The 60,948-nt window shown below is 39.2% G+C and overlaps 1 protein-coding gene across 5 annotated transcripts; it reads left to right on the plus strand.

Annotated features, from left to right (window-relative positions):
- The first annotated feature begins 9,727 nt into the window (after positions 1 to 9,727).
- Positions 9,728 to 60,550, plus strand: KDM3A (lysine demethylase 3A). Of its 5 annotated transcripts, XM_030827537.1 has the most exons (27): positions 9,728 to 9,873; positions 10,437 to 10,652; positions 17,910 to 18,065; positions 19,213 to 19,323; positions 23,190 to 23,292; positions 24,538 to 24,662; positions 24,901 to 24,973; positions 25,073 to 25,161; positions 32,104 to 32,267; positions 34,409 to 34,920; positions 38,229 to 38,433; positions 42,608 to 42,822; positions 45,743 to 45,895; positions 46,035 to 46,130; positions 46,473 to 46,600; positions 48,015 to 48,207; positions 49,773 to 49,945; positions 50,297 to 50,533; positions 51,109 to 51,177; positions 51,824 to 51,995; positions 52,789 to 52,876; positions 53,578 to 53,708; positions 57,158 to 57,277; positions 57,360 to 57,499; positions 58,715 to 58,891; positions 58,973 to 59,107; positions 59,866 to 60,550. In XM_030827537.1, the coding sequence occupies exons 2-27, from the start codon at positions 10,467 to 10,469 to the stop codon at positions 59,944 to 59,946; spliced, it is 4,032 nt and encodes a 1,343-aa protein (XP_030683397.1). In that variant the 5' UTR covers positions 9,728 to 9,873; positions 10,437 to 10,466; the 3' UTR covers positions 59,947 to 60,550. The 5 variants fall into 5 exon arrangements, with proteins under 5 accessions (XP_030683397.1, XP_030683395.1, XP_030683398.1 ...); XM_030827535.1 differs by having other exon boundaries at positions 58,715 to 59,107; XM_030827538.1 differs by lacking the exon at positions 51,109 to 51,177.
- Positions 60,551 to 60,948: the final 398 nt, after the last annotated feature.

Raw genomic sequence — 60,948 nt, forward strand, 5'->3', positions numbered from 1 at the left:
TTGAGTTCAGGAGTTTGAGACCAGCCTGGGCAACATGGTGAAACCCCACCTCTACAAAAAATACAAAAATTAGCTGGGTGTGGTGGCATGTGCCTGTAGTCCCAGGCACCTGGGGGCTGAGGCGGGAGGATCACTTGAACCTGGGAGGTTGAGGCTGCAGTGAGTCATGATTGTGCCACTGCACTCCAGCCCGGGCAACAGAGCAAGACTCTGTTTCAAAAATAAATAAATAAACTGCACAATAGACTGAATGGACCTAACAGTTATTTACAGAACATTGCATTCAAAAGATAAAGAATACACATTCTTCTCATCACCCATGGAACATTCTTCAGGATAGACCGGATGTCAGGCTATGAAACAAGTCAACCAATTTTTAAAAATTGAAATTATATCGAGTATTTTTTTCTGACCACAATATAACAAAATTAGAAATCAAAGACAAGAGGAACTTTTAAAACTGTACAAATGCACAGAAATTAAACAACATGCTCTTAAACAACCAATGAATCAATGAAGACGTTAAGAAGCAAATTTAAATATTTTTTGAAACAAATGAAAATGGAAATACAACATACCAAAACATATGGGATACAACAATAACAGTACTAAGAGGGAATTCATAGCAATAAATGCTTATATCAAAAAAGTAGAAAGGTTTCAAATAAACAATCTAATGAAGGACCCCAAGAAACTAGAAAAGCAAGAACCAAACCCAAAATCACAGAAGGAAAGAAATAATAAAGATCAGAGCAGAAATAAATGAAATAGAGACTAAAACAAAACTAGAAAGGATCAACAAAATGAAAAGTTTGTTTTTTGGAAAGACAAAATTAACAAACCATTAGCTAGACAAAGAAAAAAGAAGACTCAAATAAATAAAACCAGAAATAAAAAGGAACATTACAACTGATGCCAGAGATTTATAAAGGATTATTAGAGACTATTACGAACAACTATATGCCAACAAATTGGAAAATATAGAGAAAACAGATAAATTCCTGAACATACACAACCTACCACAACTGAACCAAGAAGAAATAGAAAACCTGCACAGATGAATAATGAATAATGAGACTAAAACAGTAATAAAAAGCCTCTCAACAAAGAAAATCCCAGGACTGGATGGCTTCACTGATGAATTCTACAAAATATTTAAAGAAGAACTAATACCAATTCTTCTCAAACTATTCCAAAAAATTGAAGAGGAAGAAATTCTTGCTGACTCATTTCACAATGCCAGCATTACCCTGATAACAAGACCAGCAAGAATGCAACAACAACAAAAGAAAACTGCAGGCTAATATCCTTGATGAACATAGATGTGAACCTCATTAACAAAATACTGGCAAACCAAATTCAACAGCACATCCAAAAGGTTATATATCATGGTCAAGTAGGAGATTTATCCTAGTGATGCAAGGAAGGCTCAGCATATGCACATCAATAAATACGATACACCACGTTAACAGAATGGAAAAAAAACACATATGATCATCTCAATAGATGCAGAAAAAGCATTTGATAAAATTCAATATCTCTCCATGATAAAAACTATAAAAAACTTAGGTATGGAGGGAATATACCTCAAAATAATAAAGGCCACATATAACAAACCGACAGCCTACATCATACTGAGTGAAGAAAAGTTGAAAGCTTTTTCTCTAAGAACTAGAACAAGACAAACATTCCCACTTGCACCACTTGTATTCAACATAGTACTGGAAGCCGTAGGCCAGGCCAGAGGAATTATGCAAGAGAAAGAAAGGGCATTCAAATTGGAAAAGAGGAAGTCAAATTGTCTTGTGTGCAGATGACATGATTTATACATAAAAAAATCAAGACTCCACCAAAGAACTCTTAGAACTGATAAATTCAGTAAAGTTGGAGGATATAAAATCAATCTACAAAAATCCAAAAAATCAAAAATGAAGGTGAGGTTGGGTGCAGTGACTAACACCTGTAATCCCAACGCTTTGGGAGGCCAAGGTAGGAGGATCACTTGAGGCCAGGAGTTTGAGACTAGCCTGGACAACATAGCAAGATCCTGTCTCTAAAAAAATGAAGGTGAAATTAAAACCTATTGAATAGATGAAAGCTGAAATTATCTCCAGCAGGTCTCAACTTCAAGATATACTAAAATAAGTGCATTCGAGTAAAATAAGAGCTAGACTTTACCTGAAAGCTGCAAAAATTAATAGTTTAGATTTAGGTATAATAAATGTATTTAAACTTTTTCCATAAGAAGAAAAATTAAGACAACTTATTTGAAAACAAAGATGAAGTCTCATCTTCCAATTGACTTTCTCATTAGTTTCTTCCAAAGTAAGGTCTCAAAGTGGTGACTGACACTTTTTTCATAATGAACCCTTTCACAACATTGTACAGCCTGTGGTAAGTACAAAGGGAAAGGAAGACATATTTAAGAGCTTTACTGTCAGTATTAACTCTTCCTGGTTCAATTGTGTTCTTTTTTTGTCTATTAAGTTAAAATACAAACCAACATTGATATTCACTTTCCAATATGTTAAAACGTAATGTTACTTATGAAAAGTATTTTTCATGTAATAGTGTTATGTCTTGAATATATACCTCAAAGTCAAATCAATAACTTTCATGTATGTTCCAAAACAACATAAACAACACGAAGTTAATAATATCCTTAATTATAAACATAGTAAGATGTTTTGCCATTGCTGCTAAATGCCATTTTGTACTTCTTTCCTTATGCTGTCTGTATTGTATTAAACAACTCCCAGTGCTGTTGAACTGCTCTTATTTTAAAAAACAAAACAAGAAAAAACTTTGACATTGCATACATTTTTTGGTTAATCAAATCATATACATAGAAACATGTAATGCAACTGAGTTGAATATATATCAAATTCTTGACTTAGTATTACCAATGAGCAGAAATGCACAGTGAGCAAATATTTTATTATTCCCTTTATTTGTCCTTACTGATATCTAAATTACTGAAAAAGGTATGAATCTATTTCTTAAGGCTGATTAGGCTGAAGGGAAATTATATCAGATGGAAGTCTGGTTTTTCAGGAAGAGATGCAGAAAGAGTAAAAATGTTGGAAAATATAAAGAGCAGAAAAGGAAAACAAATGAAACACTAAGAAGTGAATTTAAACCCAAACATATTCATCGTATCCAATAACTGAAAACAGTCCAGATATCCATCAACAAAGCATGGACATACTGGCCGGTCACTGTGGCTCACACCTGTAATCTCGGCACTTTGGGAGGCCAAGGCAGGTGGATCACCTGAGGTTAGGAGTTCGAGACCAGCCCGGCCAACATGGTGAAACCCCATCTCTACTAAAAAACTACAAAAACTAGTCAGGCATAGTGGCATGCCCCTGTAGTCCCAGCTACTCGGGAGGCTGAGGCTGAGGGAGGAGAATTGGTTGAACCGCGGAGGCAGAGATTGCAGTGAGCTGAGATCATGCCACTGTACTCTAGCCTGGGCAACAAAGCAAGACGCTGTCTCAAAATAAAACAAAACAAAAAAAGTGTGGACATACAAACTGTGGCATATTCAGACATCGGGATACTACCCAGCAATGAAAAGGAACAAAATTCCTATAGATGTGATCACCTGGATGAATCTCAAAAACATGTTGAGTAAAGGAAGCTAGACACAAAAGAGTATATACTGTATTACTGCATTTAAATTAAACAACAGGCAAAGGTAATTTATGATGATAGAAACTGGAACAACAGTTACTCTGGGAAGGAGTATTAACATTAAAAAAAGCATGAGGGAATATTTAGAGGTCATGAAAATGTTCTGTTTCAGACTTTGGCAAATCTTCTCCGTAAGAAGCAAAAGTACTATTATTTTTGGCTTTCAAGGACATACAGTCTCTGTTATAACTACTTAAGTTTACCACTGTAGCATGAAATCAGCCATAGATAAAACATAAACAAATGGGTATGGCTATGTTCTATTAAAATATTCTTTATAGCTGAGTGCAGTGGCTCATGCCTGCAGTCCCAGCACTTTGGGAGGCCAAGGCAGGTGGATCACTTGAGCTCAGGAGTTCGAGAGCAGCTTGGACAACATGGCGAGACTCCATCTCTATGTTTAAAAAAATTATTAATAAAATAAAAATTAAAACAATATTATTTGTAGACACAAAGAATGTAATAATAATAATTTCTCACTAATTATATTAAATTTGAATTTTATATACTTTTAATGTGTCACAAAACATTATTGTTCTCGCTTCCCCCTCATATATTAAAAAATGTAAAAACCACTCTTGAAACGCTGTAGAAAATTAGGCAGTGGAACAGATTTGGCCTGTGGCTGTAGTTTGCTGACCCCTGTTCTATATCTTGATGGGGTGTAGGTTATTTGGATGTATGTAATTCATAAGCGGATAAAAATGTTCACTTAAGATCTATGCTTTTATCTGGATATAAATTATTCCTCAACAGAAAAAGTCTTTAAAATACCCAGAGGCAAGGAGCTTAGCGCTGACACTCTGGGATGACTTCATTAATTGTCACAGGTGCTTTGCATTAACAGAAATAGCATAAGACATTTAGATTTTCACATAAAACACGAGTTATTCTTGTGCTATTTCAGGGAAGCAGATTTAGGCAAAAATATTGTGCTCTAATTGTTTTGAAATTGAGAAATCAAGGTTAAGCATATTCCAAATTTTCTGTTGCCAACTTTCTTAAGGCAGTTGGGAACTTCTGATGTCCTCTGGAGCTAGGGTTGACAAAGCAGGTTAGTGTCAGGATTTGACTGGAATATATACGCTGGAGCTTGGATAATTTTTACTAACCAGTGGAAGTTATTTCTGGCAATACCCAGTGGCTAAAATATATTCATTGGCAGTTTCAATATCCTGCTGCTCAGTCCTCCATCTGTCTTGACCTTAGTGTATCCTTTGACCTTACTGCATGGTCTTCCAAGTTGAAATTCTTTTTGGCTTGTTTCCAAAATGTACCTCTCACCTGGTTCTCCTGCTGCTTCTAAGAGATCTCTTGGTCTTTTCAGTGCCCACTGCTGGTCCCTACATGAATGCCCTCCTCACCCTCCTTGGGGTCTGACATCCATGTCAGACCACTCTCCTACACACTCTCCTCCTGCTCCTCAGTCTCTGTTACTCACGCCAGACCTTCTCCTCATGTAAACAGTCTCTTCACTCTGTTTGGGCTCCAACATACCACACTAGGCTGCCCCCATTCATGGATGCCCTCCTCACCTCACTTGGACTCTAGATAACCCAGGCTGGGTTAACCTTTTGTGTGTCTACCCTTCTCACCCCACTTGGGCTCTGACTGTCTATGCCCGGCTATTACTCCTTAATCTTTAGAGCTCTAACACCCCATGGCTGACAGCCTCTCCTTATTAATACCTATCTTGCTCTGCCCCTCCTAATGGCCTCAAGACTGAAATGTTCAGAAAGAGGAAACAAAAGAGAAAAAAGTAGAAGAGAGGAGGGAATTTTAAAATATTTTATTGGATTTTAAAATACGTAGCATTTTGATCTACCTGGAATTTTTTTTCATGAATGTTGGTGTAGGAATCTTGGTTATATATACATTATATACTTTTTTTTTTTTTGAGACAGGGTCTTGCTCTGTCATCCAGGTGGGAGTGCAGTGGCGTGATCTCAGCTCACTGCAACCTCTGCTTCCTGGGTTTAAGGTTCAAGTGATTCTTCTGTCTCAGCCTCCCGAGTAGGTGGGATTATGGATGTGCACCACTACATTCAGCTAATTTTTATAGTAGCGATGGGGGTCTCACAATGTTGGCCAGGCTAGTCTCAAACTCCTGACCTGAAGTGATCTGCTACCTCAGCCTCCCAAAATGCTGGGATTACAGGCGTAAGTCACTGCGCCCGGCTTATATATACATTTTTAATGGATAATCAATAGACCTCAAAGCATGTATTGCATAGTTTATACTTTACACCCACTAGAAATATGTTGATCACAAACCAATTTTTAATATACACTGGGTCTATTTCTTTGTTCTCTTCATTACTTATATATTTATGTCTTGATGTTTTTATTTGTTGTTTCATTAGAAGAGAAATGACATATTTATCAGATCATATAAGGAGACAATTTTTCATCTTCTTTATACATGTCAGCAAAGTCTAATTCTCTTCATATAGGTTGTATTCATTTCATGTATTAATTTTAAGTATTATGTTTTATTATCATTAATGGTTTCTATTTTTCTACTCTATGTTCTAATTGATGCTTGCTAAGGAATAGAAATTCTTTTGATTTTCATTTGTTGATCTTTTATTACATTATCTTTTTGACTCTTGTTTTAATTCTAACCATTTGTCACTGATGCTTTTGATTCATCTACAAATGTTTTGGGCTTTTTCTTCCACTCCAATGTTTACATTGTACTATTTTTCTTGTCTTATTACATTAGCAATTAACCTCTATTGTAACTTGAATAGTAGTGACAGCATTGGGCATCCTTATCTTGCTCCTGACTTTAATGGGAATTTTTCTAAAATTTCACAATTAAGTACAATGTTTAAGTATATTTCTGGTAGATATCCTTCACAAAGTTATAAAATTTTCTTCTCTTTATAGTTTGCTAAGAGTTTTTATAATGAATGAAAATGAAGTACATAAAATTTTTGGTGTATCTGTTGAGATAATCATATGTATTTTCTCCTTTGTTAATGTAGCAGATTCCATTAATGAGAGTTAAAAATTAAATTTTAATAGTAACATAAGTATATTTACCTTATAAAATGAGAGAATTACAGGGAGTGGGGAGATTGGGGAGATGTTGATCAGAGGACACAAAATTTCAGTTAGACAGGAGGAATAAGTTCAAATGATCTAATGTACATCATGGTGACTATAGTTAATGACAATATATTGTATATTTGAAAATTGCTAAGAGTGGATTTTAAGTGTTCTCACCACACAAAAAAAGATGAATATGTGAGGGAATGCATATGTAAAATAACTTGATATAGCCATTCCACAATGTATATCTATACCAAAACATCATTAATAAAATAAAAATTTTGTACACCATATACAGTTTTACCTGTCAATTAGAAGGTGAAAAAATGTAAATACAAAAAATGTGTATTTATAAAAAATGGGAATTACAAATAATGTGTGTTGTCTCTGACTAACACCTCTAATTCTAGTGTGCACCCCCAATATCAGTAACCATTACCGTAAGTTTTAATAACCATATTTAACAGAACATATACGCTATTGTTTTTCTATGTGTATTTTGAAATAGTACCAAATGCAAATTTTTCATTCATAATGTATTTTGGTAACTATTTTTATTGGAACATCTAGCTGCTTTTACTCCTTTACAAATCCTTTACATCTTTCCAATATATGCATTCCATTCCATTTATTATTAATAATTTTATTTATTCCTTCTCCAACTGGAGTACACTTAGGTTATTTGCAGATGTTGTCTTGCTCATATGTGTGTGGGTGTTTTCTGTGGTACATAACTTGTATTCCTAGGTTTTTAGAAAGTTTAAAAACATTTTTTAAAAATTATGGGTGGTATTGAGTATGTGTGCACTTATAATCTTCTTAGCTTTCTATGTAATTTAAAAATACTCTTAAAATCACAAGTGTTCAATGTGACTGCATGCTCTATTTAGCCCTGACTAAGGTGAATATATGATTTTTCTCTTTTAACCTGTCATGGTGAATTTTAGTAATTTTCTAATCTTGAAGTGTCTTTGTATTCATATAACACTAATTAATCATAGCAATGACCTAAAAGACATGCTGCTGGATTTAATTTGCTGGTATTTTATGAAAGAATTTCCCATCTATGTTCCTAAGTATAATTGAACCAAAGTTTTTCTTTCTTATACTCTCCTGGTTCAGAATTTGTGAAACGGTTTTATAACTTTTATAAAATGTATTGGATATCTTTCCATCTTTTCTAAGCTCTGAAATACTGAATTCAACATAGAAAGTATATGTTCCTTGAGGTTCAGTAGAATTTTTCCCTTAAGAGTTGTTTTTCAAATTAATATTTAATTACATAATCTAAGTTCTCCATATCTTCCCTTATACTTTGAGTTGCATATTTCCAAGATATTTATGTCTTCTACTCTGATAACAAATTGTCAAATTTGTAAAATTTCTCATCGTTCACAGCATCAGTTTAGGATAGGCCATGTTTTTAGATTCGTAACAGTTCAGGAGACCATATTGTCTTCATGGACTTTATCCTTTAATATAAAATCCTTTCTCTTTTGATACTTTTAATTGTATTAATATTGCTATATCACTTTCAAATTTGGCTACCATTTGATTAAATATTTTAGCCAGGTATTTTCAAGCTTCCTGTGTTGTAAGAGTTTGCTTATGGTCAATTTATAGCTGGATTGTCCTTTTATTCCCAACTGTCTTTTAAAACTTGTGAGTGAAATTAATCCATTTATATTTATTGTAAATACTGATGTTTGGACTTACTTTACACATTAAAAACATTTTTACCATATGTTCTGGTTTCTTTTGCTTATCTCGTTCCCATGTCTGCCTTCTGTTCAGCTGGATAGGTTTTTTCTTCTCATTTAGCAGCCTCCTTCCTTTAAATGGTCTGCAGATTATAAATCCAATTTAATTCTTCTGTTACTAACTTTAAAAACTTAAAATCATATTCAGAATATATTGAAAATCAACATCGAGTTAATTTGCATCTATAATCCCTTATATGTTTCCAAACATTCTCTGATTATCCGTTTCCACACTTGTAAAATGGGAGGCACGAGTTCTTCTTAAGGATTAAATGTGATGTAATGTCAAACACCAGCCTTTATGAACATGTCTTCAATTTCTTCATTCCATTTCTTTTTCACTCAATCAAAATACTTCAGGTCCAGAGCACACAATCACCTCTAAACTCCTTTGTCCTTCAAAGTCACCTTCTCTTTCATCTCTTGCATCATTCATTATGGCCTTCAACTACTTTAAATTTCTTTGTAAGTCTCTGAATACCTTCTCAATCCCCCTTTGGAGAAAAAAAATGCCATTATACATTGTATTTAAAGGTCTCTTTTGCTCTAAATTTAATGAACGTCATTATCCAGTAACTCCACGCCTTCCTTCATTTATCCTTCAAAATGGCGGACTTCAGACGTTCCACGATCAGCACCACGTGCGCCTGCGCCTCCCGCAGCCATTTCGCCCAGCAGCCTAAGCTCCGCGAGGCGCCTGCGCACGAGCCGCCAGAGCACTGTCGCTCCTCCCTCCAGCTGAGTACGCCTGAAACCGCACGTTCTCTTCCCTTCCCTCCCCCGCTAACCCTGCACCGCCCTCACTCTTTCCTGTGAGATTCTTCCGCCAAGTGGAAGGCTCATCTTCGGTCGACAGCCTACGCACTTGAGGAACAATCCAATAGGCACTTATAGCTCAGGGTCTCGCCATTCAGTCTTATCTATGCGCCACAGCAATTTTCCTCCGGGGCCCAAAGTTAATAACCGATTTCGCGGGACTTTTTTTTTGCATACTGTTAGGCAACAAATGGAAAGAATGGGCCTGTGGCGGAGGGATCATTCGCTTATTCTCTGTGTACTTTAACCTAATGGGGGTCGCCCGGGAGTCGGAAGGGGGAGGGGAAAGGGAGGAGGCAGCCAAGGAATTGTTTTTTCTCTGGCCCCGCCCTCGCCCGGGGGGCCAATGGTGATGGTCTGTTTCCCCCGGAGCCTCGCCCAGCTCCTGTGTCTCAGCCAATGAGCGGCGGAAGCGGCTCCGAGGGGGCGGGTCCGGGAGGCTGTGCGTGTCTTGTGAGAGCTCTTGAACCAAGTCAGTGCTGGAGTCGGCTAGGCGGCTGGAAACGGCGGCTGCCGCCGGTGACTCAGGGAGGCGGGAGGCGGGGTAAGAGCGCCGCGGCCTCGGCTGCGGGGAGAGGGGGAAGAAAGGTGAAAGCGCCGAAAACATGGGCCCGCCGACCGTTGGCAGCGGCGCAGGCCCGGGAGACGGGCGCCGGGGGGTCGGGGGTCGGGGGCCGGGGAGCTGGGCGCCGGGGCGGGGCGGCGGGGCAAGTGCGGAATCGCGGGCTCGCCCACCCTCCCCCGCGGGGCCGCCCGGGGCGGGGACCCAGCCGCCCGGGACCGGCGCTCCGCACCAGGGGCCTTTTCTTTTCGGGGCTGGGGGCTGAGCACTTTCAAATCCACTCGAGCCGCAGATAATTCTTCCCTCACTCCCTCTGCGTTTGCGTTTGAGCTGTTAGAAAAGCCAAACTTGGGAGAGCGAGGGTCACGCGGCGCTGGGGCCCGGGTGTGTGGCGGGGGAGGGCGCAGGAGGGGGGCTCGGTGCGGGTCCGCCCGGGGCCGCGTCCTCCCTCGGGTTCGGCGCCCTCCGCCCGCCCTTTCTGCTGTCTCCGCCCGGCCCCCTCCCACCGGCCGCCCCCGTCGCATTTTGTTTTTGTGTTTTTGCAGGGAGGAGCTCTTCCTGCAGGCGTGGAAACCATGGTGCTCACGCTCGGAGAAAGTTGGCCGGTATTGGTGGGGAAGAGGTTTCTCAGTCTGTCCGCAGCCGACGGCAGCGACGGCAGCCACGACAGCTGGGACGTGGAGCGCGTCGCCGAGTGGCCCTGGCTCTCCGGGACCATTCGAGCTGTCTCCCACACCGACGTTACCAAGAAGGATCTGAAGGTACAGGCGGCTCCGGGCCTCTGCCGCCGGACGTTTCGCAGTTACCTTGGTAACGCGACTATCGGTTCCCTCCTTCCGTTTTCTGAAAACAGAGACCAGAAAGTTGGCATATGATCTGAAGGTGCAGGAAGCTAGATCTTGAAAGTCTTTGGAATGGTTGTATAGAGCCGAGTTGTGTTTGGCCCACAGCTCCTGGCTGCTTGGCTTTAATAATGGGCTTAGGGTTGTTTAGACACGCTTCATTAATGCCGGTGCTGTGTCCCACTAGGACTGTCTCATCTTTACTGCAGAGGAGGAGGAGTATTTTTGTTAGCGTTAGGTTGGGCCTGTAGGTGACGTTTGGAGTCATTAAGAATTGAGGGTTAGTGCTTGGAAGTACTTTCAGCTGGTTTTGTTTGTTCCTGTTAATTTATTCACTCAACTTTTAAAAAAAACTTTCAGACTTGTTAAAAATGAAGTGCGTGTAGAGGGAGGAGCTTAAGTTCTGTTTGGCGTATTAGGGTGGGTGTTTGTCCGTATATGGTGGGTCAGGGCAGGAGTGGGTTCCTGGTTGTCTGTGATGAGCCTGTGGGTGGGTGTGGGTTATGACTATATATGGAGGGATGGGGTGGAGCTGTCCCATATATGGTATATTGGAGGACTGGATTAGAAATACCGCACTTGGACGCTTGAGGGGAGGCAGAGAATTGGGAACAAGTGCGGCCAGTGATTTTTTTTTTTTTTAATCATTATGACACTCAGAACCTTTTTCTGTTAGATCTTTTCAAAGACAGATGAATTCTGATTGTGATCCCTAATAGAAGTATTGGTGTGAAAGGATTGTCTGGGAACAAGCAGTGAGGAAGCCATTGTACCAACAAAGACTCCTTTGTGCAAAAATAACTGAAAAAAGGTTACTAACAAAGACTCCAAAGTGGTGATAACTTGAAGGAAGCTTGTCAGAACAGAAGATATTTCCACCCTGCGTGGTGGATGTGTTTCAAAATCTTCACTTGGCCGTCATCTTTGCTTTTTCTTAAACTATGTTCAAATAAAGGCAGCAAGTTTTAGCATTGGCAGTTGATTATATGTTGATTTCTGAAACACTGTTCATTTGAACACTTTGAGGGTGACAGCGTATGCCCAAACTAGTATTTATCTGCAAAGAGTTGTAGGAAAGGGGTATGCTGTTAGGCATGTTTTAAAGCTTCGGTGTTGTGCCTTGTCTCATGTTGAAAAGGAGGAGTGACCGAAGAGCATTTAACCGTGTGCCAAGCACTTCACAATTATGATCTCGTTTAATCCTATAGCAGTTCTTGGGGGTAGGTACTAATATTGCCCCCATTTTATGGATGAAACTACTGTGCCTGAGGGACATTAAGCATCTTGCCAGGGACACATACGTAGGAATTGACATAGCTTGTATTCTGTCAAACCCAGGAAGTTTTACTCTAGAAGCTGCCCTCTTAACTATCAGGCCAGTGATCAAGAGCTGTGCCACAGCAGAGCCCCTGTCATAGGCTGTGAGGTTTGGTGTTTTCCTCCATTCCGCTCATTCTCCTTCCAAATCAGGTTTTGATGTTTATAGAGATAATATGTTGTGGTGCAAGAATGGCCAACCTTTTTGCTTTGGGCTTATAACCTTTCTGTAAGATGGGCTTTGTGTACTAGATGTCAGTCGTGCTTGTTGTGGTTTATCTCGCCTGCCAAATAAAATTTTCTCTAGTGTATTTGTTTTTATGTGATTTGAATGGAAACAAGATTTTATTTAAACTTTCCAGTCTTTAGTTCTTTGGCAGATGTTGAGAGACTAGGCGTTCCCTTCCCTTCTCTGGCAGTGATTGAGGACCTGTTGGGTTAGGCAGGCAATCTAGGAGGAACTTCACATGTATATATTTTTTAAATCTCCTCCCTCTGCCCCAGCCTTTGAGGAGGTGGTGATATCTTCATTTTCAGAATGAGGAAATAGATTTAGGAAAAGGAATCTTGTCCAGATTTGCGTAATTAGCTGCTAAGGGAGGCTGCGAATCCAGATTGGGCCGAGTGTCTTCTCCACTGCACTTTGGTGCCTAACCTGAAGACAACTGGGAATTCATGTCAAAAACAATTTTGGCTAGGTTGGATTTTTGCCTTACTTGTACACATCACAACTCAACTCTCATGTAAGATGCCAATCTTCTGTCTCTTTTCTAGTCATGATTTATCACTACATTCCTTAGTTGAGTAGCAGATGTTAAGTTTGGGGGCCATGTTGCATTAAAAAAAACCAGGATTTTATTTTGCCTTGATTTTAGAATTGGGGGGTCTTGTTGCCCAGGCTGGTCTGGAACTCCTGGGCTCAAAACACCAAAACCAATTTGTGCTTGGTGAGATGGAGGCAGGAACCAAGTAACCAAGACCATGCTTACGCTAGGGTTTAGGGGCATTAAGTTTTTGGGGGGTGGGATGGGGGTGGGGTGAGGGGGCTGAGATGAATGTTATTTATTAACATTCAAGTAGTATGTAACCGTTCTTCTATTATTAGGACAAATACAAGTCTGTCTAGACTGGCTTGTTTAGATAGTTTTGGATGATATTAATGAGGCCAAGCCTTGTTAACTTTGTTTCACCTAGAGAGACTTTGTAACCAAATCACTTACTTAGATGACGAAAAGATAGTATGTCTAGTAGTTGGTTACAGAGAAGTTAAGGTGAAGACATAGTAACAGTAGATAACTATGATTAAATGGTTACATCAGGATTTAGCAAAGAAAAAATAATCATTAAGTGGATATTATGTGGCGATTACTTCATTTAATCCTCACAAATATCCTAGATGGTAAACTACATTTTTAGTGTCAAAAATCTGAGGCTTAAAGAAATTAAGTAACTTGAGTTTGTCTCCAGACCTTAAACACTAGGCTTTAATATTCAGGTAGAGCGAGGTTAGAGCATTTTATTTTGCTAGCCTCTATATCCCTAGCACCTAGAACGCTGCTTGGCATGTAGTGTGTGCTCAACTATTTGAATGGATAAGTGAAGGAATCATAAAATTATTACCTCTTCTATGGAGAAACAGTTTAGAAAGAATCTACTGATGAGGCAGTAGTATTCTCTTCATCTGGAATAACAACAGATCTTAATTAGATGTGGCTATAAAGACTGCTTTAATCTTATTTATCCTGCTCTTTCTACTTGAGTATGAAATGAGTTGCTTCCTAGCTGATTTTGTTCACATAATTATGCATGCTGGGAATGCCCTGCTTCCTTAACTTGTCCTTTTCTTCTTTGAAGCCTACCTTTTCCTTGAGTCTAATGCCGCTTCTTAGTCCTTACAGGTGTCCTTAGCAGGCAATTAGTTCTTGCCATCTGTATGTACCATTTCCTGCTATTGTCAGCAGTTGGGTGCCTTGACCAATGCCTAGCCTTTCATTTTTGCACACCATTGAAACTTTAATGTTAGTGCAATCTGCTGCCAGTCAAGCCATATAAAATGAAAAAACTTCTAGCACAGTATAAAAACTGTTTACCCTTTTTAATTGAATGCTGGACCTTGGGATCTTAGACAAACATTTAGGCATAAGAAGACATAAGTGGAAGCACAAGGAATTAATTTCTTTGTGGAGTAGTGAATTAAGTGGTATCCTGCATTGTAGTGCGAGGCATAAAATAGACATGTAATTAAAAATTTGTCTAAAAACCATATCATTTTGTGCTCCTACTTTTAAACTTGGAAACATTTTCCTTGGTGTTTCTGATGGCTTTTATAATCATATAGTCAGGTGAGATGAGAGTATGGTAAGAGTGGGAGATTTTGATATTAGTTTATTAGATATAATATTAATTCATGTATCAGAGATTTTCTGTTGGGGAAACATTGACTTGAAAAATGTTCTTACTGAATTTAAATGTCTTTTTAGGCCAGGCGCAGTGGCTCACGTCTGTAATCCCAATAATTTGGTAGGCCAAGACGGGTAGATCATCTGGTCAGGAGGTCAGGAGTTCAAGACCAGCCTGGCCAACATGGTGAAACCCAGTCTCTACTAAAAATACAAAAATTAGCCAGGTGTGGTGGCACACACCTGTAATCCCAGCTACTTGGGAGTCTGAGGCACGAGAATCACCTGCATCTGGGAGGCAGAGTATGCAGTGAGCTGAGATCACGCCACTGCACTCCAGCTTGGGCAACAGATTGAGACTCTTTCTCAAAAAATAAAATAAGTGTCTTTTTGTAGAAATGTCCACAGAAGAGGTTTTTTTGGGGGATGTCATTAAATGTAAAACCTCAGACCTCAAGGCACAAATGAAAGATGCTTTGTTTTTTCTGGAAATGGGGTCTCTGTCACCCAGGCTGAAGTGCAGTGGCACAATCATAGCTCACTGCAGCCTCAACTTCCTTGGCTCAAGCAATCCTCCTACCTCAGCCTCCTGAATATCTAGGAGCACAGGTGGGCACCACCACTCCTGGTTAATTTTTGTGTTTTTTGTAGAGACGAGGTTTCCCCACGTTGCCTTGGCTGGTTTAGAACTCCTGGACCCAAGTGATCCTCCTGTCTTGGCCTCCCAAAGTGCTGGGATTACAGGTGTGAGTCACCATGCCTGACTGACGTACATGGTTTTGATAGGAAACTTTTGAACAATATTGAAGAAAACTCACAACTTGTTGGTTTTCTTATATATTTTTTAAAGTCATTTTTTTCCAAACCAAAATAATGTGATTTTTGGCTAATACAGCGTAATATTTGAAAGTCATAAACTTAAATTGTTTTTAAGGAGCTAAACTTTTTTTTTTTTTTTTCAAATCACTCAAAAATTGGGATATGAAAAGGGGCCCTGTCAGACTTTTGGTTTAGGGTTATCTTAAGCTTTAGTTAGTGATCTGGTAAGAACTGTGATGTTGCTTAAGTTTTGGGAAACCACTTAAGATCTTAATCCTTCTTAATGATGCACTTTTTTTTTTTTTTTTTTGCTGAATAGATATTAGATAATCGTGTTGAAGACTCTCTTTCCCCTTCCTCCAACTTAATGATACCTTGATAAGATTTGAATTAACCATGGAGGTATTAAAACTACCTAGTTGTCTTGCCAGACACTTTACATACGCTGTCTTTTAAAATATGCCTAACTATGCAATGAGAGGTGTTACATTTTCATTTTGAAAAACATTGAGAGAACTTAGATTTTCTAAGTGAGGGTTCTTAACCTGGGGTGCAGGTTAGTTGGTTTCCTTTGTAATCATAAGTATTTTATTTTATATATGTAAAATCATTCTAAGAGAGATTCAGTGTACCTGGGAATTCAAGATCTCTAAATCTGGATCTGGAATTTGTGTGTGCTCTTTCCTGTTATACCACATTGCTGATAAATAAGAAAACTGTCTACCTAAAGCTTGGTTGAGTTTGAGATTGATGTGAATATGGAGCAGAAAGACTAGCCAATTGAGGGGAGATGTCAGAGCATATGGATTCTGTGGCTAGGAAACAGAAAGGAAGATAGGCAGTCTCTGCCCACCTTTATGAAAGACCATTTGGTTGATTACAGTGATAGAAAACATATAACTAGGGAGAAACGTACGTGGGCCTTGCCACGTGGGTGTTCACATTTATTCTGATTCAGAAAGTGTTCAGTAATAACTGCAAAGTTAAAAGCCTAAAATACCAAGAAGATACGTAGTTTCCTAGGTAAAGTTGCCTGGGAAGTTAGGGATGCATGTTTTGTTGGCTGAGAAGGGTAGGATAGATCTTAGATTTCGTTTATTTTTATCCTGTAGACTGGAGAAGGTTTGGGATTGGGGCTAATGTGGGAATTTAGTGCCTTCTAAGCAGATGAGAGAAACAAGATAGGAACCCAATGCAGAGGGAAATTTATTCATTAATCTATTCTAACAAGTATTTGAGTGCCAATTAGTTTCCATATACCAGTGATAATACAGTGGTAAGCAAAAGCAGAGACAGACTTTGACCTATTAGAATTTATTTGTCAATCAGTTAACCACAAATAAATAATGCAAAGTGTGGATAAGAGCTAAGATGGAAAAGTACAAAACTTTGAGTACAATTAGTAAGGGGACCTCTCTTGGGAGAGAGAGGTTTGATAAGGGAAGGTTTGTTTGAGGCAAGGCTATGGATTGTGTTCTGATAGATGAAGTTAACTAGTTAATAAACTGAAGGTTGAAAAGGGATGTATGAGTGATGTCTGTAAAATTATGAACAGATTTGATAGATGATACATGTATTAACTAATTCCTAGAAACCAAAATCAGAGACCTCTTTAGTAAGAGGAGGAATTTTAAATCAAATAAAAACAGTGATTTTTACACTGAATATTGAGGGAGTTTATTGTCGTTGGTAGAATACAAAAAGCATTAAAGAGGACCTAGAATAAGTTAGGGGGTAGCATATTCATAATGGGTTAAGGAAGCTGGAGTGTTTCAGTGCTTTTATATGACTTTGAGTTTTATGGTTTTGTAAACAATTCCTACTCATAGATCACTCCCAGAAGCCCACTTTCAGACTGAATTTTTTTGATGTCTTTAAATATGTATACAAATTTTAAGAGTTGTAGCCTTAGGGTTAAAAGTATTATGCAGGTCAGAAGCAGAAAACATTACAATTACTTGGAAAACAATATTTCAAGGTAGTATAACTTTCATGTAAGAAGCTGGAGGTAGTTCTGAAAAACTCTGTGGTCATTTTGTTAATCACTTGTTTCTATGTTATCAAACAAGTAGTTTTAGACTCCAAATTCTGTGGTAAATTTCCTAGCTTATTCAACTGAAAGGGATATTGAAGATGTGCTATATATTAGGCCTTGTGCTAAATTCTACTCATTCCAGAGGAATTCAAAAGCAGGTGGTGGATTGTGGTGATGGGGGGGTCGTCTTAAGCCCACTTATATTGTCAACAGAGAATTACAATGCAGTTTTATTAAGTACATCTTTGAGTTTCAAATTTTTGTCTTCCAATTCCAAAAGCTCAGATGTCTAATTAATGTATGTAAACACCTGATAAGTAGGGGTTGTTTGGTTTCTGGGCTTCCCAGGGGTTTACTTTAGGGACAGAGACTGGCCCAAAAAGCCTTGACTTCTGCATCCCAAAGTGAGTTGGGAGCCAAAGCCTGGTTCATGTGTGATTATGTATTGTGGGCTGTGACAGGAAGTGAGGGAGCTGGAAGGGGGAAAGCACAGCCAGATAAAAGATTCAAATAGAATAATGAAGGTATAGTTCAACTGGGGCATTTGTAATGCTTATTTTCATAAATTGAATCTGCTTCCCCTGCCCCCCAATTTTGTCTGTCTAGGTGTGTGTGGAATTTGATGGGGAATCTTGGAGAAAAAGAAGATGGATAGAAGTCTACAGCCTTCTAAGGAGAGCATTTTTAGTAGAACATAACTTGGTTTTAGCTGAACGAAAGTCACCTGAAATTTCTGAACGAATTGTACAGTGGCCTGCAATAGTGAGTAAAACTTTGGCTTATTGAACTCCTGAGAAGAGGGCATTTTATCCATTGTGGGTAAAACAAGGAATATGTAAACGTAATGCCAGAAAGTCAGAAAAGCTCCCAGGATCTCCTGTCAGCCCTTTTAAGAACTCTGCACTTCTGAGCGAGTCCCTTGACTTTGTTGGACCTCATGTTCACTTGACAAATGGGGATGGAGGTAGTAGTGGGAATGTCTAGGTCAGAAGGCAGGAACTAGCAGTCATATGCAAACATATAGATCTGTTTGGTTTGGCCCTTGCAGTACTTTCAAAACATTTGAATTAATTGCCTACTTTAAAAAATGTGGAGAATACATCTAAAAATCTAGATTTCCATTGTCTCTTAAAAAATCTACAAGATAATGGCAACACTGGAGCCTTATGGCAGCAATAGGCTGGAGCCGAATAGTAGCTGTTGCCTTGCTCTCTGTAGGGTTTCCAGTCTTGATCTTATGATCTTTAAGGTTCCCTCTGGATTATTATATTTTTTGGCTTTAAAGATACTATAAGTCAGTATATGATTGTGCTATATCCACATTGTAAAGTGTGGTGCAATCAAAGAGAAGAGTGAGTGCTGTCTGGAGAGGGCACTTTAGTCTTTATAGGACTTGAGCTGGTGCTTCAAGGAGGGAAGGTTGGATCTGGATAGTTTGGAAAGGCCGGGAGAATGGTTGAAGGCTGATCCGATTGTGATCTGATTTTGCCCATGAGTGAAAAGAGCGGCTATGGAGATTCTTGAGAGATGAGGGTTGTGGTTAAAGTTTTATTTTGCTCTTTGTATTTTTTTTTTTCCAGCTGTTTAGAACTGGTTAAAAACACAGGCCTGTCTCCCCAGAAAAGTGTGCATACAAACAGTTTTTGCATAAATTTTTGGGACACCGTGAATCTGTGGACCCAGTCTTGAATATTAATAACTCCCAAATGTCTATCTGGTTTAAATTATTGGGTTTGGATAAAAATTGTATTATCTATGGCTGCATAGATAGTTGTTATGAGATAACTTGCAGTAAATAAAAAAAATTAGTGGCTTTATCACTTTCTCTGTGTATGGAAAATTGACAGTTCCTATTTTCAGAATTATGCTGACAGCAGTTATGATGCTAAAGTGTTTTCTTTTGTTTTAGATGTACAAACCTCTGTTGGACAAAGCTGGTTTGGGATCCATAACTTCTATTCGCTTTCTGGGAGATCAACAAAGAGTATTTCTTTCTAAAGACCTTTTGAAGCCTATACAGGTAAAACATAGAAACAGTAGTAAACCTTAGAAACAGAAATACGAACTCCTTTAACATGAGAAGCAAAGTACAGTTGAACCTTAAATAGTGTGGGTATTATGGATGCCTACCCCTTGCACAGTAAAACATCTACATGTAACTTTGATTCCCTCCAAACTCTACTAACAGCTTACTGTTGACCATAAGCCTTATTGATAAACAGTTGGTTAACATATATTTTGTATATGTATTATACACTGTATTCTTACAATAAAATTAGCTAGATAAAAGAAAATGTTATTAAAATCATAAGCAGAATACATGTAGCATTCATTAAGTGGAAGTAGATCATTATAAAGGTTTTTGTCCTTGTCTTCATGTTGAGTAGGCTTTCGGTCTTGCAATCTCAGGGGTGGCAGAGGTGGAAGGAAATCTGTTTATAAGGGGGCCTGCACAGTCCACACCTGTGTTGTTCAGTGGCCAACTGTATATTGATGTTGATTGCTCTAATTTAAATACCTAACAGGAAAGAACCCATCCCATCAGCAGTTAGGTGTTAGACATCATTCCTCAGTGTTAGCTTTTGGGTTATTGCTGTCCATTTACGGCTGAAAGGACAAGGGCATTATAGTTGATGGTGTGTGTGTATGGAAACACTTAGGTGATATGAAAATAATATTTAAAAGTAGACCGTTGTTTATATACATATATGTGCATGCATATATAGACACTCATGCATACATATATACAAGCAATCCTCATTATTTGTAGGTTCTATGTTTGTGAATTTACCTACTTGCTAAAATATATTTGTAACCCCAAATCAATACTTGTGGTGGTTCATGGTCATTAACCAGTACTTGCAGAGCTGCAAATAATTTGAGTTGCATGATGCAGGTTCCCAGCTCCTAGCTAAGGTTAAATAAGGTGATGTTCCACCTTGTTTCACTTATGCTGTAAACAAGTGTGCTTTTTGCAGTCTATTTAGTGCTGCACTTTTGTGCTTTTTTTTTTTTTTTTGGTGATTTCACTGTTTAAAATGGCCCCCAAAAGCAGTGCTGAAGTGCCATGATGTGTCTTAAGAACAAAATACATGTGTTAGATAAGCTTCGTTCATCTGAGTTATAGTGCTCTTAGCTGTGAATTCAAGGTTAGTGCGTAAGCAGTATATATTAAATAAGATGTCTTTCAACAGAAACACATAAAACAAGATTATGTGTCAATTGGTTGATGAAAATGTGACCAGAGGCTTGAAGGAACCTACACCTGTATTTCCTCTAGGAGCAATGTTTCAGTATTTGCTAATAAAACGTTTTTTGCAACTTGATAAAACATAACTACTGCAAATGATGAGAATAGACTGCACGCATGCACACAAACACACATTATAATAATATTCATCTTTTAGATATCATTTATAAAGCTGAATAATCTTCTTTACCACCTTCTGTTTTGTGACTTCATACCTGACTTGTTTCTTTGGGGTATAGAACTATGAAATCTATTTGCTAAAAGTAGTTTGGAGTCAGTGGTTACCAGGTTGCCAAGCCTGTATTGGGAAGCCCAAAGCACTGGCTTTTCCTCTACTTGAGTCTCATCCATATCACTTCCATATCTGGAAAGTGAGTGAAGACAGGATTCATAATCTGAACCTTATTTTATAATGTTTAAGTAATGGAACAGAGAAAGATGCTTTCACTTAGTTAATTTCAGACACAAGTTCTTAGTTCTTATGTTATACCCATCTTGATATTTTTCCTGCCTTAAAAGGAAGACTGACTTGCTTGCAGGGATCAAATAACATACAGGGAGGTTGTGGATATTCTGCTTTACTGAGTGATAAAAGGAATTTTTTATTCTTAGTGCTGTTTTCTGAATTTACATCTTTCCTGTATTTAAGGTTTTCAGTTAAGGTAGAACCCTAGTTTTGTTTCTTGGGATTGAAAAAGAAACATCTAAATTAGTAAGTTTATATTTGTTCTCGGGAAGAGGGGCTGTGAGCCATCAGTGTGAATGTTGTCATTAATACAATATTAATATATAATTAACTGGGAGAACCATAATGTGTGGTCTTGACTTTTAGTGATGTTGAGTTTTCAAAGTTTAGTACTTCAGAGAATTATCTTGTAGATACGGGTGATCACAGTAGGCTGTACGAAATTCCACGTTGGGGGATGTGATTACCTCAGTAGGATACTTGCTCTAGATAATGCACAGAGCACCTGAAAATCATTTGGCATGTGCAGAAATTGGGGTTGAAAGTTAAGGTCCGTCTTTAGATTGAATTTTACTCAGTTATCTGTGGGTGAGAAAAAGATGGACAACCATCTTGCACTTCCGTTAAGCCCTAAACTCTCCTAGGCAGCCTAATATTTTTCTACTTTATTGAAGCCCTTTGCAGCTCTTTCCGTTGATGTGTACTTTCATTTTGTAGTGGGAATTGGAGAATATAATTAAATTTTTTGAACTCGCATAAATAATACATGCATGAGAAAAAAAACAAAAACTAACCCATTCTGGTAATTAATGTTGATCTCTTATGGAGACCCTAGGTTTTTCTAATGTTACTAGGCAAAAGAAATACATTTTTCCAGCACAGCTTCTTTAACAGACTAGTTATCCTTCCCAGTGGGAAAAATGGATGACCCATTCTTGGTCACTATCCATTTCACAGTGGCAGAAAAGCATAAAGCCCTGATACTGGGAAGGGCTTCTGTGTTTAGCACTGTTTTTTCTTTGCCCTGCTAGAATTCGGTTTGGCAGGTTATTCTTATTGACAGTTTCTGTATTACATTTATCATAACTGGGTGTGCACACAAAGCCAGAAGACTGTGGAATAGTGCCAAGAATGGAGCTGCTGCCAAGAATTGAATGTTTCAGAACTGGCTTACTCTGACGCCTTAGGCTATTCATTCAGATTTTCTGTTTGTCCCCCCACCTCCCTTTTTGTAAAAAAGAATGCGTTTGTAATACTAGTTAGGTTAAATGAATCTGTGTGAGATGAGTTGTTAAAAACAGCAGTTTCTTACCGGGAAGGGAGGTGAAGCTTGGTCAGCTTTAAGGGGCCTTAGAAAATAGGGTTTTGGCCTAGGTAACCAGGCCGAGATGTGGTTCAAGATTTTCCCTAAAATTGCCATCATGGGTGCATGCTTGCTCATCCCCAGAGTGGCCACTGGGCACAGCCATGGGTTTACTAATGGGAATATGGAAAAAAGGACTGCCCATTATCAGTGGACTTCGGTGGAAAGAGATATGTGTACCTCTGGAGTTAATCTTTACAATGTGTCAAAAGGTTTGGAGAACATTGATTAAGGAAACATTTTTCTGATTGATGAATAAACTAACTCTCAGTTATGGTCATCTACCCGTGCTAGTAGGTTACACAGTGTATTAATATAGTACATGCAGTGTGTTACATAAAATAAAAAAAAACCCAGACCGTAATTGCAATGAATTGACCATATACATCTGTCTCTTGTGTGTCATATCTGTGTTTTTTGTCCCTTGGATTTGGATTGTGATTTGCCCATCCCTAGTATTTAGGATACAGAGTGTTTTTTTCTTGGATTGACCAGCTGTTTGCTTACTTTTTTCCCATTGCCAATGTTAGTCATATTTAAAATTATGCTTTGAGCTCCTCTTAATATTTCTCATGCTTCTAGCTTGGGATGACTTTACTTCAGTCTGCCTTATAGCTGTGATCATTTGATGGTCTAGGACTTTTTGAGCCATCTGGTTTACTGGAATTGGAATGATTTGGGCTATCACATGGTTTGTTGACACTACTTTAACCCATTTGATTAACCAATTGAAATAGCCCACTGTAATTTAAATAACCCTTCTTATTAACTGTTACCCTTCACATGTAATGATCTTTCATTTTTCAGGATGTAAACAGTCTTCGACTTTCTCTTACGGATAATCAGATTGTCAGTAAAGAATTTCAAGCTTTGATTGTGAAGCATTTAGATGAAAGCCATCTTTTAAAAGGTATATGCATTATCTAGTGGTGATAGTTCACGAGTTGACCAATAATTAGCTTGTGAGAAACTAGGATTTAGCCTCTCATTCATTTGCTCATTGAAATTTCTTTTTTCTTTTTTCTTTTTTTTTTTTTGAGACAGTCTTGTTCCTAGGCTGGAGTGCCAGTGGTGTTGTCTTGGCTCACTGCAACCTCTGCCTTCCAGGTAGCTAGGACTACAGGCATGCACCACCACACCCAGCTAGTTTTTGTATTTTTAGTAGAGACAAGGTTTCACTATTTCACCATGTTGGCCAGGCTGGTGTCAAACTCCTGGCGTTAAGTGATCTGCCTGCCAAGTGTAAGCCATCACGCCCGGCCATTTCTTTCTTTATTTCTAAAATAAATTTTTAAGAATTTTAAAATTTAAAATTCAAAAAATGTGTGTGTTGCTAAAACCTCTGAAATTTGGAAAGTTCAGGGATTATATGAAACTAACAGTAAAGTAGGGCCAGGCACAGTGGCTCAAGCCTGTGATCCCAGCACTTTGGGACATCCAAAGTGGGAGGATTGCTTGAGCCTAGGATAGGAGTTCAAGACCAGCTTGGGCAACACAGGGAGACGCCGATCTCTACAAAACATTTTTAAAAAAATTAGCCCGGTGTGGTGGTACATGCCTGTAATTCCAGCTACTCAGGAGGCTGAGGCAGGAGGATCACTTGAACCCAGGAGGTCAAGGCTACAGTGATCCCTGATTACACTGCTACACTCCAACCTGGGTGACAGCAAGACCCTGTCTCAAAAAAAAAAAAAAAGAAAAAGTAGATATTTTTAAAGTTCAGCTGTATTTTGATGTGGAATTTGGTATGTTTGGAATATCAGCCATATAAAATGGATAAGGCATTAATTTGATACTCCTTATCTTCTCGTTTATGTTACTGAGTTTCTACAATCATACATTTTTTTTCTGTGTTTTTTACATTATCAGACATAGTATTTCTGTTGGGGTTCCTGAATTTGATTCCTCTAAAACTACACAGGACAGTGAGTGAGGTCTTGATGAATTGTCTAATACTACTTTGGTCCGATAGAAAATAAAAAGTTTAAATTTTCTCCTACCTTTTCTGAAATGTCAGTCATCTTATGTTTGTAGTGATTCTTTTAATGTTTACTTTTGCATTTTTTAAAAAAAGACTTAGGAAAAGATTGTCCTGGATGATGTTGCTATTGGGAGATAATGCAAATTGCTCTAAGATTTTATTTTATTTTTTAAGGTGACAAAAACTTAGTTGGTTCAGAAGTAAAAATTTATAGCTTGGACCCGTCTACTCAGTGGTTTTCAGCAACCGTTGTAAATGGAAACCCAGCATCAAAAACTCTTCAAGTCAACTGTGAGGAGGTAAAGACAACAATAACTCTTTGTAAGATAACTCAACAAAGCATGATAACTCTACAAAGCGTTTATGATTTTCTAGGCACTAAATACCTTTATTATTTTATAGGCTAGAAATAATTACAGTTGTTTTAAAAAGAAATTATTCGTAAGAAACTCCTATTGTTATGTTAATGAACCTGATTTTCAGTATGTTCTTGAGCATTTTTTATTTTCCCGTATCTTTGTTTCATTTATTTTTAAGATTCCAGCACTGAAAATTGTTGATCCGTCACTGATTCATGTTGAAGTTGTACACGATAACCTTGTGACATGTGGTAAGATACGTTATTAAAATCTTTCTTCTTCTTCCTTTCCTCCGTTCTCACGTTAAGAGAAACAGGGAAGCCAACTTAACCTATTTTTAAATATTTTAGGTAATTCTGCAAGAATTGGAGCTGTAAAACGCAAGTCTTCTGAGAATAATGGAACCCTGGTTTCCAAACAAGCAAAATCTTGCTCTGAGGTAACCTTTGTTTATGTCACTTGTGTAAAGCTTTCCTTAACTCTAACATTGCACAGCTAGTTTTTATTTTTTATTATTTATTTATTTTAATTTTTTTAGAGATAGGATCTCACTCTGTCACCCAGACTGGAGTGCAGTGGTGCAACCAGAGCTTACTGCAGCCTTGAACTCCTGCCTCCATAGTAGCTGGGACTACAGGCATGTGCCATGCATGACACCTGGCTAATTTTTGTGTTTTTTGTGGAGACAGGGTCTTGGTATGTTGACCAGACTGGTCTTGAATTCCTGGGCTCAAGCGATCCTCCCGCCTCAGCTTCCCAAACTGCTGAGATTACAGTCATGAGTGAGCTGCTGCCCCTGGCTGCATGGCAAATTTTTTTAGTGTTATATTGCTGTCTGCTGTTCTCTGCTAGTTCCAGATCTTGGCCATAATTTCTACACTGAAGGAGATGGAGATAATATAAGTTTATGGTTCACTATTTTGTGTAAAAATGTTTCATTTTTTGGTATTTGCTGGAGATTCTCAATAGATGTGACAATTTCGCGATGTGGAAGTGTTCTTAAAGGTAAACTGAGTTGTGTGTGTCAATGCCTGGCATGAAAAGAGGGAAGGAGCCTTAGAATTCTGAGCAGTTTGGGTGTTGAAATAGGATCCTCACCTTCTCAATAATAAGGAATTTAATTGGTCATTTATGATTGGGTAAACAAATGTATTTCAAGGAAAGTGACTGGTTTGCCATTACTAATTTCTGTCCAGAAAAGTATAGGCTTTTGTGAATGTTACTGTGGGTTCAGGTACCAGATTTAATTCTGTTCTGAAATAGTTATCATTTGGACCAAGACTATTTCTCTTTTAGGTGAATTAAATCATTAGGACCTATTCCAATACAAATAACTTTTTGGCACCTTAGGAGTCCAAATGCACTTGTCACATGGATAGTTTCCTGTGTTATAATTATCAAAAACTCCTTTATAATGCTCTGCCCCAGGCTGGAGTTGAAAATTTAAAAACTGACCAAGGCCAGGAGAAATGGCATGGGAAGTGGGCCAGGTAGCCAATGAATAAATCTAGGTTTCTTGATTAAGGGCAGACTGGACTACAGCATCGACTAGAACCAAAGCTAGCACTGTGCCACACAAACACTTGAGTCTATGTAGGTAGCTAGGATGGTTGATTGGCTTTCTTGAATCTTTGCCTGTATACAGGCAACAGGAACTTTGATACTTCACCAAAAGCTTTGTAAACCAGTGTCTGAAGCCTCTGTCCTCCTTTGAAGGGTATAGGCTTTGACCTCTTGAGTGGAGGCTCAGGTTGTTTAGGAAAGAATGAAGACTTAATTATGGAAATCAGTCTTACTACCTTTCATTTTTGCCTTAAAGTTTACAAGGTAATTTCAAGTACATCCATTCAAGAAACCACAGTTACTGTATTAAGTACTCACTGTGTGGTGGATACTTGGTCCTGGAGATTGAAAGGTATCTGGAGTTCCTGTCTCAGATTCCATAGGATAGTGAGGGAGACAGACTTCCAAAGTGCTCCCGTAAGTGCAGGGGGAGTGCTCTGGGCAGGAGCTCTGCAGGTGCCTCAAGAAGCAGCCTGGGCAGAGCTGAGACAGGGAGGACTTGTCTTGTTTGGTGAAGGGCAAGTGTTTCATTGTGGTTGGGGTACAGGAGGCATGGAAAAGAGAAGCAGGGTCAGAGTTAGGAAGTTTGGGTTTAATGCTGCAGATGAAGAGGGGGTGTCTGGGGTGTTCAGGGGTTTTCTGTTCAGGAGATTGACTTAAGCTCTGTAGATGATGGATGAGGGAAGGACATGAGAATAGAAATGAGGGCACTGATTAGGTTAGTTGTATTGCACATCATAAATAGGCTTGAGGTGAGGCGGTAGCTAAGTGGGTGGAGAGCTATTTAGGAGACAGCAGTAGTTGGATTTGGTGGAAGACTAGGTGTTAGGACTGAAGAAGCACAGGAATCTAGCTAATGAAGTAGGTAGAACAAATGGAATGTCTACCTCAAAGAACATGACAGTTCTAGCTTAGGAAGCCCAAGTGACATGGTCAGGCAATTATTTATGATAGTATATAGTCTCCCAGTATAGAAAGGGGCTGAGCTGGTGAGGAATAGGGGTCCCTGGTCTAGAAGGGAACAGATAGTAAGGCTCTGGGTAATTAATGTGGCCAGGACTACACAGAGGATGTCAAGCTCAGAGACAATATTGTCAAGTAATCCATAGTATTAGAAGCTGAGAGATAAACAGGATATAATAATAATTTCTTTATGTCAGGTTTTAACATTAGAGAAATTGTTGGCAGTCTAGAGTTAGAAGTAGTAAATATCAGTTTGGAGAAGTTGGTTGTGTGTTGCCTGTCATGGGGAATGTGTCAGTGTAAATTGGGAGTATGATGAAAAGGAGAGCTGAGCTGTGAGACTTGCTGAAGATGAAGAGTCGGGAATAGGAATGACGTATCCTGTTGGATGGTGGAGCGATCAATCTGGGGTGCAAGCAGAACTGAGGTCAGTGGGAACCTCCCTTGGGGGAAGGTGCCTTCAGAGTGTTGAGTGTGTCAGCAATGGGAAAGGTGTTTGAGCAAGTAAATTTCTAACCTTCAAGGAGATACTTGTGAAATGTGGGCATATAGACATATATGATATGATCCTGTCTCCTTGACTCAAATTCTTACAAGGCTGGAAGCATTACTTTTTTATTTTTCTCAGCATGTTGCCCATACTATGTGTGCTATTGAGCTGATTGTTGGGCACATTAGAAGGTATTAAAAAAATAAGCCTGCACTTTAGCCTGGAGATAAGTTTCTTAACTTTGGCATCTAAAATGATAAACTAAATTAAGTGTTTTAAAAATGTACATTGCAGCTCTTGAGCTCTATGCTAGTCATGTCATTCTAAAGGAAGTTGAAGGTGGATTTTTACCTGGGTTTCAGAAGTTTTTGAAAATATTTTTTTGATTATGAAGCTCATCTCATTTTGAAATTTTTGGTTAACCTAGAAAAGTAAAGAATAGAATCATCACTTGTAATCATACTTCTCAGAGACTCTCTGTTTACGTTTTGAAATACTTCCCTTCTGTCTCTTTTCTCCCCCTGTATTTATCACAGAGACCTGATTTTTTTTGTTAGTTTTTTAAAACTAAAAACCATACTCTTGTAGCCTCCTTGATTCCCTTGCAATGTATTGTAACTATTATTTCATATCGGTAAATATCTTTCGTTCTGGGTGATTTCTTGTAATCAGACGAGTTTTGGATACACTGGCCTGGCCTAGATTTCAAGAGGGCTGGAGAGATAAAGGGAGCAGTGGGGAAAGAAAGTTTTTGAAAATGTTTGAGTGAAAGGTGAGTACAGTAACGCACTCAGCACGATTCTCACTGTGTTTGCACTTCCCAGATGTGTTGGACTGGCACTTTTAGGGTGGTCTTTAGAAGACAGGCATTTGGGACTAGGTAGGCAAGACTCTTGACTGTCTTGATGAATACTTCTGGTTAAGATAAACCTGTTTGCCAGTGATACCTGGCTCCTTGAAGGTCTTCTCTGCCTAGCAGACTATTCCTCAGAGTTACGACGTTGCCTGGTTAGTTGGGAAAGAGTCTGCTGAGGAATGTGAGCCGGCAGTGTCCTTTTTAGAATTCTATCATACACTCAATTATATTATCTCCGTCTGCTGGCAGGGAGGAACTATTGCCATGACTGGTATAGAAGACCTTCAGGGAAAACTCTTCAGGTAAGAAGAAACTTTGACCCTTTGTTGAGTCAGAGGCTAGTGCAGAGGTGCACTCATGAACAAGGGTTTGGGAATTGGAGTCCTGTTCCTGTTGAGCTAAACCTTAGGAAAGTTGTAGAAGGAAATACTTGAGTTTCTTAAAGGAAAAGCACGCTAAGTTGTGCTAATTCTAACACACGGTGACAGAATTGAGAAAATTTTCGCAATGTTTTTCTGCTTTAAGACAGCTCATCTCTAAAATTGATTTTAGTGCCAGGCACTATGGTAAAAGCACAGCCCTATAAAGTATACTTCATGGGAAGAAAGTGCTAGGAAGTGTTAGAGACTGAATTTCAAACCAAAGGCTAACACCAAAATCCAGTACTCTTCATCACTGTGCTGTTGCCACTGCTCTCCAAATCTCCTTGCTGTGGTGAATCACCCTTGTAAAAATAGCAGATTTCTCCTTTCTTCCCTCCTTCCCTCTGTTCCTCCATCCCTCCTTCCAACAAGTATTTATTGCATATTTAGTGTATGCTAGACTGATATACAGTGGTGATCATCACTTCCTGTCACTTCAGGTAACTCATAAGACTTATTGATTTATAGCTATTTAGAAATGTTACATGCTAACAGCATTCACTCATTCGTATGTTCATTCCACCAGTCTTATTTATCGAGCATCCACTGTATGTTTGGTTTTATGAGGTTATAACAGTGGACACAAGAGCAGGGCCTCTGCCCATAAAGAGTGTGTGTCCCATTGTGAGGAGACTGACAATAAATAAGTGAAAGGTACTTTCATGGTGTGATAAGGGCTATGAAAGGTATAAACAGAAAAATGATAAAGAGTAAGGGACGGCTTTTGGGATGCTACTTCAGAAAGAGTAATCAGAAATTCTGAGAGAGTGACATATTAACAGACTTGAGAGTGAACAGAGAGAACCAACCAGCCACTGAAAATGATGTAGCCAGAGAGATAACAAGTTCAAAGGCCCAGGCAAGAAAGGGCTTAGAACACTAGGAGATGAGAAAGGAAGCAAGTGTAGTCAGAGTACTGTGAGCAAGAGGGGCAGTGAAAGAGATGGGGCGGGGGGGAGGAGCAGGAGTGGGTAGGAGACTGGACCACATGGGATTCTTGTAGGCAGTGGACTGCCATGATTTTATTTGATTTATGTTTTATAGAGATTGCTCTGTGGTAGAAGCTATTTTGGGTAGGATGCAGAGGATTCAACAAGAATGGAAGGAAGGTTGGTTAGGAGATGTGTAGCTTAGGGGAAAGATGGTAGTAGTAGTGACATAGAAAGAAATGGATAGATTCAATACATACTTTGCAAACAGAGGCAAGATTTATTGGTTTATTGATTACGTGTGGGAAATTAGAGAGATGGAGGGTTTTTTTTAACTTGAGCGACTTGATTTTATACAGAGTAAAAATTTATGCTTAGGTTTATAATCCAAATTTCTTAGGTATGTTGCTCTTGGGAGAGTAAGGAAAGGTATTAGTGCATCAATTCTAAACATACTCAGAATAAGGAAGGTGACCAATATGAGGAAAGATAATTGGTAAAATTGAGCCTTGAATAAGCATTTCAAAATGATTTGGCATTAAACTTTGGGAGATTAACCTCAGATTAACAGGGAATTGTAAACTATTATAACCAAAAGGGACTTTAGGAATAAACTAATTTCCTCATTTAAAGGATTAGGAAACTCAAAAAACACCCAAAACCAACCATAACACCTTCTGGAGAACATTAAGGTACTATTTAACCAAAATTGAGTTGACTGAAATAGTGTAATATATGATCAGATAATTGAGTGCCTAAAAATAGTTGAAACTATGCCAAAACTTTGCCAGTGATTAAATTCTTATTTTTCAGATATGTCTGTTTAGTATATGCTAGCTAGTATTTTCAAGGCTGTCAAGTAAATTTCTGAGAAAAGCATTCATGAGTAGAGTACATATAAATATATTCAAAATTGTCAGGTTTTGAAAACCTGCTGGCCAGGCACAGTGGCTCATGCCTGTAATCCCAGCACTTCAGGAGGCCAAAGCAGGCAGATCACTTGAGGCCAAGAGTTGGACACCAGCCTTAACATAGCAAAATCCTGTCTCTACTAAAAATAGGAATAATTAGCCGAGCATGGTGGTGCATGCCTGTAATCCCAGCTACTCGGGAGGCCGAGCCATGAGAATTGCTAGAACCCTGGAGGCAGAGGTTGCAATGAACCAAGGTGGCACCACTGCACTCTAGCCTGGGTGATAATAGTGAGACTGTCTCAAAAACAAAAAACAAAACAGAAAACCTATTAGTGGAAGTTGTAATCAAACTTTAGAAGTTAATAACTAGAAGACGAAGAAACTTTGGAGATTCTTCAAGTTTAGATTTGGTGGTAAGGCAAGATGATTGAGAAAGGTATATGACTTAAAAATTTAAGCACATGTGAGGAGCCTGGTGAAATGGGTGAATTGGTTTCACCTGGTTCAGCCTTAGACTAGTCTTGAGTTTCTCCTTTCTTTTTTTCATGGTGGGAAGTTTATTTTTGTGAATGGTATAAACTGTTAAGAAGTGGATTCAATACTTACATTTTTGTGAAGATAAAATTACCTGAAAAGGGAACGGGGACAGGTATCCCAACTTTGCCCACAGGCCTGTCATAACTTGATATTTTTTGCAGCTTGGGATGACTTTTGTGACTTGATGAGCCACATAAGAGCAAGAACTGTCCTCAACTTTTATTGCCTTGCAAAGGCTTATCTGGGTACCAAATAGGCATCACTGCCTACAAGAGTCCTATGTGGTCTGGTCTCCTGCCAAACTATGCAGTAAGTGCGTGGTGGGCACTCAAGTCATGCCAAAGTGAATGCATGTGAAGCTGCCACCATTTAAAACTGTCACTTAAAAGTTCACCTCTGCATTGCATTATTAAAGTAATTGCCACCTGACTGTTTTCCTGGCACAGTGGTTCAGAGGTCTGAAAAAAGATAAGCTTGTGATCCTTTGTAGGAAGACATAAGTTTTGTGAAAAGCTGGAGTGATTTATTTACAGTCTTAAAGCCCTTAATTGTATAGTTTGTCACTTGTTTCACTTTCCTGTTTCTTTTTATTTGGCAATGGTATTATGCTTGTTTAGTATTAAGCAGATGATCTTAAATTTGGTAGCATTTTATTATTTCCTAACTAGGGACTTCCTTTTAATATCTTTTGGTTTGGTATCTTCTAGGCCTCTCCCAGTATGTGTCCTGTGCAGTCTGTACCTACAACAGTTTTTAAGGAGATACTGCTTGGCTGTACTGCAGCAACTCCACCTAGTAAGGACCCAAGACAGCCAAGTACTCCCCAGGCTGCCAACTCTCCACCTAACCTTGGAGCAAAAATTCCTCAAGGGTGAGTAGTGATTTGTTAAAGATGTTTAATTATAATAATAAAAAATTATTTTAGTCATGTCTCATTGTTTTTATCCCTGGTTGTCCAGGGAGGTTTTTCATTAGAGTTTCCGAGAAAAGATGGATAGATGCTATTGAAGGTGAAAAGTATAGAAGGCACACAGAGCAACATGGAAAATGGTATAGAAGTGAAAGGGGGCATGAGAAAAGAGACTGTCTTGATACAGTGACAAGGATCAATTGAAATAGTACAGACCATTTGTAAAACAGGTGTCTTCTTTTAAGGAAAAGGGAACAGATTGGTTGTACATGGAAGACTGAGGTCAGTGGGAGTGTGAAGAAGCAGTGAGAGATTCTCCGCAGCCTCGATATGAGTTGACCCAAGTATAGTTGAGAAATGTGGCAATAGAGAGGATTCTAAGAATAATAGAAATGAGGAAGCAATAGCTGTAGGTGGTAACTGTTACTAACTTGTAGAGGAAGAAAATGAGTACGAAATGTAAAGTTTCACTAGAAAGTTAAAGTAGGTACAAGGTTGACAGAGCAAGTAGTTTTAAGGGAAGGATCTCTTCTGGGAAGTGGTGGTGGCCTGCGTAGGCAGGCAGTTGATACAGACTTAAGATATAGGTCAGAGAGACTGTGGTATAGAAAAGTAGGTTTGGAAGGTGGGAGAGTGGCTGAGCACACTGGTTCACTGGGAAAAAGTAGTCAGTCTGGGATAGAGCTTGGAGGATGGCCATGTGGCAGTCAGACAGGAGGAGGAGCAGTCTTCAAAATAGAAAGGGAGGGAACATTAGGAAGTTCAGTGATATCCAAGGAAAGATTTTTCATCTGAGTGTTTAAATGAAAAATTCTTCTCCAGGGTGAAGTCCTTTGGTAGAGGCAGGAACAAAAAGGTATAATAGATAAAAAGGACTTTGCATTTTTCTGGAGAAAGAATTATAGGATGCTAAGAAACAAAAGTTCTTCAAGGCTATCCCTAGTAATATGTACAGGGAAAATACCAGATCGTTCTGTGAATAACCAAGAAATCAATCAGCTATTCTATTTGCTATGTGTCCTGATCACTGAACAAACAAGAATGAAATTATTCCCTGTTAGGGCTGGTTACATGTTGCTCATAGCAGAAAAGGGTTTTGTGCTGCTGCCAGTTTGTTAGTTTTTTTTTTTTGGTTTTTGAAGTTTTTTAGAGACAGGATCTTGCTCTGTTGCCCAGGTGGGAGTGCAGTTGCAGTGGTACAGTCAAAGCTTACTGCAGCTTTGAACTCCTGAGTTCAATTGATCCTCTTGTCTCAGCCTCCCAAGTAGCTGGGACTACAGGCACATGCCACCACACCAGGCTAATTTTTAATTTGTTTGTAGAGATGGGGGACTTGCTATTTTGCTCAGTCTGGTCATGAACTTCTGGCCTCAAGCAGTCCTCTCATCTTGGCCTCCCAGAATCCTGGGATTACAGGTGTGAGCCATTGTGCCTTGCCCATTGTTCTTTTTTAATTAGATTTTGTGTGAATATCTTTGAAGGGATTTCTAACATTTTTTATATACATACATATTTTAGAATTTTTATCTTGACACATTGACCTTTACTAGAGGTTCAATTTTTGACTCTTGGCAAGTAGCAAGAATGGAGTTTTATCTTTGAAATTCAAACATAATCTTCATTATAGAAGAAAGAGTTTTAGCAGAGATTTCTCTGAAATTTACAAAAAAAAAAAAAAAAAAAAAAGAAAACTTTCAGAATTGCCCCTACACAGACTTCTGATTTTGATACTTATAAACCACAGAGCTGCTTATCTGCTGAGTATATTCTTTGGTTTCATACAATATTTTGTTTTGAGGGAAAGCTAAGGTTCATTGTGCTGTGAGAAGTAGAACTAATGTAAGAAGTTAAAGATTTCTGAGAACATGCATACATAATTTAGGGTTGTATTTTTCTGAGTGTTTATGATATTTTTGCAGAACCATTGACTGATGACTTTTAACTCTAGCTCACAGAAATCTATCCTAAATTCTGTAACATATAAGAAATTATCTTTTTTCTTTCATACTTATTACCTTAGGGAACCAAACAGTTTGTTTGGGGAAGATAATGGAGAGATAAAAAGAGGCCTGGATGCTAGCTTTCTATATTATATTTTTCAGATGTCATAAACAGAGTTTACCAGAGGAAATTTCTTCCTGTCTAAATACAAAGTCTGAAGCTCTGAGAGCAAAACCAGATGTCTGCAAAGCAGGGTTGCTCTCAAAGTCCTCTCAGATTGGAACTGGAGACTTGAAAATTCTGAGTGAGCCAAAAGGCAGCTGTACTCAGCCTAAGACAAACACTGATCAGGAAAACAGATTGGAGTCTGTTCCACAAGCATTGACTGGCCTTCCGAAGGAGTGCTTACCTACAAAGGCTTCTTCTAAGGCAGAATTGGAAATTGCCAATCCTCCTGAACTGCAGAAGCACCTAGAACATGCACCTTCCCCATCGGATGTTTCAAATGCACCAGAAGTGAAAGCAGGTGTCAATAGTGATAGCCCTAATAACTGTTCAGGAAAAAAGGTAGAACCTTCAGCTTTAGCTTGCCGATCACAGAATTTAAAGGAATCTTCAGTAAAAGTAGATAATGAAAGCTGTTGTACAAGAAGCAACAATAAAATCCAGAATGGTGAGTGTTTCTCAATATCTTTATTGGTAGAAGGTAAGAAATGGTAATATCTCTCTCTTATCCTATGAGAAACTATGCGAAAATGACTTTGTAGAAATAGTTTATACAGTCAGAAAAGTTGAAAGAAGGTATAATTCCCAAATCTCAGAAACGATTACTGTTAATACTTTGGTGTACCTGGTTTCATGTATATAGAAATACAGATAAACTGTATTACACAAATGGGTTCATGCCAACAATTTTACCCTGTGAATTAGTGTAGGTGTCTATTAGTATTTTAAAGCAAGGATTCCATTATGTTCATTTACCATAGGATTTAACTGGTTCCTATTAGGTGGGTAATTAGGTGGTTCCCAATTTTTAGGTTAAGAAAATTTTGAAACAAAATCTAAAGTAATCTGGTGATTACTTTATTTCAGCTTGTCACTGATCTTTCTGTAACATCCAGGTTGGAGTAGAAGAGGTAATCTGTGACAGGTAGCTGAGATTTGAAATTTTAGAAAAGATGCAGAATTGTATCATTTCTGGAAAAAGGACTTGGGTTAAAGATGTTAAGGATAGGGCTGAAATACCAGGAAGAGTCTCTTTGCTTAAGGGGAGGTCCTGCTGCACCCACAATTTAAAACTACTCTTCTTATGGGGAAAATGGTACATTGTACTTGATGCTACTTATATGAAGTTTGAGGATGCATTATAATGGTGGTAGTTATCAGAAGCTCTGTTACTAGAGTTAGAAGAACAAAATGGTTTCAGCAAGTCAGAAGGATTAGAGCTATTAGAATTTAAAGATGCCTTTTGATCACTGTTAGCTATGTGGGAAATTGGTATGGATTTTGTTAATCTTTTAGGCTGGGCATAGTAGCTAACACCTGTAATCCTAATACTTTGAGAGGCCACTGTGGGAGGATTGCTTCAGACCAGGAGTTTGAGACCAGCCTGGACAACATAGTGAGACCCCATCTCCACAAAAATTTTTTTTAAAAATCAGCCGGGCATGGTGGTACACACCTGTTATTCCTAGCTACTGGGGAAGCTGAGGCAGGGGGGTTGCTTGACCCCAGGAGTTGGAGGCTGCGGTGAGTTATGATTGTACCACTGTACTCTAGCCTGGGTGACAGAGTGAGAGCTTGGCTCAAAAAACAAACAAACGAAAACAACCTACGAAAACTATTTATTTGGATCAGTAAAAATGAATATATCTACACTACCTTTTTAACTGCAGGCCTCTGTGAAATTAGAGGGCAAGATGGCTGGATTTGACTTGCGAATCTTTTTAGTATAGCATTGGAAGAATAGAAAGAACTTTCTTTGCCTAGCAATACTTCTAACCAACTTCTTCATTGAGGTTTAAGTCAATATAGCTGTTAATTTGCATAAAATTAATTGCATAAGATTATCCTGTTCTCAGAAATTATGTAACACTCAAAAGAAAGTACATATTCATAACCGTATCCTTGTTCTATTTATTCTTTTTGAATCATGAGCTCTCACACTCAGCTAGTTTTTGAAGCAAATTACTATTATGTGAAGAAACAGTAAAGATTCTAGTGCAATAAGCACATGATAGATACACAGGTGAGTTACGGAGTACAGCTTTGTCTCATTTAATATATTATGCAGCTATTCTCCATCTAATGGATTTTAAAAGAAGTGAAAAACCTACTTACATCCTGGACTAGCACATCCTGCTATCTACTGTGACTTTTTTTTTTGGTTGAGGTGTGAGAGTGTGATCAGAAGCCTACTGGGACTTCTGAGCTGTGTCCACTAGTACTGCATGTAGTACAGAAGGCTTGGAAAACTTTCTGCTCCTTTCTTCCACTTTGGGTCTAGAAAACAAAAGCAAACTGGAGTCAAAACAGCTGCCTTTTTTTCTGTTCAGATAGATACGTGGCTCCTCAGAAGTGGGCATTGCATTTTTCTCTTGACTTGGCTTTGAATTCAGAGAATCACTGATGGTAGCACCTGTTGCTCTCCTCAGTAAAGAGCTAGATTTAGACAGTTCAACTTTCTTGTTTCTAGATCTTTCCTCTTGTGAGCCAGGATAGAACAGATAAGATAACCTTCTTGCCTGTGATCTGTGGAAGCCTGGCTCAACTCAAAGGATGATGTCTTTCAGTATCTGAGTAATTAAAATTACATCCTTGAACTACTAATCTCTTTATTTTCTCTCCTTTCTTACTTTACCTTCTCTTTCACTGTAACTAAGTAGGAGTGTTTAAGGGATCAAGGACTGACAGCATCATGTAGAAATTTACATGTGGTCTAGTCTTGCTTTAAAAGAGAGGTAAGATTAGATCCCCTCTAAGGTAATTATTGAAGATGTTTACTTTATTTAAAACCTTCTTTGGTTTGGGATCTTCCAATGTTCTCCAGGACTGACCTCTCCCACCCATCTCTCAGCTAGTTCCCCAGAAGCTGTTGGTTTTTGACTTTCATTTGTTTGCCTAAAAACCCACTTCCCTCTTCTCAGCTCTCTTGGACCCTAAGAAAAGGTCTTTTCTGTTTTCTATGAAATATTCCTTAAGGCTCTTGACATACAAATGGATTCCTTACTTTGTTATTTTGTCTGACACGGTGATTGCTCTTTCCTGATACATGTCTACCTTTTCTTTAGAAACCATGTTAAGATTTCAAATTCTCCGGCCCATTACAAGTTAAAACATAAAATCTGCATTTACTTAGAATGATAATCCTGTCTGTAGCCAGTGCTCTTAATCCTGCATGGACCACATGTGTGAAAGAAGTGGAAGACATGTCAGGAGTCAAGTGACAGGCATTTAGAAGATGCTCTAACTCCATAGACCCAGGGGCTACGTAGGAAAGCGATTTGTTTATTGTTATTTTTAGAATGGTTAGCTTTTGCATTGTACTTTTAAAAACACACCTTAAACCAGTCTTTTTTGAATTTGGAAAGTGACAGAATGGATGTCCACTAAGTCAGGCCTCTGCGGAGGTGAACCTCGAGAGTTTGAATTAAATATCTGATTCGAAAATGTCCTAAAATGTAGGGTTGTGAATAGAAGTATACATTAACTTTGAATTGTGAGTCTGGCTGTTTAATTTGGGGTTTTATGTTGCCAAATGGATTCAGCAAATAAGAATTGTTTTATAAAGAGAGTAAAACTTTTCCAGTTATTCTAATAGTTGTCTTCTGTTGAGCCATTTTTAGAAATTACAGTTGAACCAGGAATTGAGAAGGGAATTCTCTTTAAGGGAATATTGGGTTTTTGAATAGAATTCAGTCACATATGAATGTGATTTTTAAAAATTTGAGGTCTTGTCTCCTTAATCTTTTGTTTTCCTAGCCCCATCCAGGAAGTCGGTTTTGACAGACCCAGCTAAACTCAAAAAGCTGCAACAGAGTGGTGAGGCCTTTGTACAGGATGATTCTTGTGTGAACATCGTGGCACAGTTGCCGAAGTGCCGAGAGTGTCGCTTGGACAGTCTCCGCAAGGATAAGGAGCAACAGAAGGACTCACCTGTGTTTTGCCGCTTCTTTCACTTCAGGAGGTGAGGCATTTTGGGAAAAGTTCACATAATCTGGGCATACTTGTTATGCCAGATCATCTGGCATACTTTTGTTACTCTTTTATGAACAGTAAATCTAGAAGTAAAAAGGTGGTAGATATTGCATTTATAATCTCTAGGTTGGAGAATCTGGATCTTATTGCATGTTACTTTTCATTCTTATTTTTGATTTTTTTTAAAGTAACAAAGCTTAAATATATAAACTTCTATTTCAAAAAGTGACAGTCATTACAGGAAGATGTTGAAGGTTCTGAAAAACCACTACAAATAACTACTGTTAACTTTTCAGTGCATTGTATGATCATAAAATGTATACCTAGTTAGTATCTTGCACACCCTGTTTTGAATCTTACTTTCCCATTACATAGGAACCTCTTGATCATAACCTTTTTCTTTAAATACTTTTGAATTTCTGTGTAAGAGCACATTATAGTAATGTTTGATAATTTATTTCACCATTTCCCTTGTTGGTATTAAGATTATTTTGTATTTTTTGTGACTGGAAATAATGCAGAAATGATCTTCTTGTCCATGTCCCTGATTATTTGCTTTGGGAGGATTACTAGAAGTGGCATTTCTGGGTCAGAAGCTGTGTGTGTTTTAAGGCTTTGATACACCTGTTCTGCCAAGTTATCCTCCAGGAAGGTTGCACCTGTGTCCTTGACCACTGCAGGGTTTGAGCGTGCTCCCACGGTCTCTGTACCATTGCCAGCAGGGAGAGACATGTCTTTTTAAAAAATTTTCCAATTTTATAGGCAAAATTTTCATATATATATATAAATATGTGTCTGTGTGTGTATATATATATATTCAAAATCATTTTCTTTAAATTCTTCTATCCTGAGTGAAGAAAAAAGCAGCTCTTTTTTGTTCATATAGAAATGAACAGTGTTGGTATAGTTGAACTTGAGATATAATTCACTTTCTCAGAAATCTAGGTACTTTCAGGTTGGACTAACTCTAATCATAAACAGAAGTGTTGATTTCAATTTCTTCCTATTCTCCTCCTTCCTTTTCATTTTATCTAAGTTAAAAGTTTGCTGATGAGCTGAATTAAATGCACAGGGAATTTAGATCATTATACCTGTGCTTGTAACATTCAGATTCAGGCTTATTTAACGAAGTAAGAGTTTTTTAGGTACTAGTTTGTCCCATTCATCCATTTGTAAATTGCAAAAGCACGTCATAAAGCATGTGGGTAGCATTTAGAGCTGTAATACGGTTAACGTATGTTAACATATGCATGTATTAATATATTCTGAATAACACCTGGCCCAGAATAAGCTGTCAGTAGAGGGTAACTCTGTTTCCCTTCCTCTCGAGAATTTTCTTCTTAAACAGTGTGTTACAATGCATATTCATTTGTATGTGTTTGTATTTTGAAGACACTGAAATGGTTATGCGTTGTACAGGTCTTTGTGTTTCTGTTCACTTGATTGCATGTTGTTATGGCTCCTCTGCTATGAGAAGTATAACTAGATTGGATGAGAGAGTGGTTTAAGTTGCAAAGGCATTTTAGGGAAGGGATAATTTTTTTTTCTTTCTTTTGTTCTTTGTAATATGATTAGAGCTTTTTTTTTTTTAACCTACTATATTTTTGTAACAGTCTAGAAGTCATTGACTTTATGACTTAGTTGTTTTTTTCATTTTTGACATCTTTAAAGGGGAAAGTACCTTTGCCTAATGCTGCATAGTAGAAGCCAGTGTAGTAGAAACTAGAAAAAACTCATATCTTGGTAAAAGAATATCATAATTTAACTTTTTTCCTGATGTTTAGAGTGAAGATTGAGGCTGTCATTAGCCTCCTCATCAAGTTTGTATCTCATTAAACTCTTCTGCAAATAAAATAGGAGTAGGGGTAGGGTCTCAGTGGTAAGGCTCAGCGGCTAGGTCCTATTGCCATTACCTCCCACTTTGAAATGCTTTCAAATTTATTTTTTTGTGTTATGACTATCTCTAATTTGGACCGTCTTAAAAAATAAAAACTTGGATCTCTCATTTGGACTGCTTGAAATAATTTGCATATGTTAGGTAACAGTGTCTTGTCCTTCCAGTTTATTCTACACTCTTTTGGACAAATAGTTTTTCTAAAACACAACTTTGAATGTGTCTCACATGATGACTTTTGATAGCTGCCCAGTGCCTAGCAAAGTCAAGGTCCCCAGTGAAATACTGAAGGCTTTCAGCAATTGACCCCAACTTACCTCTGCAAGTTCTTCTTGATTCTTACCTATTTGAATAAACCCTTTAGTCTAATTAATCTATTGTCACCCTGTTCACCTGTAGTTTTCTTCCCTTTTATATGAAATACTGTCTCTTGGACATACCTTCTTTACCTAATTGTCTACCTTTTCTTGCCAAAGCAAGCTCAATTACTCTCTTTACCATGAAGTCCTTGTCATATTGGCCCACAAACCTCAGTCAGCAGTCAGCACTTCCTCCTCTGCTCTTATAAGAATTAATGACTGTTACGATATCTGTTACAGGCTACTTCATTGTGTTTTATATCTATTATGTCTCCTACTAGAAATATTTGTTTGTTTGTATGTATGTATGTATGTATTTACTGATTTATGTTTCGAGACAGAATCTTGCTCTGCTGCCCAGGCTGGAGTGCATTGGCACGATCATAGCTCACTGTGTAACCTCAAACTCCTGGAGTCAAGTGACCCTCCCATCTCAGCTTCCCAGGTAGCTAGGACTACAGGCTTGTGCTACCATGCCTGGCTAATTAAAAAAAAATTTTTTTGTAGTGACAGGGTCTTGTTGTGTTCTCTGGGCTGGTCTCAAACGGAATCCGTCTCAGCCTCCCAAAGTGCTGGGATTACAGTGAGCCATTGTGCCTAGCCAGAATACTGTACTTTTAGGCTGGGTATGGTGGTTCATGCTTGTAATCCTGGCACTTCAGGAGACCAAGGTGGGAGGATCGCTTGAGCCCAGGAGTTTGACACCAGCTTGGGCAACAGGGCAAAACCCTGTCTCTACAAAAAATGGAAAAAGAAAATTAGCTGGGTGTGGCGGCACATGCCTGCCTTCCCAGCCACTTGAGAGGCTAAGGTGGGAGGATTGCTGAAGCCTGGGATTAGGGGTTGCAGTGAGCCATAATCGTACCGCTGTACTCCAGCCTGGGCATTGGGCCTGTCTCAAAAAGAAAAAGAAAAAATTTTATGTTTTAAAAATTTAAAACTAATACATAGCTTATGAAAAAAACGTTCAAGTGTTACACAGTATTGAAGGCAAATAATGAACAAATGTTCTGCCCTTTGTTCCACTTATTAGGTTCTGAGGCCCATTTTAATGCTTCCCTCTTTCCAGAAGCTTGGACAGTAACGTGCAGCTGGAATTTATATAGGCACCAAGTACCTCACAGACCAGTGTGGTCATTGCTTCAGTGACTGTCTAGGGGTTACCGTTCTTTAGCTGAGCGTTTTTCTTGAAGCAGTAGTTGTATTTAAATCTGATCAGGTTATTTATCACCTTCTGTTTGTTAACGACTTACTTCTGTAGTAACTTGTGATTTTCCTTGCTCTTAAGCGCCAAGTCCAGCAAGTCAAACAACTATCCCTGGAGGCAGTATGATTATATTGGTTTGAGTGCAAAATATACCTCTCTCCCCTTCTCCTCCCTCCTCTCTCCCCTGTCTAGCTTGTCTTTTGGGGAAAAAGTGTTTTTAATCTTCCTACTGACATTGCCAAATAATCATTGGCTGTGATTAGCCATGGAGATTACAGAAAACTAGGAAGGACTTTGTTGATTTAAATAGTAATTACAAGTTGTGGATGGGCATGGTGGCTCATGCCTGTAGTCCCAGCACTTTGGGAGGCTAAGGCAGGCATATCACCTGAGGTCAGGAGTTCAAGACCAGCCTGGCCAACATAGCGAAACCCCATTTCTACTAAAAATACAAAAATTAGGCGGGAGTGGTGGCAGGCGCCTGTAATCCCAGCTACTGGGGAAGCTGAGGCAGGGAGAGTTACTTGAACCTGGGAGACGGAGGTTGCAGTGAGCCGAGATGGTACCACTGCACTCCAGCCTAGGTAACAGAGTGAGACTCCATCTCAAAAAAAAAAAAAAAAAGTAATTACAAGTTGTAAATCAGTTTTGTGTGTGTTTGTGTGTGTGTACATTATATCTTTTTTTCCCCTGCCTCCCCTAGGTTACAATTCAACAAACATGGTGTGTTGCGGGTAGAAGGCTTCTTAACACCAAACAAGTATGACAGTGAAGCGATTGGCTTGTGGTTACCTTTAACCAAAAACGTTGTGGGGATTGATTTGGACACAGCAAAGTACATCTTGGCCAACATTGGAGACCACTTCTGTCAAATGGTGATTTCTGAAAAGGAAGCTATGTCAACTATTGAGCCACACAGTAAGAGCATCTCTTAGTGGGTAGGATTTTTGAGCCCAATTTGATTTTTTTTCCTAAGTGACACCTAAGTCCTAATTGCTTGGGTTTTTTTTCACCCAGAAGTTCAGATAACTTTGGTATAATGAGGTTGCATTTTTCCTTTTGCAACAGGTTTGATCAGAGTTAGCCACCTATCTTTGGGGTTTATTTTGGGCCAATTAACAGAGGAGTGGAGGAACTCCTTTTTTGTTAGGAAAGGTGAAGGTGGAGTGATGGTGGAATTTGCACAGCCTCACCAGCAGTGCAGGCACACTAAAAGGGGATGAGGTCTCAGATTGGTTTATTTTAAAACAAAGGTTCTTAATCATGAATACATTTCGAGGAAAATAAGAATGGGAAGGCTGACTCTTAGACCTACTGAGTTAGAGTCCGCAGGGCTGGGTCCCAGACATGAGAATGAGAACAGGTTCAGAATGGAAATGATTGTTAGAGTCAAGGTTTGAAGGGAATACTTGGAGGTTCTAGATGTGAACGTGCTTGTGTCCTCCCCTCTTTGGGAGCACTCTTACACTGATCTGGCAGCCCATTAAGCCACAGGAATCAGGGTAGGTGGCACGTTAGAGCCAGACCTCCTTCATGACATCTCAAGCTAGGATGTTTGGAGGACAGTACAGCGTCTTCCTGTCCATGTTCCTCTGTGGAAATGAGTTATCCAGCCAGAAGCACCATGGGGCGTCTGTCTTATAAGCCTCATATTTTCTTCCATCATTTTATCTTTACCAGTGGTTGAAAGTTAGAAGTGAAGCCTTTCTATTCCTCTGGTATGTCTCTTTTTAGACTTTGCTTAACCAAGTATGTTTGAATGCAAGCATCCATGCCACTCTTAAGAATTTTGATTTATTACCAGCAACTAACTGAACCTAGCTTAAGCACAAAAATAACTTACTGAATATATGTGGATACTGTCTCAGAGTCCAAGGAACAGGACTAGGTCATTCCCAGCTGTAGGAATCCAGAGCTGCCTGGGAGAAAGGGAATTGCGAGTGCCTGGGACAACCAGAGTTATTCTTTAGAATTACTTCATTCTGCTGGGGTAGTGGAGACTCTAAGTCAAGAGTCTTATTATACTTTTCCCCCCGTAGTCTGTTTAAGACAAGCAATATTAGTTTTCCACTTTCAATAGAGATACAAATATATTTTATTTGTATTATATTATTTTATTAATTATATTTAAGTAAAAGTAGTAGATCAAAAGAAAAATTCCTAAGTAACTGGTCTGGCAGTGATACATACATGACTGCAATGTGGAAACACTTTTTTGGAATGTATTAGTAGCTTTGCTCCTGAATCAGCAGAGCTGTTTTAAGCAAGTGATGGCTTTTTCTTTGATAAAGATGAGTCATCTAAAAAATGTTTTTTTCAAATAGAAAAAGGCACAGTTATCTTTTACAGCATAATTAAGAAACTCTCTTCCTTGAAGATTTAAATGTGATTAACCTTTCCTCCTGGCCTTTTTGATTATCCTGTTGCTCTTTCTCTTCTCTGTGACAAGCTGGTCAGATTGGAGAGAGAAACTCAACTGTGAGTGATACTGAAATATGCCATCATACCCAGAAGAGTTTACCTCTGATCCTGAGATTAGGGAGCAGATCTCGACTATTACTACTTTTATTCTGTCATTTCAGTGACAAATAATCATTAAACGGGTGGCTAAGAGATCTAAGAGTACTTTCTGATAAAACAGTCTAATCCAAGTGTCCAAGATGAAGTTCATAAGATCTCATTTGTAAGATGCCTAAAGCTGTATGAATTGTGCCCTGTGCTATTACATTATAATGTAATGGCAGAAGTTCATTTAGCAGTTGGATTGATTTTGTATAAACTAAAGCTTGGTCATTTGGGTTGTGTTCAGTCTGAAGAAGGAATGAGTTAACCCCAAACTGGATTAGGAAAAAGATATTCTCCATAGAACAGGAGTGCAGCAGCATTGATCCAGTGTTGTTCAGGAGAGAGACAGACTGACTGCCAGGAGTCTCCTAGTCAGGAGACCTTGGGCTTTTCTGTGACCCACAAAAATGTCCTCCCTTTGCTTATACTTCTGAAAGCTTGCTGATACCTGGTTTGGTTGCCTGATTTGGCACTCCTCCATCTGGGGGAAGGGTTCAGTGGCCCATCCAGTTTTGGAAGGCCACTCCCTCCAGTTGTTAGGTCTTGGCCACTGGAACAGAAAATGCTGCTTTGTGGAATCCTGAGTCGTGCCTTAATCTGCCGGATGTTTGGTTAGTGTGAGTTAGTCCTGGGTGCCTGCATCATTCCTGGCACTGGCTAAATCGAATTTCTGACTGACTGGTGAAGGAACTGATTTTGGACCATTGTGCCTGCACAAAGTTAATGTGCAACTCCCTCCAGGCCCCCTGAGAACCTTGGAGTTTTTAATGGGCAGTCTGAGTGGATGTAGGGTATCTGAATAACCTGATGCTCTGTGCAGATTACTGGGTTTGTGGATCTGAGTAAATTTTTCTTTTTCCTTTGGAGAAAGCCTGGAACATGCTGCCTTTAAATTCTGAAAGGGACTCATGACTCAGAGGTTAAGAACCACTGTTGTGTGATACCCGTGTCTGAGCTCCAACTTGTGTAACTACTGCTGCACAGTCTGAATAGGGATTCTGCTTGGAGTTCAGTCTCCTAGAGAGAGGTGAGACTGTGCCTGAATACATACAGTGAGAAGAGGCATGAATCTGAAGTACAAATTCAAGTTACTAGGAGTGCTGAGGGGATCCAGGAGCACTTCATGGGGTGGAGGACAGCATTTGCAATGAAGGCTGAACAAAGTTAATTTGAAGTCTAGTCACGGGGAGGAATGACAATAACCCCTACCTTTCATGTTTGGTTTCAGAAGCCCTCTCCTTCCAAAGACTAAGTGATTTACTGATTTTTGCAGGACAGGTTGCTTGGAAGCGAGCTGTCAAAGGTGTTCGAGAAATGTGTGATGTGTGCGACACCACCATTTTCAACCTGCACTGGGTGTGTCCTCGTTGTGGGTTTGGAGTATGTGTGGACTGCTACCGGATGAAGAGAAAGAATTGCCAACAGGGTAAGAACCAATTTGATTCTCCTCCAGCCTCTCTACACAGTTAAATCAAGTTTTTTGTTGATTTGTGTTTGGTGGGTTTCTTGAAGCATGTGGAGCCAGCGTCTGTAAAGAACAGTTACTACAAATCAGTTATTTGCAGGTGCCGCTTACAAGACTTTCTCTTGGCTAAAATGTGTGAAGAGTCAGATACATGAACCAGAGAACTTAATGCCCACACAGATCATTCCTGGAAAAGGTATTTCATATGCTGCAGTGATTTTCTTTCCCCTTGTCGTGGTTAACTCATGGGGGCTGGTAGTTTGGTTTTCCTTTATTACTGGTTAAGTTTATTTTAGTGTGTATTGTAAATTGTCCAGAAATATATTAAATAAATCCTCCAACACTTTTCAAGTCAAGTTTTGTGGGATAGTTTTGTAGTAGAAAAGAAAATGCATTTTGGGGAAGGCCTCTGGAGCAGGATGAAAAGGAGGGAGTGGGAAAAGTAATCCTGTGGGGAATGCCAGCTTCTGCTCTGTAATGTTGAGGTTGAAAGTACCTAATACCCTTGTTCAGATGTTTGCCTCTGCCCTTTGTTTAGCACTCTATGATGTTGGAGACATTGTTCATTCTGTAAGAGCGAAATGGGGAATAAAGGCAAACTGCCCTTGTTCAAACAGGCAATTCAAACTCTTTTCAAAGCCAGCCTCAAAGGAAGACCTAAAACAGGTATTTACTGCTTATGTTAAATTCACCATCCCTTGTAATTGTCATTTGTCTGTTTTTCAAATAACTCAAGGATTTCTATCAGTGCATTTGAAAGGAACCTGGGGATAGCTATCAGTGGAAAGAGAAAGAGAAAGAATTCATACAGTTCATGTGACAGTTCAGAGACCCGTTCTGACTTTTCACATTACTTTCGTAGACTCTACTGTGGCCTCTTTTAGTAGGTTTTACATTTTTGTTTCTTGAAAAAGCAAAAAGTTCTAGTCTACCTAATAAGTAGCTGTCAAATCTGTAAAGGGTTTAAAAAAAGTTTGTGTATTTTGCAGAATTAAAATTATTAAGCTTTAACATTTTTAAAATTACTAAATATTTTTTGCCTATATTTATGAAGAGTTGAAGGAAATGATGAAATGAACCTTTAGTTGCCCCTCACGCAATGTAAAAAATGTTAATTTTCTCAGTCCTCATATGTCTCTCCTCGGTGGCATCCCTCTCCTCCCCACGATCACATGTACGTCTTGCTGTCCCTTCTCCCCCTCGTTCCAGTAATCAGTATGCCGCATTGTGTTTAATAATCAGAAATTTACATTTCTATAAAGCTGTGGCGTCATAGGCAGGATGGGAGAGCAGAAGACTTGTAATATTTGGAGTCAGAACTGAATTTGAGTTCTTTTCCTTCCACTTGCTAGTTGTGTTACTTTGGCTGAAGTGAGCTGATTTGTATGTGCTTCAGCTTCCTCATCAGTAATATAGAAATAATAAGCAATATTGATGATTGGGCATCACAGAATTACATCACATGTAAAGAGAGGGCCTGGACCACAACAGGAGTTTGAATATTTTTTTTCCTCCTTCTTATGTATGTATAAACTCGCTCTTGCCAGTTTTTAAAATTATTTTCTTCTATAGCAGTCATCTTAGATTTAATTTATGAGTTCTTTTAAGAGCTCCTCATCACATTTTTAAAGCTAAGTCAAAATAGCATTTTCTCTTTCTCTGTATTCCATTTCCTTCTGAAATCACAGCTTTACCTTTCCTGCCTGCCTCATTTATTCGTTTTCAGCCATGTTTTCTGTGCCTATGCTGGATTCTGGGATGAGTTCATAGGGGAGACAGGCACAAACTGGTCATTTTAAACTAGCATGGTACATAGAGTAATAGGGATATGTACCAGCAGGGGCTGGTAAAAGGGTGCGGGGGTAATACCTTGCTGTGTTTAAGTTGCTAACATCTCTCCTACCTTGTAGTTATTCTCTACTAGTGTGGGATTACTGCAGCTGTGGGGATACCCAGGGCTAAATATTAGGTGGTTTTGTTCTGGATATTTATCTTACTTGTTGGTCGGCTATTAGGAGAGAAGAAAAGGAAGCTGACATTCTTCAGCTTATGTAAAATCGTCCTTTAATGCTTAACACAGACTTTAGCTGGAGAAAAACCGACTCTTGGTGCAGTGCTCCAGCAGAATCCCTCAGTGTTGGAGCCAGCAGCTGTGGGTGGGGAAGCAGCCTCCAAGCCAGCCGGCAGCATGAAGCCTGCCTGTCCAGCCAGCACATCTCCTCTAAACTGGCTGGCTGACCTAACCAGCGGGAATGTCAACAAGGAAAACAAGGGTGAGTGTTTCTGCTTTCCTGTTTATTCTTGAGTATTTTAGTCCATTCATGGAAGGAGTTGGCAACCTCACTTGCTGAGAGAACAGTGGTTAGAAGTCTCGTGGAATGCAAAGTGCTTCTCTGGAGTCATCCTGGAATCTGCCACAAATGAAAGTGTTTTTGAAATGCAGCACCGAAGAGGAGAAATTTTGCTGCATTAAAATTTAGGGACTTCCACCTTCTGGCTGTGTTACAGAAGAGAAGAATTGCAGGCCACTTCTTTCATGCAAAGATCTGGAACAAAATTTTAATGAATCAAATTTGACACTGTAAATGAAGGAATATTTGAATGTTAGACTACATCTGAATTTCTGGAAAAACCTTTATATAGCTTTAAAAATGTGATAAGGAGCTCTTAAAAGAACTCATGAACTAAGTCTAAGATGACTGCTGTAGAAAAAAATAATTTGAAAAGCTGGCAAGAGCACAGCTGGTGAGTTTATACATACCTTAGAAGGAGGACAAAGAATATTCAAACTCCGTTGTGGTCCAGGCCCTCTCTTTACATGTGATGTAATTCTGTGATGCCTAATCATCAATATTGCTCATTATTTCTGTATTACTGATGAGGAAGCTGATGCACATAGAAACCAGCTCATTTGAGCCGAAGTCAGACAATTAGCAAGTGGCTGGAAAAGAATTCAAGTTTTTCAAGGTCTTTCCAGAAATGAAGATAAAGTCTGACATTCAAAAATGTAGAAGAATCATGGGACAAGATGCAGGAAAACATTAAGTAAAATTCAGTACCTGTTAATGATTTATAAAAAACTTCTTAAATTAAGAACATTCTTAATCAAGAGTTGAAACCAGAAAACAAGACTGGAGACATCATAAATAGTCGTTGAATTTTTTTAAAAATTTGTTTTGAGTTTTTTTTGAGACAGAATCTTGCTCTGTCCAGCCAGGCTGGAGTGCAGTGGCAGGATCTTGGCTCACTGCAACACTGCACTCTGCCTCCCAGGTTCAAGCCATTGTCCTGCCTCAGCCTCCTGAGTAGCTAGGATTATAGACGCCTGCCACCACGCCCTGCTAACTTTTGTATTTTTAGTAGAAATGGGGTTTTGCCATGTTGGCCAAGCTGGTCTTTGAGGTTTTTGTTTGTTTTTTTTAAACAGTTTCTATGTTCAAGAACAAGACAAAGGATATCTGTTTTCACTCTTTATTAAGCATTGTACTGGAAGTCCTGGTCAGTGCATTGAGGGAAAAGTGTAAAGAGAATGCTGCCAATATTTGTAGACAGTACACGCAAAAAATCCAAAAGAATCTACATTTACTAAACATTTGTCAGGGTTGCTAGATACAAAGATCAATTTACAAAAATCCATTGTACTGGATAGTTATTGTTTTTAACATCAGTGAGGAATCCTTGTCTGAGTAAATCATATCGTTCATACTTACTCCCTAAAGTATTTTTTTTGTTTCAGTAAATAGAAAGCAAGTTCTAAAGTAATTCTGCTAGTAGAATACTAATAAGGGATTTGCCTTTCAGAATGTTTTTTCATCTGAATGTTTTGGTTTTATTTTAGAAAAACAACCAACAATGCCAATTTTAAAGAATGAAATCAAATGCCTTCCACCCCTCCCACCTTTAAGCAAATCCAGCACAGTCCTCCATACGTTTAACAGCACAATTTTGACACCCGTAAGCAACAACAATTCTGGTTTCCTCCGGAATCTCTTGAATTCTTCTACAGGAAAGGTATGTGTTTGTTTGTTGGTACTCCATGTTGCAAAGTTGAAGACAGAACAGGAAGAGAGTAGAGAAGTTGGAACTGAAAGTAGACTGAATCACATACTTACCTTTGTGGGTTCAGAAGGCTGAGTCACTGGAGGATGGGTTTTATGGGACTATAGTTCTGGGCCGGGCCACTTTCTCCTATTACCTCACTTCTATGAGTTGTCAAGGGGGGACAGGGGACGTACCTCTTTGCCTGGGGGTCCTGGCTTGGAATCTTCTGGATATGTAATCTATACTCATCATTATGGGAATGGAGTTTCTTGATGGTGGGGGAATGACATATTTGAGACTTGTGTTCTTTCTCCAATTCAGACAGAAAATGGACTCAAGAATACACCAAAAATCCTTGATGACATCTTTGCCTCTTTGGTGCAAAATAAGACTTCTTCTGATTTATCTAAGAGGCCTCAAGGACTAACGATCAAGCCCAGCATTCTGGGCTTTGACACTCCTCACTATTGGCTTTGTGATAATCGCTTGCTGTGCTTGCAAGACCCCAACAATAAGAGCAACTGGAATGTGTTTAGGGAGTGCTGGAAACAAGGGCAGGTAATGTAGGCCTCCTATCCTCCAGCCCTATTCAGAACCCCCTTCTCAGTTCCTTTAGCAGACTTCTGACAACCCCACCCCAGCCTTTTCCCCCTCCTTCACCTCCTGTTTTATTCTTTATTGTTTCGGGTGAATATAATCAGGTCAGGATGTGGCCATGGGTCTTACTTTTTAAAGCAGATGGTCCTAAGCTGACTTTTCCAGTCAGGTTTTTGTTGCTTCCTACCAGTCCCCGTTGGGTTTTTGATGAGGGCATTCAGGCTTGGTGATTCCTATGGTAAACCTCAGCAGAGGAAGTGAGAGTATGACTACAGGCTGATGGGATTTGGGAGATCAGACAAAATGTGGTACAAAATCATGCACCCCTCTTACCTGAATGAAAAGCCTGTGCTGAAGGCAATTCTGGGTGGGCTAGGGCCATGTGGTGTCACATAGTCCCCAGGTGCCTGCTTCAGAGGGCAGCGTTGTTGGATCTTAAGTGCCGGTTAATATCTGTAGGAGAATTTCTAGGCCTGCTTCTGTGCTTTCTTGTTTTGGTTCTGTTTTCTGGATCTTTGGCTTCTCTGTTTGGCCAGATAGGGTCTTTGCTAAAGGAACACTCTGCTCTTGGACAAGAATTTGGGAGAACTGCCAAACAGAAAGATGTGAGTGTTTAACCAAAAATAAATTTTCAAAAATGTTTTTCTCCATCCAGTGTACTAATAGGATTTGCTCATTTAATCATATATAGACAAGAAACAAAATGATGGGCTGAATACAGTGTATCAGCAGGCTTGCTTTCTTGCTTGTCAATATTTTAATGTTAGACTATTTCACGTAAAGGTTAGAGCTTCTGGGTTGTCTTAGACAGCCAAAAGATTTGGCACCCTCACACAGCCAGTGGTAGTGAGGGGTGTCACAGGCCATATTCCTGCTTGGCAATAACAGGCTCAAGTACAGTGGGGTCAGTCACCCTGTTTCACTGGTGACTGGTGTCACTGGACACTTCTTCCAGCGCTTGTCTTCTTCACAGTCCGTCTTGCTGTGAGTAATGAGATCTTACTAGGAAAGGTGATCGTTTCTCCTAGATGCTTACTCATGTTTGAGAGCAAGGGTGTGTAGCAGATGAATGGTGAAGGTTGGAGGTGCTTTGGGAGCTCAGAGAACTAAGCCGAAACTGTCAAATCACCATCTGAGACGGAGCACCAGCTCCATGGAAATATACCAGTAGCAGTGTGAAGAGGGACTGCCTTCGGGAGTGGGGACAGAGCTGCCAGAGTTCAGACTAAAGTCTTCCTTCTCTTCATTTAGCCAGTGATGGTGTCTGGAGTGCATCATAAATTGAACTCTGAACTTTGGAAACCTGAATCCTTCAGGAAAGAGTTTGGCGAGCAGGAAGTAGACCTAGTTAATTGTAGGACCAATGAAATCATCACAGGAGCCACAGTAGGAGACTTCTGGGATGGATTTGAAGACGTTCCAAGTATGTATGAAAGATCTTTTAAGGGGGTTGAGGATATGAAAGGAGGGGACACAGGAATGGCAGGAGTCTGAGACCCATCAGTAGCAGCCGCAGCATTTTCCGGGATTTTGGAGTTTAAAATTAACGTCTCTCCTCCCCTTCCTTGTTACAATGTTTATGCTTTTAAACCCTGAGGCATTATTACCTGTTCCGTTGGTCTTTGTTGTCCCTGGACAGAACATCAGACAGGGTCAGTCTCTCTCTCTCTCTCTGAGCAGAATAAGTAATTTCTGTTGCATGCTGGCCTCAGAAAACTGGGTTTACTAAACACCTGTCACCCTTGATGGTTGACGTGCATTGCTGTTGGTTAGTTGGGATGCTGCTCACTTCTTCCGGAACACTGTAGAGGAGGAGCAGATTGGATCGATGACAGCTGTTGAACCACCACCTACATGCAGTGGGCAAAAGGGAGCGGCTGAATCTCCCAAGAATGAGTAGCAGCTTAATAAGCTTCTAGGAAAGACAAGGCCCTGACACAGATCCATTAGTTGGTGATCTTTATTTTGCTGCACCTTGCTGCCTCCTGGGTACAAATGGATTTCTTTACACTGCAGAAATAAAATGGTGGATAGTTGGTAGGAGGGGAAAATTAAGGAAAAATAATATTTGTTTACTAAATTTATCAGGTTATGAAAAATTTGCAGAGATAAATATATTTTATTTGTATTGTTGAGGCATAAAATGCTAACTTGTCATTTATTTTGGTCTGTTTCTGAATTATAAATAGTAACAGTTAATTCTGGTTACCTTTCAGATCGTTTGAAAAATGAAAAAGAACCAATGGTGTTGAAACTTAAGGACTGGCCACCAGGAGAAGATTTTAGAGATATGATGCCTTCCAGGTATGATTATGAAGGTGGGGAGAGATGATTCTGTCCTTGACTTGGTAGGATAAATTCTTTTTTGAGGTAGTGAGAAAACAGTTTTCAAGGAAATAACAAAAGATCTGTAATTATACTGCCGCTGATTTTTCATTTCTAGTCTGTAGTCATCGGAGGCATGTTTATTTTTAGAAGAGATGAAGAAGTGATTGGCTTTTAGGCCTGGCTGACTAATGGAACACCACACATTTTCCATGGTAGGCCCTGCTAGAGAAGAGGCTCACTTTTTCTTACAAGTCTGATTTGGAGGCAGTTGTGGAATCTGACCTGTCAGGGTCAGGACAATATAGTCACAGCACTGAGTTAGACAAGAAGCCATCTACTGGGTAGATCTGTTTTCCTGACTGAGCTTGAAACTTTGAAAAGGGTGTCACAACTAATCAATGATATATCTCTAAGCATAACTTTTTGTCTAGAATTTATTGCTGAGATCTTTTGTCTGAACTGTTACAGCTGATTTCGACACATTTGTGTGTTGTAGGAAAGAGAGAAGACATCTTTGTAACTACTGTAATTCTAATCTTAAATATTTGATGGCTCTCTCAGTCTGCATGATCACAGATGTGTTTGTTCCTTTTGGTGTAGAAGGAATAAAACAGGTTATACAATAATGAATTAGAAAAGCAGTCTTACTTTGCAAATTCCTGGTTCTGTTGTTCTAGGTTTGATGATCTGATGGCCAACATTCCACTGCCCGAGTACACAAGGCGAGATGGCAAACTGAACTTGGCCTCTAGGCTGCCAAACTACTTTGTTCGGCCAGATCTGGGTCCCAAGATGTATAATGCTTATGGTAAGGAGGAGATGGCTAACTTTAAAATGGAAATAAAACAATTCAAAATGTTTGGAAAATTGATTTTGTGGGAGGGAGAGGTGGAAAACACCCATAATCTTAATGCGTAATACAGCCACGGCTTTCATTTTTACATATTTCCTTTCATTCCCTGGCCACATGTTTGTGTATTTCATTTTCATAGTTGCAGTTGTAGAGTATATGCAATTTTGTGTTTTTCCCTTTACTGTACCTAATTTTACATTGTAAAATCTTTACATGTTACTTAATAGTCTTTAGATGACTTTTGATGGTGTGTGATACATCATTGAGAGAATGTACTTTTATTAGTGATTTCAGTGTTTGGACATTTAGGTCAGTCTGCTAGCATTCTAGCTGTCTTAACATCTGCTACAATTAAATGCAGTGTTTTGTGTTGGTGAGTAGAAGTTAGTTACTTAGGATTCAAAGTACTCTTTGAATTGGACTTTTATTCTTCTGACATGACTCAATACTAACTGTCTAACAAGGAGGATGCCTGGGATAAAGATTGGTTTCTCTGTTTACCAGAGCTTTCTTTCATCATCATCATAACTGAGATCTTCGTCAGTTTTACACATGGCCTTTAATTAGGGCTGGATTTGAGTTGGCCATTTTGAAGGAAGTATGTATTGTTGAATGCAGTTCTAGTTGTTTGAATATTTCAGTGAATTTTATTTACTCGTTTTTACTATCTGGCCCCTACTTTTCCAGTCCTCTTGGAAATTACTTATTTTCCTCCCATAATTACTTCCATGTCATTTTCCATTTCTAGCCTTAGACCTGTGGGTGTCCTTCTCAAAAAGGACAAGGTCTGTTGTTGTCTTCGCTATGTTCTCCAAAGACTGTTGCGGGAGGGAAGGGAAAGAGGGGCAAGGACTCCAGCCCCACAATTCTGTTATGGTTGAGTCAGCTCAGGGAACCACCAAGAGTGTAGCTGGGGACTATTGTGACAGGGGAGTGTTTTTGTGTGCAAGCTCCCAGCAGTCTTCATGCCCAAGATAGTTGTGCCAGGGTAGGGGTACCAGAGAAATGGTGTGTGGGTGAGAAGACCCGGTGGGCACTAGACCTCTTGCCTGTTCCTCACTTCTCAGATCTCAGTTGGTGAGTCCTCCATGTGCTGTGGGTCTGCAGTGTGCTCTCTCGAGGTCCTGTCCCTCGAGCCCCTCAGAGACTGATTAAAGCAGCTGCATGGTTGGGATCTTGGGCAAACTTAAGTATATAAGAGCATTTTTCCAGTAAATTATATAGTTTATCCATGCTTTATAGAAATCCTAAAGCTTTAAAGGTGGGTATCTGAGAAATTTTCAAAAGAATTGCTTGCATGGTTTAACTAGCTTGGCAGCAGGTCTTTCCCCCTAGACACTAATAGATGGCAGTGTTACTCTATAAAAGCTTTTCCTATGACAAAATGGTTCCCATCCAGAAGCAAGCATTCAGGGGGTGAAAATAATGATGTGTTCATTTTCAAACACCTTATATCTTATTGTAAACATCATTAAAGAGTGGTCTTTTCAAAGGTTGCATGATTGAGCTGTGACTCTTCAATAAGTGCAAAGGCTCTTTGGAGAGATCATATAATCCAGCCTCTCTTCAGTTCCTGCAACACCCCCCATTTTGCAAATGAGGACCAGGACTTGAGGACAGTAGAAGGGACATTGACTTCTTCAGGATCTCCAAGGGGCAGCTAGTGGCAGTTCTGAAACTAGTACTTAGATCTCCTAATTTCCAACCTAGAGCCCATTTCTCTACTCTTCCCCCACTCTTAACTCCCCATCACCCAACAGCCCCTACTATTTCAGCTTTCTTCCCTCTTAAAAGTCCATGGTGCTTTGTTTCAGGATGTTTTGTTGTCTAGCACTCCTTTCCCTTTGACCATTATGTTTTTACAATTTTGGTTTCATCTGAGTTTACCATGGTTTAGAGTCTGGTTTTATCAATGTACAGTTACCCATGACTGGGATCCGATGGACTTTGGGCCAGTGGCTGGGCAGCAGTTATTTTCTTGCTCGTTTTGTACTGTGGCACTGGCTGGATCAGCAGGCAGCCAGTCCTGCTGAGGCTTTGCCTCCTAGTCTCCTTTCCTTTCCTTCCTAGCTCCACCCTCTTCTATTGCCCTTAGTCTTAACCACTGTCTTCAAGTCTGTGTTTATCGTTTGCTTATATTTATAATTTTAACATATATATTTGTATTCATGCACAATATTCTTTCAGTTTTTAGCCTGCTTTTGAACTTCATATAAATAGAATCTTTTTTTTATATTCATCCATGCTGTCATATAATTATATATCATCCATGTGTTCATTTCATTCATTTTATTTCTATTACATTAATTGCTTTTTTCTGAAATTTTGCTTTTTACTATGGAACTATTTTTCAAATACACTGAAAACTTGAGAGTCTGGTAGTGACTCCATATAACTCATCACCCAGTTATATAACAGCTTCTAACTTTTTGCCATAATTGTTTCATTGTCTCCTCTCTTTATATTTTTTCATCATCCTCTCATCTATCCTATGATTTCACCCTAATACCAAATGCTTTACCTACTCCTAGGACTGATATTTCAGCAAGCTGGAAAGAAAGGAAAGTACAGCAGGGCTCTGGGGGCCCTGGTCCCAAGCTGGAGTGAAGAAATGTGCCCTCTCAAAAGTATAGCCCCTCTAAAACCAAAGCCCCAGGCAAGCCAGAGATAAAGCCTTCCTCCAAAACAGTATTACGGGGCGTTTTCAGAGGCTGGCAGGTTAGAAAACAGCCGCTGCTTGCTCACTACAAGCTATGCTTCTCCCTACTGCCCAGTCTAAGAAGCAGAGTCCTGGTGTTAGAATGGGTTGCCCAAGGTGACTGCAGGGTAAGCTTCAGGATGATTGTTGAGCAAGGTGAGCCTTCTCCTGTGAGCAAGGAATTAGCCACAGACTATGAACACTGGGGGGGACCTGTCGTTCTGGCTCACTCCTCACCCCTCCTCTTTTACAGTTGAGAGAACCAAGGAATGCGTGGGGCAGTGTTCCTTCTTATACTCATGATAGCCATTTGACGTTCCAGGTTTATGTGTGTGTGTGTGGGGGGGCTTTCCCTTGGACTCCCCATCTCGAGTGGTCCTTGGTCTTTGTCTCTTGCCCCAGAACTCCTAGGCTGTGGCAACAATCAAAGCCTGAGCTCACTTGATCTAGCGGATGTCCTTTTGGCAAATCCTAGCTTCGGAAGCCTGCTTTACCACTTGCATTTCCTGCTGTTTTTGGCTTCTGAGTATGCCTTCTTTTCTTGCTAGCACATTGATTAAAGAATTTTTTTTGCAATAATTTGATCCAGAATTTTTATTCTCAGCAGAAGAGTCGATCAGGGACCTACCATCCCCCAGGTAGGTAGTGGAAAGACTGTGGCAGCCTTTGTTGTCTTTCGTAAACTTAAGGCACTTTGTTTTTGCAGGATTAATCACTCCTGAAGATCGGAAATATGGAACAACAAATCTTCACTTAGATGTATCTGATGCAGCTAATGTCATGGTCTATGTGGGAATTCCCAAAGGACAGTGTGAGCAAGAAGAAGGTAGGGTGCTGAGCATAAAAGGAGGGCTTACTCTTTGAGCCAGGGCCTGTGGTCTGATATTTGCTTTCTCTTCTTGCTCTAGAAGTCCTTAAGACCATCCAAGATGGAGATTCTGACGAACTCACAATAAAGCGATTTATTGAAGGAAAAGAGAAGCCAGGAGCACTGTGGCACATATATGCTGCAAAGGACACGGAGAAGATAAGGGAATTTCTTAAAAAGGTGTGCTGCTTATGGCATGTGTAAACAGAGGCATAGAGAATAGCAATATTATGTTACTACATGTGGTGAACTGACTGGCTTGGCTAGGGGGATTGTCACAACCTGAAAAGTTAAATCTGTACCTGTCAGATTGAATAGGCTGAAGGTGGTTGCTAAGGAACAAGGATTCTAAATGATTAGGGTTACACTCCTAAAAAAAAGCGGGCCTTGTCTTTTATGTCTGTGTTTTGTGTTAAAGTGCATTTAGAGATTTTTGTTATCTGCTTTCAAGTTAGTTCATCTGATCATCTCCCAGCATATATTTGTTTTTATTGCCTTGAGAATCTGAGCACTTCAGATGTTCATGTATCCTTGGCCCTGAGTGACCACGTTCTGAGTGAGTTACTAAGTTTGGTTTTGTCCACTGTCGTGTAGCAAGTGTCCCTACCTGTTATTAGCAAGGGATGCAGGGATTTGGAAGATTCTAGGTTTCCCCTGTAGTTGGCAGGTTGTTTTTCAGCAAGGACTATGTGTGGAAATTCTAGGCAACTAGAAAGATGAGTCGTGTTCAGTTTTAAACTTGTTTGGCACTGAGGCTGCCGGTTGCAACTCAGGTGTCTCTGGCTGATATTCTTCAGTCATTCATGAGTCTTGGATATGAACATTCCTAACCTGTTAGCTGGCCCCAAGTATGTCTTTAACAAGCATTTGTTTGAATCAAAGTGTTTCTGGCTAAGGATCATTTGGCTCTTCCAGAAAACCTGCTTGGTCACCATATTGTTCTTTTGATATTGTCACTCTGAGTCTCTGCTTTACCAGTTACTGGATCAAGGATAAACAAGTCTAATCTGCAGCTGCCTTTGGGACTGTTCCGTAAGTCCAATTAAGTAAAGACAGGTTTCTAATAACTTTAAAACAAGTTCATTTATAAGGAGCCTGAGCCTACTTATGTTTAAAAATCTAGACTAAAATATTGTTTAAATACAGTATTTACAAACTTATGCAGAGCCTGTCAGTCATGGTTTATGGGAACTGACATCACATTTTCTTCGTCATTCTTCTGTTGGTTCATTCAGCTGAAGTTTTTGAGTACTACTTGTCTTTTTCTGCCAATGGGGGCACTTAAGTTGAAGAAGGCCTGACATTTATGAACTGCCAACACTGTTTAGAGGAAACAAATGGCTTATTGGCCCTTAGCATGTTACTGAGTTGCATAATATTTTGAATGTATTCTAGGTATCAGAAGAGCAAGGTCAAGAAAACCCAGCAGACCACGATCCTATTCATGATCAAAGCTGGTATCTAGACCGATCATTAAGAAAGCGTCTTCATCAAGAGTATGGAGTTCAAGGCTGGGCTATTGTACAGTTTCTTGGGGATGTGGTGTTTATCCCAGCAGGAGCTCCACATCAGGCAAGAATCATTACTTTTTCTTTAATCTCTTTATATTATGAACTGTTGGGTTTGTTACTGGTATCACTTGGTGTTTTTCAGGTTCATAACTTGTATAGCTGCATCAAAGTGGCGGAAGATTTTGTTTCTCCAGAGCATGTTAAACACTGCTTCTGGCTTACTCAGGAATTCCGATATCTGTCACAGACTCATACTAATCATGAAGATAAATTACAGGTAAAAATAGCACCAATTCCTAGCATTCTCTGGCTATGGCTTCATGGCCCATTCTTCACCTTATAAAGAGAGTCAGTGAACTTGGCCATATCGTACTTAGTACACAGTGAGTCGATGAACTTGCTTTATATGTAGTACTACTATCTACTTAAGTGAGGGAGGAATAAGAGGAAATCTCACCTTGGTTTGATTTGATATTGTTTAGAATCTGTAAGGGACTGTCTCCACAGAGAAAGGCCTTAGTACTGAAAATGAATAGATGTGACTTCTGATCTTGGCCCAGCTGCCTGTCAGGGGTCTTGAACACAGTGCTTAACCTTCAGTGCTGCAGTGTTCTCATCACTCTTAGGTAGAGCAGAACTGAATCTCTGAGACTCAAAGAGGTCTGAGGGGGTGGTATTTTCCAAAGGATTTCAGTAATGAATTATGTAACATAATTTTATGTTTGGAAAATTAGGGAAAAATAATAAAAGTTGTACCTTGGAACTTGCCTCTCCCTGTACTCACTGTGAGTAGGTCTACGTGGTATCAAAACCTCTAAAAGGGGGAAAATGGGTTCTTGAAATCATGGGTTTAAAATGTGTAAGAAATACTGGTCTGAAGGAGCCCAGGAACCTTTTGCAGTGTTGAGATTTCATACGAATATTGAATTTTAAATTCTGAGAGAAGGTAACAAAATTGGTAGGAGGAAGTTTATTCTTAGTGACAGGTTTTAGATTTAAATGTAAAATGCCCATATTTTCTCCTGTTCTTTATAGGTGAAGAATGTTATCTACCATGCAGTGAAAGATGCAGTTGCTATGCTGAAAGCCAGTGAATCCAGTTTTGGCAAACCTTAATCTCCCTGCGCATTGGAAATGAATTACAGGCAGCTGTTCAAACTCTTCAGGCAGGATTCCTGTGGACTTTGAGATTCATGTTACCTCATCATCTTTTTTAAACTGTACCCAACTTGTGAGGGTACTCTGTCTAATGTATATTTCTAGTGTTTACAGACAGTAAATGTGTATATGTAGTAACTATTTACAGAACATGCATCCTTAAACTGTGACTTCTCAGCTAGTGCAGAACTTTTACCAGGCTGTAAAAGCAAAACCTCGTATCAGCTCTGGAACAATACCTGCAGTTATTCTTCAGCTGTTTGGACAACTTAGATTGGGTTTATAACTATTTGGAATCACTGCACAGTTTATTTGGGTTGTATTTTGTTTTGTGTCTGAGTCCCCTCCCTCTCATCCCTTAGGGTCCAGAAGAGCAATGGAGGAAGTGACAGCTCATGTTGCAGTTCTCATTGTATGGCATAGGACTGGCATTATATAGCAGAAATCAACTACTGTACAATTTCTTGGGGTTAACCATCTTTAGTTAAATGGAATTTTAATTTAAATGAAGCTTTGCTAATTTTAAGTGTTACGCATTTTGCATTAAAATATTCATATAATATTTTGGCTCAGTTTATTGGCATTATCTTCTCATTGTGGTTTCAACACAACTTTCTTCAAATGCAGGTGTAATGGATTGCTCCAAGAACTCTTCTTAAAAGCAAAGAAATTGGATGCTATAGTGATTTTCTTAGTGATTATTACAAAGCTAACATGGAAATTTCTGCTCAGCCAGGTAGAAACCCTGTCACACTTTGTTAAGGAAACACCACCAAATTTAGAAACAGGAATTAACCAAGAAACCAAATAGTGCCAGGTTAAATGGTTCTAAAAAGGTAAGTAATGAAACTCTTTGTTTTATGGCCCTTCATAGTGTAAGTAAGTTTATGAAGGAAAATGAAATTATAAGTTCTAGGACAGTACTACCTAAAATACTCATCTCTGTGAAGGAAAAAAATT

This window comes from Nomascus leucogenys, chromosome 14, assembly GCF_006542625.1.
Source record: "Nomascus leucogenys isolate Asia chromosome 14, Asia_NLE_v1, whole genome shotgun sequence".
Taxonomy (NCBI): Eukaryota; Metazoa; Chordata; class Mammalia; order Primates; family Hylobatidae; genus Nomascus; species Nomascus leucogenys.

Excerpts from the sequence above, each read along its gene's own strand:
- KDM3A (XM_030827535.1), top strand. The coding sequence starts at position 10,467 with ATGGTGCTCACGCTCGGAGAAAGTTGGCCGGTATTGGTGGGGAAGAGG. Across the intron at positions 34,921-38,228 it reads CAACAATAAAATCCAGAATG|CCCCATCCAGGAAGTCGGTT; the intron begins GTGAGTGTTTCT and ends TTGTTTTCCTAG. Across the intron at positions 46,131-46,472 it reads ACAGATCATTCCTGGAAAAG|CACTCTATGATGTTGGAGAC; the intron begins GTATTTCATATG and ends CCCTTTGTTTAG.